This window comes from Leucopleurus acutus, assembly GCF_964270905.1.
Source record: "Leucopleurus acutus genome assembly, chromosome: 4".
Classification (NCBI taxonomy): domain Eukaryota; kingdom Metazoa; phylum Chordata; class Mammalia; order Artiodactyla; family Delphinidae; genus Leucopleurus; species Leucopleurus acutus.
In genome coordinates this window covers 43091540-43159097 of record NC_139146.1, presented here as the reverse complement: position 1 = coordinate 43159097, position 67558 = coordinate 43091540, and the positions used below count along the sequence as shown (strand labels likewise).

Below are 67558 nucleotides of genomic sequence, written 5' to 3'. Positions count from 1 at the left end.
GCACAACAGACATGCCTGAACTCCTTAGCCCAAGTAATATTAGATAACGGGGTTGCCTTAGATTCTATGCTGGCTAAACAAGGAGTTGTTTGTGCTATTGCTCATACTACTTGTTGCATTTGTATCAATACCTCTGGAGAAGTTGAAATTCACCTAGAAAAAATTTCCCAAAAGGTAAAATGGTTACAAGATGTAAGACAAACTGACCCTTTAAATGATCTGTTCAGTTATCTCCCCTCAGGAATAGACAATTTTTTCTGCTTTGCTTTATAGATGATTGTCTTTATCATAGTATGTATTACTATCTTTTTCTAGCTATTAAACTACTTTTGACATGTATCGCTGCTTGCTTTAAGTCTTCTGCTAAAAGTACAGGTACAATCATAAGTATATTGAGCAGATCGTACATATGCTTTCGTATATATGATGCAGACAAAATATATACAGTTGTATACATACACACACATATATATAAATGCATAGTTTATAATTAAGTCTGAAAACGATTCACAAAAAAGAAAATGGTCTATAAACACTAAAGTTAATGTCACAAAAATTTACTTGTTCACTCATGTTCACACTTCAAAACTATGCATTGAACCTACTCTATGCACCTGGCTGTGGACTATATTCTAAGAATATAAAGACTTTAAAGCCAAGGTGTCTGCCCTGTACAGGTCTATATTCTATTCTGGAGAAAGAATTCTTATTAACTAAGGATAATTGATTGTTATGCACATCATGATACAAGCTCATTGACAGAAGAGTAGTAGCAGGAGTGAGTGAATAGTGAATAAACTAAAATTAGAATTTCACTAGGTCCTCATTCATAAATTATTTTATCATATTTTACATAGAGTCCTAGAGCTTGGTTTTCCAGCTACCAGCTATGAACAGCCTAAAGGTAAGAGTAAAGAAACTACCTCCTTTTTTTTTTTAGCACTTTAATGTGTGCCTATATTATCCCATACATGCATTATTATATGCAGTATTATCTCATTTAAATTTCACACTAACCGTTTTTCCTCCACCTGATAGGGTGGCACACTGGACACCAAAAAAAACGTTGTTGCTCAGAATTACACAGCCAGAGTGGAATTTCAAAATCTCCTTTTTTTTTTCAGTGTGTTTGTCTTCATTTTTCCCAGTTTTATTGAGATATAATTGACATACATCACTGTATAAATTTAAGGTGTACAGCATAATGGTTTGACTTACATATATTACAGAATGACTGCCACAATAAGTTTAGTTAGCTTCCATCATCTCATATAGATACAAAAAGAAGAGAGAGAAAGAAAAAAGAGAAAAAAACATTTCCTCGTGATGAGAACTCTTAGGAGTTTCATGTATATCATACGGCAGTGCTAACTCTTGTCATCATGTTGTACATTACATCCCTAGTATAGTTGACACTTGAACAATGTGGAGGTTAGGGATCAACTGCCATGTAGTCAAAAAACCACATACTGCTATCTCTGAAGTAAAACAAATGAACTGATAAAAGACTCACCCAAGGGCAGGAAGCTGAAATAGTTTGGATGGAATCAGCACTCAAACCCTGGTTCTTTCTATTCACCATATTGTGGTCTCTGAACACAAATTTTCCCCATACGTAGTTAATTTAAAGATCTATAAAATGAAAATATAGGTACTGTATTTATTGAAAAAAATCTGCATATGAGTGGACCCTCACAGTTCAAAACCCATGCTGTTCAAGGGTCAACTGTAACTTGTTTACCTTGTAACTGGAATTTTGACCACCTTTCTCCAATTCCCTCTCCCCACAAACCCTGCCTCTAGTAACCATAAATCTAATCTCTTTTTCTATGAGTTTATTATTTTTGTTTTTAGATTCCACATACAAGTGAAATCATTTTAAATTGGATTATTTGATTTTTTTTTTGGCTGTTGAGTTGTATGACTTATTTATACATTTTAGATATTAACCCCTTATCAGATATATGGTTTGCCAATATTTTTTCCATTCCACAGGGCTTTTTTCACTTTGTTGATTGATTCCTTTGCTGTGCAGAAGCTTCTTAGTTTGATGTAGCTGATTTTGCTCATTTTTGTTGTTGTTGCTTGTACTTTAGGTACTATATCCAAAATATCGTTGCCAAGACACATGTCAAGGAGCCCTTTTCCTACATTTTCTTCTGGGCACTTCATGGTTTCAGGTCTTACATTTAAGTTTTTAATCTATTTTGAGTTAATTTTTGTGAGTAGTGTAAGATAGGGGTCTTTTTTTTCAGTAAGAAAGAAAGAGAGTGAGACAGAGAGAAAGAGAGGAGGGAAGGAAGGAAGGGAAAGAAGAAAGAAACTGTATGCCATATTTAATGTTCAAACAAAAATATTTTATTCATGCTTACTATATAAGGAAAACTTATGTCTTCATCAGACAACTATTAATTCATTTTTTCAATTTGCTTAATTAATACCTGTGTTGAGTTTACCATACGCCAGCACTACTATATCAGCAGTGAACAAACAAGATGAAACTCCCTGCCCGGCCAATGTTCATAGCAGCATTATCATAATAACCAAAAAGTAGAAACAACCCAAATGTCCATCAACTAATGAATGTATAAACAAAATGTGATGTACCTGATGCTGAAAACTTGGTCTCTGTGCACTGGTGCCAAATCGAATCTTGGAGACAAAGTTTGGGTGAAGTAGAAAAGAATACCTTTATTGCTTTGTCAGGCAAAGGGGGACACCGAAGACTCGTGCCCCTCAAAATTGTGTGTCCCAACCCGGAAGGATTTGGTGAGGAATTTTATAGCAGTTGTTCAAGGGTGGGGTTGCGGTAAGGATTAGGGTGTGTGCAGGGTGTGCACTCCTTTAATCTGGCCTCAGGTGGTCTTCTCTGGAATGAAGAATGCTAACATCTTCCATTTGTTGAGGGTTTTAGTTCTGTAAAGAGCTTAAAGATAGTGTTATGTGTATCCCTTGAGGCGGAACCAGGACCCTGCCCCAAGGCTGCACTATTGTTTCTTGACTGCTCCTCCCTTATCTCTGCATCCCCTCCCTTCCCTGGTTAGCAACTGTTTGGACCTGCCCTAAGAACTCAGGGAAGGTCGTGGAGGCTGAAGGCTGTTCCCTACAAACAAGAAATGGGAGACACAGAAAGGCTTCCATGCCCAGGAGTCCCACAGTGTCCTGTTCGGTTTCATACCCATGCAATGGTATAATGTTCAACCATAAAAAGGAATGAAGTACTAACACATGTTGAACCCTGAAAACGTTATGCTAAGTGAAAAAAGCCAGTCACAAAAGACCATGTATTGTATAATTCCATTTATATGAAACATCCAGAACAAGCAAATCTATAGAAACAGAAAGTAGATTAGTGGTTGTGTTTCCAAACGCCAGTTTGTGTGCCCCACGCACAGTGAGGCCAAGCAAACCGAAACATCAGAGTTTGGAACAGAAAAAGGTTTATTGCTGGGCCAAGCAAGGTGAACAGGTGGCTCATGCTCAGATAACCTGAACTCTCTGATGGTTTTCAGGGAGAAGTTTTTATAGACAAAATTTGGGGTGAGGGCTACAGGGTAGTGACTTTCTTCTGATTGGTTGGTGGGGAGGTAACAGGGTGGTGGTCCAGAAATCTTGTGTTCAGCCTCAAGTCATCATCCTCCACCTGGGTGGGGGCCTTGTTTCCAGCAGAAGAACTCAAAGGTATTGTTAGACACCTTCCTTGAGGAGGAACCAGGACCCTGACCCAAGGTTGTACTACTTTTTCTTGACTGTTCCTCCCTTGTTTCTGCATTCCTTCCCTTCCCTGATTAGTAACTATTTGAATCTGCCCTTTGGAACTCAGGGAAGGTCAAGGAGGCTGAATGAAGCCTATTTCCTACAAACAAGAGACAGGGGACATGGAAAGGATTTGTACCAGGGGAGGCCCCGCAGGGTCGTGCTCCATTTCAGTTGCTTAGGGCTGGATTGTAGGGGCAATGGGGAGTGACTGCCAATGGGTATGAGGTTTCTTTTGGGGCTGATAAAAATGTTCTAAACTTAGATTGTGAGGTTGCTGCAAAACTGTGAATATACTAAAAATATACATTGAATTGCATACTTTAAAAGGATTAATTTTATGATATGTGAATTATATCTCAATAAAAATGTTAAAAGAAAAACCCTGCCCCCCATGGCATTTACATTCTCTAGTGCAGCTTCCTCCCATTTCTCCTGGATCTGATATGAAGCCAGCCCATTTCATACCTCATGGTCCAGGTTTCAGTTCCTTTGTGCAGAAATCTGGGCAGTAAGCTCTCTACTGGACCAGTGGTGTAATCTAGGTATTATTCCTGGTTCTTTCTTAATTCCTTCACCCTCCTAGAAATTCTGGAACTGAATTTCTTATAATGCACTATTGGGAGATAGTTCTGTTTTACATATCTAAGAACCCTGACTATGGCAGAGACCAAGTAACTTAAGACCCATCCAGTTCAAGGCATTGACTCCTATAGACAATACTGTACAAAAGGCTTTGAACTGTGAAGACTGTAGCTCCATGGTGCCACCCACAGTGAAGACCAGCATACCACTTGTGGTGGACAACACATGACTCAGGGAAACACTTTGTTCTGTTTCATTATAGGAATGACACCAAATACCTTATACATATTAAAACCATTAATTGATATTGAATATAATTAATCAAAATGCTTGTGCTATTATATTTTTAAAAATTGAACATTTACTCTCTAATGAATTACCTGTAAATGAAAATGATTCTCTGTAATATTAATATTAACAGGAAGAAGTGTTGAAAAGAGGGTGAGATTGTGGAGATGTTTTAACAGGAGGACCACTGTTTACAACAGTCCTGGAGCTGTATGCTTTGTCCTCTGACAGACAGGAGAAGCTCCATCCCCTTAGCTAAGGTTACAAGACAGAGACATAGTGGAACTGGGGTGGATCTTGGGGCCCAGAAAGGCACTGTGAAGACTGACCATCACGGAAAGAGAACTGATCAGCCACTGCACAACTGTATATCACACAGAAAAACTGTGAAAGTCACTCTAAACCTCATCCTCTGAGGTCACCAACAGGAATAACAACCTGACACACCTGCAGGATGCTATAATAACCCAAGTTCATGGTGATGGCCTGACTCATCTAGAAAGGATTCACATTCTATTCAGGGTACCAGCTTCACAAGGCCAGGAAGTACATAACACACTCTAAGTCAGAATGGTTTTCAGTCTTTCTTAAACTATCCACCACATTCTCATCACATCTCCACTCAGCTGCAGGAAATGGTTGAGTGTCACTTCCTGGGTGTAGCTTGTACTCAAAATATAACTTCAATATGTTTTTTTCAAATACATCCCAACCCCAGCCCTGCCCTGCAGTTCAAACTTTAGCCACAAACAAAAGTAGCTAAAACCAAAATATTGGAGATTGGTAAGAAAAGTTCTCAGCTAACTGGGTGTTTCATGGGGCTAAACCCATTCTTCTCCTGAGGGTCTTTAATAGCTAAGTTTTACTGCACAGTCTATTTTCACAACCTTTAAAAGTCCAGGACTTCCTGTGTTTTTCTTTTATGAGAACAACTTCCCTCAACTTGTTATGAACAAAACTTGGGTCTGCTCACCTTTGTGCAGCAAAACCAAATTTACTCACTCTGGGTTGTGGTGAAGGAAAGTTCAGCATTTATTGTAGGCACCAAACAAGGAATCTGGATGGCTAATATTCAAAGCACCAAACACCCTGATGGTTGTCAGGGAAAGGTTTTTAAGGACAGAGTGAGGGAGGAGGTTGCAGGGCATGTGATCAGCTCATGGACATTCTTCTGATTGGTTTGAGGTGAGGTAATTGGGAGTCAATATCATCAAACTTCTGGTTCCAACTTGTCTGGGGTCAATAGCATACAGTTAACTTCTTCCACCTGGTGGGGGTTTCAGTTTCTGCAAAACAGCTCAAAGGACATGACTCAGAATAATATCTAGAGCCTCTGGGGAGGAACTAAATATGCTCGACTTTGTTTAATGGCTAAACTGTTTTTATTTTGTCTCGCTTGAGTGTTTTCCTATGTTTCTGCATTTTCTCACTTCCCTGATTAAACTTATTCTCTGGAACTTGAGGAAGGCCTAGGAAGCTAAAGGTTTTCTACAAACAAGAGGCAGGCAGAGAGCATGGTGGTGGGTGGGAGTGGGGTGTCTGTGTCCTGAGAAGGCCCTATGGTCATTTAGAAACCCACCTTGTGGGTTTTACACCTTTTGCGGTACGCGGGCCTCTAGCTGTTGTGGCCTCTCCCGATGCGGAGCACAGGCTCCAGACGCGCAGGCTCAGCAGCCATGGCTCACGGGCCCAGCCACTCCGCGGCATGTGGGATCCTCCCGGACTGGGGCACGAACCCGTGTCCCCTGCATTGGCAGGCGGACTCTCAACCACTGCGCCACCAGGGAAGCCCTGGAGTCTTTTAAATAATTAAGAAATTTGTTTCTTTGGAGGTGGGGTGTAGTGTTTATCTGCAGTAATACAAATGTCTAGATTTTCTTCAAATTGGATTCTCAGAGTACACATCAAGTTTGCATTCAGGGATACATAAACACTCCAAGATGTTCATCCTTCTTAAGAAGCAGCACTCTACACTGACTGAAGTTTCTATCTGGACTCAGCATTTAGTTTCATCTTTGGAGCTTTTCATTTGGAAATAATATGTGGTTGTTCAATTCACTGCTAGACCATAGCCAGCAGAGAATTAATATACCAATACATCAGTCTTACAAATGCATTTACTCCTTGACCCACTGACTCCATATCTAGGAATTTATCTTACAAATATCCCTGCCCACATAAGAAATGATGGGTATACCAAATTACTCATTGAAACACTGTTAATAAGAGAAATGACTGCAAACAAACCAAATGATGTCCCCAACAGGGGATGGGTTAAATAAATTATGAAACATCTCTCCCATGGAATATTATGTAGCTGTAAAAAAAAAATAGTGAGGAATTGCTGTATGTGCTGATACAAAGTAATCTCTAGGATACATTAGTAAGCAGAAAAACCCAAGATACAAGGTATTATTTATGGAACACTCCCTTCTGTGTAAGAAAAGGTAGAGAGTAATAATATTCATTCACATGTTCTTGTATTTTCACAAAGTAACAAGTGGTTATCAGAGTGAAAGGAAGGGGACAAAACAGGTGACAAAGGTGGGAGTGAGGCTTTTTACGCTGTTTTTACTTTTGAACTATGTGTAAATATTGCCTTTTCAGGGATAACATAAAAATCACCCAATGTAATCTAAAACAACTTGTAATATATTAGAAAAATGGACCCATGAGGCAGCATGTGTTTCTCATCAAGCATGCTTATCAAATCACCCTCCAGTTGAGAAATCAACAAAATTGTGTAGGCAGCTGCATCCTTTGTTGTTTCTTCATATGACTCAGAACCACACAGAGTAAATGACAACATCCTTCCTCTAGGCATTGGCCCCTCCACACCCACCCCAGGGACCCTGAGAACAGAGCCAGCAGACCGGAAATGCTCTGAGAGAGCAGCCCTGGTAGATGTGTGCATGACTAAAAGACTATTTGGAAATTCAGAAATCTTTCCAAGCTACACATGACTGTTGCCCTGGGTCTCTTGAGGCCAGAGTTCACAGTGGGGTCACTGTAACCCTAAGAACCTCTATCTCAGTGCCTTTTGAAGCCTCCGTGTATTTTGTAGAATATCACCTCCTTTCCAAGAGTCTCCACCTCACTCTCTCTACGGGTCCTCATGGGGAGTATCGCACCTCCGGTCACAATGTCTGCCCATGGCCGGTGGCTTCTGTCAGGATTTTCCTTTCTTGTTCAGCCCCCACTGGTGACATGTACTGAAAAGGCTGAGGGCTGGACACCTCCCACTTGATCCTCCAGTTTCTCCACCCACTTCCATTTGGCTCTCTGCCCCCATCCTACCCCAGCAGGCTCTCCCAGAGGGAGGAAGGAGAAAGCTATGTATTTCCTGTCTTAGTTCATTTGGCTACTATAACAAAACACAAAGACCAGGCAGCTTCTAAACAATAGAAATTTCTTTCTCAGTTCTGGAGGCTGGGAAGTCCAAGATCAAGGCACCCGCATGGCCGTGTTCAGGTGAGGTCCCTCCTCCTGGTTCACAGATGGCACCTTCTCGCTGTGTCCTTACACGGCAGAAGGGGAGAGAGACCTCTGTGGGTTCCTTTTCATAAGGCACTGATCCCATTCATCAGGCTCCACCTTCGTAGTTAAGCACCTCCCACCAGCCCCACCTCCTATTACTACCAACTTTGGGGGTTAGGATTTCCACATATGAATTGGGGGCACACAAACATTCAGACCACAGCCATTGCCCCGGCTGGCTCCCTCCTTGCAGGGTGGCCTCCCACCTGCCGGATTCATTGACAGAAGGTCACTGCTGCTCTCAAGGTGACCTCTCCATGGGACTCTTTCCTTCCAGATTCTTGTGGCCACCTCATCTGCTGGTCCCTTTAGGCAGTGTTTCTGCACACTCTCAATATCTTTGTAAATGGTCCTTTGTTAAATCTTCTTCAAATTATCCAAATTTGAGTGTGTCATCTGGCTCCTGCTAGGACCCTGAGGGAGTAGACTGGCCCTGCCTGCAAAGCAGTTTGATTTTGCCCCATCATTGCTTTTGATGACCTCTCTCACTGGGAACCTGCATCTATGCCATAGTTGGGTCACTCTTTGGTAGCTCGGTCCCCCCACGATGCTATTCATGGCTCTGTGTCCTGTCCCTAAGGCTCTCCCTCCCAGAGAGAGATGCTGTTAAATAATTACACGGGGACAAAGGAAACCAATTGGCACTATGGGCCAAACAGGATGTATGATGTCCACACACACACACACACACACACAACAAATCTCTACTACAGATATAATGATAACCTTCTAATTCTTCTCCACTTTCCAGAATTTCTTTGTTATCTGATAACCCCTCCCACAATGGATTTCCAAAAGCCCCATGCCATCAGCCCAGACCTTTCTGAACCCCAGGGATAGACACAGCTTTGACAAAAGCTCAAAAACATGTAATCTGACATTTTAGAAGAAGAGTAGAGTGTCTTGTATTTTAGATATGACATTATTTGAAAGACATAGAGGTAGAGAGTAATCCATTGTCAGATGAAACTCTACCAGAATAGTACTTCACCTCCTTAGGGATTGGTATTTGATTGATATCCTCAACCAGTATTTGGGGCATCAGTATGCTGTGGCCAGAAGGCTCCTTCCAACAGGCCTCCAATGGCTTTCCATCATATTCAGAGAAAAGTCTGCAATATGGCCTGCAAGATCCAACCCGATTTGTCCTCTTTCCCCCTGTCACACTGATCCCACTATCCTGGTCTCCTTGCATTTCCTCGAATAATTCAGACACACAGCCCCCCCAGGGCCTTTGCTCCTGAGGCTCTTGCCTGAAATGTTCTTTCCACAGAGATCAGCTTGGCTTAATCCCTCCACTCCTTCAAATCTTTGTTCAAATATCATCTTCTCAGGGATGTTTTTCCAGACCTCCTTATATAAAACAGTAACCCCCAGCCCAACACTTTCTATCATCTTTCTCTGCTATATTTTTCTTGATAGCATGTATCACCTCCTAAAATACAATTTACTTCTTTATAAAGACTACTTATTGTTCATCTCCCCCACATACTAGAATACGCACTCCAAGAAGGCACGGATTTTTGTCTGCTCACTGAAGTAATACTAGCAGTTAGTGCTTGGAACCTATAGACACACAATATTTGTTGGATGAGTTAATGATTAGAGCACAGATCTGATCATCCGTCTCCCTTGTCCAAGTTTTTCAGTCTTCAATAGTTCCACATTTCTCTAAGGACAAAACTAAAGCTTTTTAGGGCTTCCCTGGTGGCGCAGTGGTTGAGAGTCCACCTGCCGATGCAGGGGACACGGGTTCGTGCCCCAGTCCGGGAAGATCCCACATGCCGCGGAGTGGCTGGGCCTGTGAGTCATGGCCGCTGAGCCTGCGCGTCTGGAACCTGTGCTCCACAATGGGAGAGGCCACAACAGTAAGAGACCCGTGTACAGCAAAAAAAAAAAAAAAAAAAAAACAAACTAAGGCTTTTTAGCATACTTGTAAACTGGCAGCAATTCACCTTCTGGTCTTACACAAGCCTCCCTCCCCTATTGCCATGAGTTGTTGTAAGAGAAGAACTAGGATGATCTGTGAAAAATGAGAAATTCTGGGTTTTCAGTGTTGTGTTGAGAAAAGAGAAGCAAGGATGTAAACATAACATGACTAAGGAAATGGTGAGTATTATTTATAATACTCACCATTATATACATAATAATACACGGAAATGGTCCATGTATTATTTAGCCTACTCAGCACTCCTCCCTTCCTGGACCAGCACGACCTTTCTTCTAAAGCATTGCTTTTTCTCTTCTGAATAGGAAATATTATATGTGGAATCTAAAAATATTACTTGTGGAATCTAAAATAATGGTACAAATTAACTTGTTTGCAAAACAGAAATAGAGTCACAGATGTAGAAAAAATAAACTTATGGTTACCAGGAGGGAAAGGGAGGGAGGGATAAATTGGGAGCTAGGGATTGACATATACACACTACCATATATAAAATAGATAACTAGTAAGGACCTACTGTATAGCACAGGGAACTCTACTTAATACTCTATAATGACCTATATGGGAAAAGAATCTAAAAAAGAGTGGATATATGTATAACTGATTCACTTTGCTGTATACCTGAAACTAACACAACATTGTAAATCAACTATACTCCAATAAAAATTAAAAAGAAAATATTTGCTGAATGAGTGAGGGGAAACAGCACAGTTGGAAATAGAAAAAGTTAAATGAGTAAATTCAGGAGAAAAAAAGACTGTCAGTGGATCTTGGGGAGAAGGAAAGAGAGTACTTCCAGATGTTACTGGGTTCAAAGAAAACCAGAATCAGACAGAAGTTAAAACAGCAATGGCAAATTTTATTCAGGAACTATTATAATATGGGAAAAAGAGAACTTGGTATAGAGCTGGCTCCAATCTGAATAGAACATGGACAAGTAGAGACTTATAGCCAAGGCATAGGGGGAGGTCAGTGGGTGGAAAATTATCAACAAAAGACATCAAGAATAGGGAAGGTTATGGCTAAACTGACTTTAGGGGTTTTGCTAAAGGCAGGTACAGAGGAGGAAAGAATAATTTTGCCTTTACCCCTTTACGTTTTTGGCCAAGGGCCCTGTAATAAAAGACAGAGAAAAACAAACAGATGTATTCACATGTATACCTCATGCATACATGGGAGATACCCAGGGAAAAAAATGAGTAACTCCCTGAGGTGGCTTAGCATTCAGAATTAAATTCCACCTTAATAGGGAAAGGGGAGTGGGGGGAAGACAGTTCTGGGAGGTTATCAGGAAAAACATGGTAAACAAGGGCAACGTTTGTTATGCAGATTTAAGTGAGTGCCTTCTCCACTGATAAGATTCTCTTGTGATTTTGTTTTCAGCTATATTGAGGCATAATTGACAAATTGTAAGATATTTAAAGTGTACAACCTGAAAATTTGATATACTTGGGATTTCCCCCATCAAGTTAATTAACACACAATTTCCTCACAAATTTAACTTTTTTTTTTCCAGTGAGAACATTTAAGATCCATTCTTTTAGCAAATTTTAATTATTCAATACAGTGTTATCAGCTATAGTCACCTCAGATCATAGTCATCCTAAAACTGAAAATTTGTACCCCTTTACAAACCTCTTCCTGTTTTCCCCTCCCCCCAGCCCCTGGCAACCACTTTTCTGCTTTCTGTTTCTTTTTACAGAGGTACGATTTACCAAGTTAATGTAAGTTATAGATAGCTTTAGAGAAAAGAGAAAAATGTTTCCTTAAATCTGTAAAACAAACCATTAAAGAACCAGCAACATCACCTAGAGGTAGAAAAACACCACGTGTCTATAACATTCATGTAAATGCAGACACGGAGATATTACAGCTTTCGTTCTAAAATTTTGGTCATGAGACAGGTACAATGATACAAAAGTCACTGATTTATAAAAGAACAGTTAGATCCAAACTGTGATTCTGGCAGATGGACTATGTTAAGTTTACCCACTCAGATGGCCAAAAATTTTAACTAATATTTGTGGCGAAGACCTTGTCAAATAACAAAAATAATACACTTTAGTAAGGAGTTTGATGTCTTTTTATCAAGGGAAGACAAGCCATGGATTGGGAGACTGCTGTGCCTCACAAGCTGTGGAGCAATCTTCTCCAAAAATCTTGGGCAAGAGGAAGTTTTATACAATATTAGAAGAGGTAACATGGAAACGGGGCATGATTGGCTAGGAGGTCAGGGATTTCCTTAGACAACTCCAGGTCCCATTTTCTCGGGCAATGTGACCTAGCTAAGCCAAGCTGGTGGGTTCAATTTTTAAGATGTTTCATTTGCTTTTTTCCAAATAGCTCAGGTAGTTGCTTTTGGGGTTGCTTGAGTCCCTGGAGAGCCCCCAGTGGAGAAGGGGGGGCCAAAGTTCAAGTGACTGTAGGAATTGAGGGGCGGGAGAAGGAAAAGTCTGGGAGGCATGGACAGAAGGATGGAAGAGGCTGTGATTTTTGGTGGCCTTGGCCTGTAGCGGCTTGAAGCAGTATCTCAGTTCCCTGACCCGAGCTTGAAGCCAGGCTGAAGCAGTGAGGGCACCTAATCCTAACCACTAGACCAAAGGCCGGTGGCCAGCAACAAGGCCCTGGCTCGTCAGCTTTGGAGAAAGGAGTTTCAACAAAGAGACGGAAAGTAGTGAAACAAGTAAAATTTTCATTAGGGGGAAAAAAGTATGTGTGGAGAGACACACACGGTCAGTCTCAGAGAGAGAGTTGTTTAAATCACTTATACGGGGGCAGTTCTGGGTTTCCTCTGGCCAATCATCTTGCTTTGTCTGACTCTGAGTCCATTTTTGGTCTGACTCAGGGTCCTCCCCCGTGGGCACACACATCTCTTAGCCAAGATGGATTCCAGTGCAAGGGTTTCTGGGAAGTTGACAGAACATATTATGGTCTGGCACACACACATCCCTTCTCTGATCTCTGAGGAACCTTTCTGTGCATGCGTAGTTTGGGAGGTCTCCTTGACCTCAAGAGTGAAAAATATTTGGACTCCTTATCTCTTATCTGGGGAGGACTCAGCTCCTCCTTGCTCCGGCCATTATCTTTATCTTGGAGTATCTGTCCACAGGGGACAGACTCCAGCTGCTCAGCCAGAGGCCCATCTATCTCCTGCCTCACTTGAACAGACCTGTATCAAAGGACTCAAGGGAGCTGGATGGAAGACAGAAGGTGACATGAGGAGGAAGGATGTTTAGAGGAGCCACTCTGGGGAGCACTTCCGTTTCCCAAAGAGACCAAGGAAGTTCCAAATTATCCTCAGCAAAATCACGCTAACAATGAGATGGGCAGAGTTGACAGAGCATAGAGTCAGCAGGAGTTTGAGAAGGGGGTTCCGACTGAGAAGTTCCCATGGGAGGAGCAGCATCGAATAAAACAGACAGAACAGAGACCTTTTAAAAATAGCTCCGATCAGCCTCTGAATATCAACTGCCAATGTGGCTAACTTCTGACCATAGAGCTATTTTTAAAAATCCTTTCAAATATCTTATTATCAGATTTCAGCTGGAACAAATAGCAAATATTCCTGGTGGTATTCAACTCTTCTTTTTTTTTAATCCTTTTCCTCTTAAACCAAAGATATAGCTTTTCTCTTCCTGGTACAGAGTGGGAGACACCCTTACAAACGGAGATTTCCTTTATAAATGTAAATTTCCCTTACAAAAGGGTAATTAATCCTCAGTTTTCGAGCTTCTCAAGTGTCTGCTGTTTCTTAATCAGCTCAAAGTAATCCTTTGGCCGAAGAGGCACATTTTGGGGTGACATATTCTACTCCCCTTCACAGGGTAGGGTGATAAGATTTTGAGGGTGGGGGGCGATGAGCTTGACCATCCATCAAAGGTGGGGGACTTTGGCTAAACTGACCCAGCGGCATTCTGCTTTAGCAAGAGTCTTTGCTAAAACTGGACTGAACAGAGTTCAAGATCAGAGCCCCAGGTCAGGGTCTTGAGAGTTTAGAGGAGCCTGACTAGAGTGAGGTCAAGGAGAATCTTTGTCACTGGTCAGATACTTCTCCCAGAGTCTCTGGGCAGGGTCAGCAGGGGGAAATAAGCCATGTGGTTTCACAGGCAAGTTATTCACCATGTGAACTCAGTCTCACTGCTTGGAAGGAAGCGCCTGAAATCGGGGACCTAAAGCTGAGAACATGGGACTGCTTGGTCTCCTGGAGCCCTGGGAGGGGCTGTGGGGGATGCTGGGACTGTTCTCCCTGGACCTCAGCCCATCCCTGAGAGTCCACACCAAGAGGGAGCAGACCAGGGCTGCAGGGCAGCACTTGAGCTCCAGTACAGGTTTCTGGAATCTTGCAGCCAGGGTTCACACTAACTGGTCAGTAACGAAAGTCTCAGACCTTCGCCCCTGAAATCAACATGTATGTGGGGATTAATACATGTAAAGCAGTTAGAACTCTGCCTGGCACGAAGCAAGCACTCGAATATAAGCTATGTGTAAATAGGAAAAATTTGGAAAAGTATCCACTACACTCAGAGCAGTTATCTCTAGTGAATGAAATGTGGCAAAGGTACTTTCACTTAATACATTTCTTAATTTTTTGGCAATTAAAGAAATACATTAATTAGAGCCTGCAGATAGAAGTTGATAATGATGAGGATGATTCTGGCAAATAGTAACTACATGGATGATCCAACATAGTTGTTAAGAGTACAAGTTCTAGAATTACTTCGCTGGGTTTGAGTCCTGGCTCTGTAATTTCCTAGATGTGGTATCTCGCTGACTTATTTTCCTGCTCTACACTCCTGAGTTTTCTCACCTTAAAAAGGGGGAGGGGGGATATTATTAACTATAAATTGCAGTGCGAGGCTCAAAAGAGGTACTGCATGGAAAACACTTAGAACTGCTCCAGACACACAGCAAATACGTCATCATTGTTAGCTAATATTGTCCAGTCATTTCTGGTCTTCTAGCTTATTCACAAAACCTTTAGGATATAGGGCTGGGATTTTTATAGCAATATAACTGGAGCTCTTAGGATGGTAATTAATACTCTGCTGGGGTTTTATGTTGTTGTTTCATTTTGTTTTAGTGTTTTGTTTTGTTTGCTTGCTTCTTTTTAGATTTTACTTAGCTTTTCAAACACACAAAAGTAGAGAGACCAGAAATGAACCCCGCTACACCTTTCATCTGACTTAAACAGTTATCAACATGTCACCAACCTTTAATACTGGATTTTGTTCCCTTTCAATTAGGACACAGATTTGGTGAGATTACATGACTTGCCCTAATTGGTGAATCAAATGATTTGCTGTGACAGGTAAATTGGTGAGAAGTGCACAATGGTTTCATTTTTTAATTAATTGTTCCCTCTTCAAGAATTCAGAAATAGCTTAACTCTCCTGAGGGCTCAAATTTGTGGACTTTTGACTCACATTGTAGTTCATGGCGGGCCATGTGATAATTCTTTCTAGATCAGCACTGTCCAGTAGAAATATAATGTGAGCCATAGATGTAATTTTAATTTTTCCAGTAGCCATATTTTTTTAAAAAGCAAAAAGAAACAGGCATAATTAATTTTAATAATATATTTTATTTAACCCAACCAATCCAAAACATCATTTCAACATACAGTGAATATAAGAATTATTAATGTGATTGCTTACATTCTTTTTTCTTTGTACTAAGTTTCTGACATATGGTGTTTATTTTATATTTATAAGACATCTCAGTTGGGATGCTCAGTAGACACAAGGGGCTAGTGGCTACCATATTGGACAGCACAGTTCTGAATAGTAGTTCCTTGAGGTTTAAGATCTGTATCTTCTTCATCCTGCTGTCTTTTACAAATAATTAATGAACCTCTCTCTAGTTTTGAGCAGAGATACATATTAAAATTCTTCCACCTGAAGGGGTAGGAATGGATTGCTAACTATTCCTCACTGTCATTTGCTAGAGAAAGCCACATTTGCTACATTTTGGGCTTGTTATAATTTTAAACAAGGAAGCTCCATCATTTTAATGAAATAAATACCTTTATTTTCAAAGGTATCCTTTGCTTTGAAAAATAAGAAAGTGACCAGGAAAGTGATAGAGTAGGAAGTCTGCCATGAATTAGGCAGTACTGTAGCAAGAAGGGATTTTGAGGCAGAGGCAAAATTGAAAGGATCCCAGAAAGAATCCCTAAATAAAATCCCTTATCTCAACTGGGAAGTATTTAAATCAAGTGAGAAAGAAACCAACCACAGCAGATAATGCTCGTACGTGATGCTTACCCACTTGGGCAGTTTCTGGGCACTTGTCCAACTGCCCAGGGGAGGCACCTGCAACTCTTTGTCTGGGAGCTTTCTCTGACTTCCAATACCTGCTCTATCCACACACAGGGTAGCTTGAAAGTGCCCGGGAATTCACACCCTCCCTGGGAGCAGCCCTCAACCAATGACTGACTGGAATGAAGAATAAAGACCTCAGCTCACATGTGTCTCTGAAGTGTTCTACCCTGTCAGCCCAAAGCTGCCTGCAGGATCAAGTTCCAGTTGCCCTCGGTGACAATTTGCCTGGAAATCCATCCTTTATTGGCTTCTTCCCTCCCTGGTCTCAATGTACCCCTCCCCTGACATGCAGTGGCATTACAATCACTAGGACCATCACAGGAGGGAAGCTCATGGGCTCAGTGAAATGGATGCATCTATTTATATACTATCTGAGCCACTGAGAGATGTAAGGAAAATAGTATTATAAGGAATGTGGAGATTGCTTTCTGCTACCCCCAAAGTGCTAAGGGAAGAAAATGATAGAATCAGGTCAGCCAGCTATCAACTAAGGTATGGTGGGAGGCTAGAAGACCTCTATGGTGCATTTAAGAAGACACTCACCTCCTGCAGCTGCCGGGCAGACTGTGCTGAACATCATGCGAGCCCAGTATGTTCACCGTGAGCAGAGCAGAGTGACAAGAAATCTGAATTCATAGCCCTGGTAGGTCTACATCCCTTCCAGGCAAGGAGTGAGACCCTGAGACTCAGGATGGGCACATCTTTGTATATGTGATTGAAAACCTTGAACCCCCAGAGTTGGTAGGACTGGCTTTCTCTTCCTTTCTGGAGGACAGCAGCTCCCTTTGCCTGAAGATGTGCACAGGCTTCACATGGCAGGGTGATTCTTGCCCTCTTCAGGACCTGACTCCCTTCATTGCTTTTAGATCATAACTAGGTTCGGGGCTTCCCTGGTGGCGCAGTGGTTAAGAATACACCTGCCAATGCAGGGGACACGGGTTGGAGCCCTGGTCCGGGAAGATCCCACATGCCGCAGAGCAAATAAGCCCGTGCGCCACAACTACTGAGCCTACACTCTGGAGACTGTGAGCCACAACTGCTGAGCCCGTGTGCCACAACTGCTGAAGCCCACGCTCCCTAGAGCCTGTGCTCGGCAACAAGGGAAGCCACTGCAGTGAGACGCCTGTGCACCACAACATTGAGCAGAGTAGCCCCTGCTCAATGCAACTAGAGAAAGCCCATGCGCAGCAACGAAGACCCAACGCAGCTGAAAACAAATAAAATTAATTAATTAATTAATTAAAAAAGAAAAAAAATGTATTGATAAGGGGACACTCTCCCATAATTCAAAATTTAACAATCTGACAAGGACACCTAGGACCTAGTCCTAATAACATTGTTGGAATGGTTCATTGAAATCTGGAATAAAAGATGCCCTGAAGTAAATGAGATAAGATTTATTTATTACTTTACTTTGGCAGAGTAGTAAGAAAGGGGTTAAAGGCTCAGAGAGATGGGCATGCTGGAAAGAATATATAACACATCCAGCTGACTATGTTCCCTCAGAGCCCAGAGATGCTCTTTGTTAAAACAGTAAAGAATGTGCTAGTGATGGGGGTACTGTCCTCATGGAGAAGCTCATAAGTGCCTGTGTTCTGAAGGCCAGGGATGGTGGTAGTGATGTTGCCATGCGATTGTGCTTCCTAGTGCCAAGAGGAAAAACAGGAGTCCAGAATTGCAGAGACTGGGAGGCAACACTTAACTGGCATAGGCAAGGCAGATGTGACTGCCATATGGCAATGAGTTGACATGGCAAATGGGGGCCTGGCAGGAAGGAATCTGCCACAGAGGCTAATAGATCCTATAGCTCCTTAGAGCAAGATATAGCTGTGGGCAATCAATGAGAATGTTGCTTGACCTTTACAATCAAGAGTGATATAAGGCTTCCCTGGTGGCGCAGTGGTTGAGAGTTCGCCTGCCAATGCAGGGGACATGGGTTCGTGCCCCGGTCTGGGAAGATTCCACATGCTGCGGAGCGGCTGGGCCCGTGGGCCATGGCCACTGAGCCTGCGCAACCGGAGCCTGTGCTCCACAACGGGAGAGGCCACAGAAGTGAGAGGCCCGCGTACTGCAAAAAAAAAAAAAAAGAGTGATATAGAGCAAATGAGCGAAAGGCTGATGTCTGCTATTACAGTGGGGGATCACAATTATTCACCCAATCCCCAGACCTGTATCTGGAACCTCAGACCCAGATCCAATCGTTTAAGGGGGAGGAAGTGTCCTGCAATGCAACAGCAAGTATATAAAATAGTGATTCTCTCAACCTTTCCTTCAAAATGACCTATGGCCATTTATCTGAGTTACTGCACATTAGAAGAATGGAAATATTCTGACCTTCTTATGACCACTGACTATAAAATTTGAACTGTCACAGCTACAAGACCCAAAACACAGTCACGGCCCCCCTTAGTTAAATAAGGGCTTACTGAGGCCAGGTAACTAATGGACTCCTGGCCAGAGTTTATCACAGTGGGTCCCATTGTCCAGGGACCCATCCAGTGGTCATTTCCCTAGCCCTTCTCACATTGGTTCCTTGACCTGTAATAGCTATTACAGTAGGAAAGACCAAATGGAAGCCTCTGAAACTGACCTCCATTCCAGAAGCAGGACCACATCCCAGGTGCAATGCAAGAGCTTAAGACCACCCTCAAAGTCTCAAAAAAATAAAGTAGGGTGGATTATTCCACCATATCCTCATTTAATTCAGTCTAGACCCTGCAAAAACCAAACACTAGATGGATTATGTCAGAAGGCAGCAGGCTATTATATATTTAATCAAGTGATAATCCCAATTCGTAGTTGCAATGCCAGAAGGTAGTATCTTTATTAGAGTAAATTATCGCAGATTTGGGCACTTGGTATGCTTCGAATGCCTTATTTTCAATCTCCTTTGGTAAGAAGGATCAGAAGCAGTTCACGCTCACCTGGAACATGCAGTGGCTCGCCATCTTGCCCAAGGGCTATGGTAGCTCTACTGCTCTAGATCCCTGGACAGTCTAAAAAGACCTTGATTGTCTAAACATTCTGTCTAACAACAGTCTGGCCCCTTATATTGATATCATGCTGGCTAAAACTAGTAGTATGAAGTAGAAAGTCTCCTAGATGCCCTGGTAAAACACATGCAAGCTAGAATGTGGGAGATAAAACAACCCTATAAAGATTCAGCAGTAAAGTTAGAGTGAGCCAGTGGTCTGGGGCATGCCAAGATGTGCCCTACAAAATAAAGAACATCTTACATCTTGCACCTCCTATGGCTATGAAAGAAGTATGCCCCTTGGAAGACTTCAGTGCATGTTGAAAACAGCACAAACCACCCTTGGGAATATGGCTTGGATCCATTAATTGTATAACTTGGAACGCTTTTGACTTTTAATGTCTCTAATAACAAGAGGGCACTGTAAGGGTGGAAATTTTGCCCTTCTTCCGTTCTAGATTCTTTGGCTGGTCTAATAATTAAATGAACATAAGATAGATTAACAGGAGAAAAACAAATTTAATTTCATACATACAGGAGCCCCATTAAATTATGAGACACAAAGAAGTGACCAAAGCAGAAAGCTTTTATACCTTGTAGACACAGTAATTTGTAAAGAACTAACAAGAAAAAGGGTTTTGGGTTTAGAGTAGTAAATTAGTGAAGAAGTAACAGGCTTTGTTTATACAGCCTCCTTAGTCCAAATTTTCTATTTCTGGTGATAAGGATGCCTTCTAACCTCTTGGGACAGGGAGGGTACCTTTCATGTGGGAGATTTAACTCCTGCTTGCAGGAGGACAGAGGATGGTCAGAGTGTTCCTCTTGTACTGGCTGTTTCTCAAGGAACTTCTGTGTAAGTCTGAATTCGGTTTCAAGTGTTAAGTTATACAATAGCATTTTGATGCTTCCTCTGATGGTTTCTGTAACTTGTGTATCAAACCAGAAGTGGCTTCATGATTTGTACATAATTCTAAGTGCTTCTTTATTCATTCTTTCACTGTACCTTAAATACAGGGAAAAACCCTCTTTAAAACGGTTTCTCATTAATCATTAGTTCATCTAGAGCTTCATGTGAACATACCGTTTATTTTCTGTCCATTGCATCGATCTTTACATTTAGCTTTATCTCTAAGCCTGTGGATATTTGCTTTGGAATGTTGCAGCAGTTTTCAAAACCAGAGACTCTAAATTCTTAGAAAAATTCCAATAATCCCCTGACGTGCTTTGTTGCGATGCCCATGTGTATACTTTTGTTTTGTAATAATTTACCGATATCCTTTATGACTGGCAATTTCTGTCACAGATCTCAGGCCAGAGAGTTAACATTTGTGCAAATTGCCACAGGCACAGGCTCGGGGACAAAAGAGCAAATGGCATCACACTGCCACCATCGGTGTACCATCTCTGCTCCTGCTGGCGGTTGCCACTACGGTGTAGACCAGAGGTCCTCGTGGGAGCCGTCCTCCATCCATGATTGATGGGTAGAAAAATATCTCAACCTCCTCCCAGTCTCAGGTGCAGAAACTCTGAAGTATGTTCTACACTGTCTACTGTTGCTCCCCTGATAACCTGGATTGCCTTGCTGCCCTCCCTGACTCACTTTCCACTCCCTCACCAGCGTTTCTTGGGAGCACTTCCCAAACTGACTTGGAATTTACTTGGACTTATTTTCTGTCACCGGGTCTGCTTTTGAGGAAAGTCAGTATAACTTCTGACTAAGACGTTAAGTCAGTCAACATCTTAATCTGGCACAATTAATAAAAGAGATTCCTTTATTCTCAAACTCTCCAGGGAAAACAGCTCAACAAAAGCCTGGGGAAAAAAGACCTTCTCCTCCTTCTTGCTGACAAACTGCTTGTCACGGGCTTGTCACAGCTGTGACAGCAGAGCTGAGAATGTTAGGAGGAAAGGTAATATTATTGGTTTGCATCACGTGTCTGAAGGAAGGAGAGAGTGGAGCCATGAGGCACCAACCAGACTGTCCATGCTTCTCCCAGTGTAGCAACTGGGCTGGGGGCTACTGACTTCCTCAGACTTTTTTATTTTTTATTTTTTTGCAGTACGCGGGCCTCTCACTGTTGTGGCCTCTCCCATTGTGGAGCACAGGCTCCGGACGCGCAGGCTCAGCGGCCATGGCTCACGGGCCCAGCCGCTCCGCGGCATGTGAGATCTTCCCGGACCGGGGCACGAACCCGTGTCCCCTGCATCGTTAGGCGGACTCTCAACCACTGCGCCACCAGGGAAGCCCGCCTCAGACTTTTAGGTCATAGGTCAGTTCGCATTTTCTTTAAAGGGCCCAATAATAAGTACTTTCAACTTTGCTGGTCATACAATCTCTGTTGCAACTACTCAATTCTGCTACTGTATCTCAGAAGCAGCCACAGACAATATGTAAACAAGTGAACGTGGCTGGGTTCCAATAAAACTTTACTTCCGGACACTGAAATTTCATGTCATTTCCACGTCATGAAATATTGTTCTTCTTTTGCTTTTTTCAACTATTTAAAAATGTAAAACCCCCTCATGGCTTTTGGGTTGTACAAAAGCAAGTGATGGGTCAAATGTGGCCCCCGTGGACCATTGACAAACATACTCTCAATAATGCTGTCAGTTGTACCCCTCCTCAACTACGTTGTGAGCCCCTTTGAAGTCTGAGAGCTTCTGGGCATCTATCACTGTGACCTTTTTTTTTTTAGTTTTTATTTTATATTAGAGTATAGTTGATTGACAATGTTGTGTTAGTTTCAGGTGTACAGCAAAATGATTCACTTATTCATATACATATATCCATCCTTTTTCAGATTTTTTTCCCATATAGTTTATTACAGAATATTGAGTAGAGTTCCCTGTGCCATACAGTGGGTCCTTGTTGATTATCTATTTTATATATAGTAGTGTGTATATGTTATTCCCAAACTCTCAGTTTATCCCTCCCCCACCTACCTTTCCCTTTTGGTAACCATAAGTTTTTTTTTGAAGACTGAGAGTCTGTTTCTGTTTTGTAAATAAGTTCATTTGTATCATTTTTTTAGATCCCACATATAAGTGATGTCATATGATATTCATCTTTCTCTGTCTGGCTTTCTTCACTTAGTATAATAATCTCCAGGTCCATCCATCTTGCTGCAAAAGGCATAATTTCATTTTTTTTATGGCTAAGTAATAGTCCATTGTATATATGCACCACATCTTCTTTACACATTCATCTGTCAATGAACATTTAGGTTGCTTCCATGTCTATCACTGTGACTTTTCATGAAGATTATCGAGGGTACAGACAGAACGTTTCAGCACTTCTCCCTACTTAATCTGCCTAGCCTCACCTCCTTCCACACCCCAATGCCCTGTCACCCCCTTTCAGGAAGGAGCAGATCCTGATATGATTTCTGGGAGCAAGGAATTCTTGAGCCACTTTTACTCGTGGGCGAGGTGACCACATCATGAGAGTGATGTGCTCTGGGGCACATTCACTCAGCTTAGCCGGGGTTGTCCCTAATCAGCAGCCTGACAATCTAGTGGTTAAATAATAATTGTCAGTTTCCAATCTGTGCTTGGGCTTGCCTGTAGCATGTTTGGCAACTCCACTGGAGGAGAGGGGAGAAATTCAAACAGTCCTGGGTTCTTGGATATGACACCTCCAACAGTCACTACCTCTCCCAGGACTCCTAATCAAGATAACCAGCAACTATCAGCTGAGTAGTATAAAGGTGTTAAATAAACAAAGTGCAAACATTTAAGACAGACTCAATAAGTTGAGGACATAAACCTTTGTACATATTAGTCTCTATGCCTGGAAATACTTTCAACGCACCTCCTCATGCCCCCACCTCTCATCTGGCTGAATAGCCCTTATCTTTCCCATCTCAACTTAGAGGTCACTTCCTCTAGGAAGCCTTCCTTCCCTGATGTTACATCGAGTTAGGTCCCCACTCTGCCATCCCAAAGCACCCTGTGTCTCCATCACACACAAAAAAATAGAGAGCCATTCCTAGTTTAATTATCAGGGTCAGGAGAGTCTCTCTCCCTCCCCACCTCTCTCTAACCCTCCTAAATTCTACTAACAGCAGCAGTGGTAAACAAGAACTCCATTCTGATTATAATTCTGTGCAGATCACTGTGTCACACAGAATCCAGTCCAAACAAGCTTAATGTGTTCTTCCAAGAGATTTTAACTATGTGCCAGCTATTCCCAAATAGCAAAATTTTACAAGCCGCATCTTAGAATTATCACGTCACATTTCTATCACAAAATCATGCAGGTGCAGCTGATACAAGTCAAATTAAACCCTTTCTATTTCCGCACAGGTCAGAAACGCACACACTTGGAATGGCTTTTTGACATGCATTTTTCTCAAGTAAATAAATCATTTGAGTGAAGACTTTGGGTAGTTTTGACAGCGACCCTTTAACAGCTACATGACAATGGGAATTTGAAAGGACGAAAATAACATAACAATGAAAATATGATTTGGGGAATCTGCTTCAATCCACATCTTTTGGGGGAAAAAAACTATATTCCTAAAATTCTAAGTAAAGCGATTTCATACATACACATTTCTTATTATTGGGACGAATTTGGGGATAGACTCTACCAAGAAAACACAGAAACATAAGGCTATAAGTAATGAATAGTTGTGTTGAAATTAGCATAGTGCAGATCCTGCCACCTGCTTCATTGGTTATTAATGTGGATGTTCAGAACCCTGGCCAGGTCTTAAAAAGACAGCTTCCCAGTCTCAACAATAGTTGAGCCCTGCTGGCCAGTAAAGTGTTTGAGTTTACCCTTTTCTTTGGTGCCACAAGTCTCCTTGTGTAAAGTGTAAAACTGAGCTCTGTGTTTCAAAAGCCTATAAATGAAGTTCTAGCAATTGCAAAGTCTTCAGTGAAGTTTCGTTTTCATGAGTTCCACTTTCGGGCACTGAGGAATTTTGGAAAGACTAAATAAATGGAAGAATACCATTCAGGGCTGGTTCAGCTCTGCTTTGGACTGTCCCACATGGAGTGAGGCCACGAATTCTTCTCTAAGTGACACTCTTTATTCACCGTATCTATTTAGCACTCTTGCAAACCTCAATTTTCATTATCTCACAGAAGAAGGAGTTGAGAAAGCTGGTTTTCACTTCAGCACAGGTCTGCCTCTACATCTTACTTTTGAAATATTCATTGTTGTATTAGTTTGCTGGGGCTGCCATAACGAAACATGAACCGGGGAGGAACCCAATTTAGTCCGCAACATTTGTGTTCAAGGGGAATTTCAGACATGTAACTGATCAGCCGGCCAAGATGTGATCACTCCCACTACACGTCTCTGAAGATCACCAGGAGAGGGTCACCTCATTTTTTGATCAAAGTCCTGTGCCTTCCAAAATATTTGTTAAATCAATCAATATTCAGGAAGGTTTTTAGGATTTTTTACCATTCTTTTTCTTTTTAATTTACCTCAGATGCCTCAGAATCCAGGTCCTCCCTCTTTAACATCACATTTTCTCATCTTTGTGCACGTCCCTCCACTACATTAATACGTGCACCATACAGAGTGAATATCTTAGCAAGGAAAGGCTCATAAACATTACACTTTATCTCAAAGGTCTGAAATTCCTTTTCAAATTGGGCTTCTATTTTGTCCTGTTGCTTCTGAAGTTTTTGAGGGACGTTGACACGGACCGACCTCAGCCAGGGTCGCTGGAGATTTTGGCTTCCTTTCTGTGGGAGTCAAAGGCATTTGAGACTTGCTGAGCTGTCAGTATCATGTCAAAATTAATAAAGGGAAACCTCACTAAAACGGAGTCAGGAGGGCTGAAGGGGAATTCTCATGCAGGTACCACTCTAAGTCAATACAGATCCCAAAAGGAAGAGATGTATCTTGCATCTCCTACAGGAAATGACACTACTTTACTACTGCCAGCAGAAGGGAGAAAATTTTTCTCCTTGCCTGGCAACAACTCAGCCAATGAGAGACTGTCACAACTCAGCCAATGAAAAGCCACCATACTTCGAACTCCCAGTTTCCTCCAGTGGACTTTTTGTTTATAACAGCCCGTCTTAACTTCCCCTATTCCTCTATAAAATAGTTCCCTCTCTTTTGCTTTACTGGACTTGCATATGGTTGCCGTACTTGCCTATCCTGAATTGCAATTCTTTGCTGCTCCCAGATAAACCCATTTTGCTGGTAAAGTAACTGCATCTTTTATCATTTTAAGTTAACCATCTTCACCATCATAGTTTCTACCATTCCTCTTCAGGTTCCGAAAGTCACTTGTTATCAAGTATGTCGTGCTAGAGGGAAAATGACCAATTTTTAGGGTGGCTACCAAGGAGACCCAGAACAGAACAGAATAGACTAGTACTCAGTTCCTCAACCTGCCTGCCCAGCTCTCTCTCTTGTGCTCTGGGGCCTTTCGTAAGCATTTCGTTTGTGGTCAAATGCCAATCATTATTCAGTCACTCAGAAGATATGCATTAAGTACCTACTAAGTGCCAGGCTTGGTGCTAGCACTGGATGTCAGTTCATGAAGAAGCAGAGCTGGTATATCACTACTTCTGCTAAGGCTGGCTGCCACCATCCCTGTCCAGGGCAGGAGGAACTCTCAGAGATGCTGGAGTTGTGTGATCTTAGCCATGTAATGAAACTCTCTCCTTCTACAGTTTCTCCTCGTAAAACAGGATATAATAGAACTGATCTCATGGGGCAGTGAGGACTAAAAAGGGCACCTATGAAGGTACTTGGCACAGTGCCTGCTGCACAGTAATCTCTGGACTGCACTAGAAAGTACTGTATTAGTAGATAGTGTTTAGATAAGTATCAAACATCTCTAGTAGTAATAATGAAAGCGCACACCTCAGACTGGCACTCGAAACCAGCCAAAACTCAGATTAGAACTTGAACCCACGGGCTGGGGCTCGAACCCTCTGTCTTTTAACTAAAATCACTCACCTGGTATCAGGACTTACTGAAGCTCATGTTCCTTATGTCTCAACGCAGAAGGAATTCAGCGAGAGGCAGAGGGATAAGCAAGAAGTAGATTTATTAATACAGGACCCTTGTGAGAGATACAAGAGGGCAGGCAGGGGACTCTGCCCCAAGAATTAAGTGGGAAAGCCGGTTTATTTAGGGAGATACACACTCCATAGACAGAGCGTTGGCCATCTTAGAAGGCGGGAAGCCCTGAAATACGGGGTGGTTAGTTTCTATGGGCTGGGCAATTCTATAAGCTAAGTGGGAGGCTTATTCCAACTATTTGGGGAAGGGGCAGAGATTTCCAGGAATTGGGCCACAGCCCCCTTTTCGGCCTTTCATGGTTGGCCTCGAAACTGTCATGGCGCTTGTGGGTGTGTCATATAGCATGCTACCGCATTACAGTGAGCGTATAATGAGGCTCAACTTCTACTGGAAGTCGAATCTCCCACCGTCGTGGGTATAATTGGTTCTAACCAGTTTATGTCATAGCCTCAATGGCTATGTCATTCTTTTAAAAGGTTGTGCCCTGCCCCCTTCCCTCCTGTCTCAATAACAATATTAGCAACTAACACTTACACAGTGCTCACTTATCACAGGCCTGGCACTGTCCTGGGTTCTTTATGCACATGGACCAATTTCCTTCTGAGTACTTGTAATCCCTATTTACAACAAGGTGATGCAACTTGGAGACATACATGATCTGCCCGGGGCCACACAGCTAGCAAGTGATAGAGGCAGGACTGGCCAGACCTATGTCGACTGGAAAAAATGCACAACGTAAAAGTTGAGAATTATGTTTCATTCGGCAGACAAAACTGAGGACTTAAGCCCAGAATACAGCATCTCAAATAGCTCTGAGGGACTGCTCCAAAGAGGTAAGGGAGGAGCCAGGATACAGAGGAGTTTCTGCAACAAAGACCAGGTAGTGGAACATCAAAAGATTACTGTTAATTTAAAAAATCCAGATATCTTGAGTTAAGGAATTTAGCGCTTTTCTATATACGGGAAGATGCAAGAGTCTGGGTTCACTGACATCATTCTTTTGATATGCACCTCAGCCATCTGCGGCCAGTATCTTGTGCTGTCTTGACCTGAGTCTCCTCAAGGTGCATCGTTGGAAGGTGACTGCAGTGGCTGATGGCCTGAAGGCTGCAACATCCTTTGTTTACTGATATGGCGGGGCAATATTTTTCATTCACACCTAACAGAATCTGCTCTTAGCCACAATGTTGGGCTGCAACCCCATTTGGTTCCCTGTAATATTGTGATTTATAATAAGAAATATAGGTTTGGTCTTCATCCCTGCTCCTGGCACAGAGCTCCTAAAAACCTTGGAATTTCCTGAGGAGAGCAGTAAATGTGTCTTTGTTATCTTAATGAGTGAAATTTTGGAAAGCCGGACAGGTAAGAATGGAGGCTGCTTGTCAGGGGAACCAACCACATGACTAGAGGATTGGAACTTTCAATTTCACCCCCTTGACCTCAGGGGAGGGAAGAAGGGCTGGAGTTTGAGTCCAATCGCCAATGGCCAATGATTTAATCAATCATGCCTGTGTAAGGAAGGCTCCATAGGAGAGCTTCCAGGTTTGTGAATCCACAGAGATGTGGCAGAAGTGGGGCTTGCAGAGGGCGTGGAAGCTCTGTGCCCTTTCCCCGTACCTTGTCCTCTGCATCTCTTCCATCTGTCTGTTCCTAAGTTACATACTTTGTATTAAATGGTAATCTAGTGAGTAAACACTAGAGTTATGTGACCTGAGTCATGTGACCCACTTCAGCAAATGAATCAAACACAAAGAGGAGGTCATAGGAACGGCTGATCTATAGCTGGTCAGTCAGAAGCACAGGTGACAACCTGTAAAGGAGCAGGACACTATGGGGCTTTCCCAGGACAGACCCCATCCCCATATCCTCTGCTGTAGCTCCTCTCTGAAGTACCTAGTTAACAGTTTCTGATGCACATTTCTTGAGTTGTTTTTTCAGATGCTAAAACCCCCAGCAAATGGAAGATGTTGACTACTTGATGACCATGAGCACGTAGCCCCCAGACTTCCTGGAGCCTGAGGATTGATAATGTTAGTTATCATTATGACACTGCCCTGTTACCTCACCTTCAACCAATCAGAGAATTGTGCACGAGCTGACCATATACCCTGCAACTCCCCTCCCTTACCTGGCCTTTAACACTGCTTTGCTGAACTGCATCAGGGAGGTCGGGCTTTTTTGAGCACTAGCTGTTCTGGACTCCTTGTATGGCATCTTACAATACACGCTGCACTTTCCTTTACCACGACCCAGTGTCAGTAGATTGGCTTTACTGTGCATGGACCACCAGACCCAAGTTTGGTTCAGTAACACACATGGGCTGACAACTGGCTTGGTGGAGGAGGGGAGGGGCAGTCTTGTGGGACTGAGCCCTTAACCTGTGGAATCTAACGCTGTCTCTAGGTAGATAGCATCTGAATCAAGCTGAAATGTAGGACACGCGGCTGGTGTCAGAGAATTCCTTGATGTGGGAAAAACCCCACATATCTGGCAACCAGAAGTGTCAGAAGTGAGGTGTTCTGTGTGGCTAGTAAAGGGGAAACCCAGGAGGAGTAGTGAAATGGAGCAGGACACTGTGGGGCCCTCCTGGGTACAAAATCCTTTCTGTGTCCCCATTTCTTATTTGCAGGAAAAAGTCTTCAGCCCCCTAGACCTTCCCTGAACCAAAGGGCAGATTTCAACAGTTGCAAATCTGGGAAGTGAGAGAATGTGTTATAGAAACAAAGGGAAATCAGTTAAGAAACAATAGTTTGGCAATAAAGCAGAGACCTAGTTCCTCCCCAGGGGACATACATGACAGTACATCTTTGAGCTCTTCTACAGGAACCCTCCACTTGGGTGGTAACTACACACTGAGACCGCAGACTGGTTGGAACCAGAAGGCTGATGATTGAGATTCTTGGAACACCATCCTGTTATCTCATCACCAACCAATCAGAGGAAAGTCACACACCCTGCATCCCTCACCCCAAATTTTGCCTATAAAACCTATTCCCCCAAACCCATTGAGGAGTCTGGGGTATTTGAGCATAAGTCACCCATTCTCCTTGCTCGGTCCTGCAATAAACCTTTCCCTGCTCCAAACTCCGATGTTTCCTTTCATTTGACCTCACTGTGCTTCGGACACGTGAACTTGCGGTCAACAAGAGTAGTGTAGGATTTTTTTTTTTTTTTTAAGATGTTGGGGGTAGGAGTTTATTAATTAATAAATTTATTTTTGCTGTGTTGGGTCTTCGTTTCTGTGCGAGGGCTTTCTCTAGTGGTGGCAAGCGGGGGCCACTCTTCATCGCGGTGCGCGGGCCTCTCACTGTCATGGCCTCTCGTTGCGGAGCACAGGCTCCAGATGCGCAGGCTCAGTAGTTGTGGCTCACGGGCCTAGTTGCTCCGCGGCATGTGGGATCCTCCCAGACCAGGGCTCAAACCCGTGTCCCCTGCATTAGCAGGCAGATTCCCAACCACTGCGCCACCAGGGAAGCCCCATGAGTAGTGTAGGATTTTTCCTCATATTCCCCAAACCTGATCATCTTGCTCAATCTTAAATGCAAATTCAGTATTGATTCCTTCACATATCAAATGCTCACTGGGTCATCATAGTTCAGGGTGAAGCCTTCTGACAGACACAAAGACAATGGATGAAGTCACTGTCCTTCAGAGAGACATTAAAAACAAATGTATCTGAAACTGGAACAAAGTGAGGCTTCAAGGAGGAGGTGAGTGAAGGGACCGGATATGAGGGTTTTGTTGAGAATGGGGAACTGAGAATAGGCGGCTGCAGAGCATGGAGGGTCTCTGGGGACACAAGGTGAGGAAGGCAGTTTGGGGGCAAGTGGAAAGACCTTGAATGCTAGATTTAAAACTATGGATTTTATTTTGCACTGGTGAGTTTGTGAGACAGGAGGGAAGGGGGCATGGCACAACCTTTAAAAGAAGGACACAGCCGCTGAGGACATGACATAAACTGGTTAGAACCAACTAGGCCCAAGATGGCAGGAGAGTCAACTTCCAGGGGACCTTGAGCCTCATCATATGCTCATTGTAATGCATTAGCATCTAAATGACACACCCACAGGTGCCACGACAGTTCTGAGGCTGACCATAAAAGGCCAAAAGTGAGCAGTGGCCCAATTCCTTGAAATCCCTGTCCCATCTCCAAAATAGTTGGAATAATCCTCCCACTGGTTAGGCTATGAAAATACCCAGCCCATAAACACTAACAACCCCATATTTCAGGGCCTCTCATCTTCTGAGATGGCCCACACTCTGTAGAGGGTGTATTTCTGCTTTAAATCTGCTTTCACTCTACTTCAGCTCGCTCTGCAATTCTTTCCTGCATGAAGCCAAGGACCCTCATTTGGCGGCCAGTCCCAGGGACTCCCTGGAGACCTGGGATGTGACCATCCTCTCGCACCCCATTTTCCTGCGACGTCTTAAGTAGGGGATCAGATCATTCGGTCAGGACCCTCACTTAGGGTGCTTGCTCTGGGAGCACTGTAGAAGTTAGGCTGGAGAGGAAACAGATCAGGAAATGTTTGAAATCAGCCTGTTAATGTGTAAAAAGCCTAGAACTTGCAGTTGAACGATTCTGCTCTCAGTTGTATTCCTGATATCAAACATAGCTTCATGTGTTCAAAAAACACGAGTATGTGTTTGAATGTATATAGAGAAAAATCTGCTACGTTGCATATAGGATGACAGAGGATATTTATTGCCTTCTTCCTTAATTTTTCTGTATTGTTTAAAGTTTTCCAAGTGATCAGATGTCATTAAAAATGTGAAGTTATTTTTATTTTTTAAAAAATAAAACACTTTCTTTTCCGCGGAGCTCAAAATGACAGCATCTAATTAAGTCACAGGCGGGTGTGCTGTGAATGACTGTGTAAATCCACTGGTAACCCAGGCAACCCAAAGGCAGTGGACACTGTGTTCTCCAAGCCTGGCCTGAGAGATGCCCTTGGCTGGGGCTTCCATGGGATTAGTCTGAGGAGCCAGCTGACCCTGAGACAAGCTGAAGTGGAAGTCAGTAGGGACCTTTCTCTTCCTTTCTAGGAATCCCAAGTTCTTATGCCACTTGTCATCCTCCCTTCTACTCCCCTCACCCACACTAGAATATATCATATATTTCACATGTTTTATTGAAGTATAGCATAAATACAGAAAAGTATGACATGTGATGCTTTTTTTTTTGCAGTACACGGGCCTCTCACTGTTGTGGCTTCTCCCGTTGCGGAGCACAGGCTCCGGACGTGCAGGCTCAGCAGCCATGGCTCACGGGCACAGCCTCTCCACAGCATGTGGGATCTTCCCGGACCGGGGCATGAACCCGTGTCCCTTGCATTGGCAGGCGGACTCTCAACGAATGTGCCACCAGGGAAGCCTGACATGTGATGCTTTTAATCTTCCCTTGTACCATCCCTGACCTCCTTCAACAAAACTTACATTAAAAGAAAATTAAAGAATCACCCACCCTATGTTTTCTTCTCTGAAACCCAGTTCATTCACATATCCATTCTCTCGTTAAAGCCACATGTGGAATGTCCACTTTATCCAGGCAAGGTCAGGCCAGGGAGGAAATGATGAGTAAGTCTTCAAAAACCCACGGTCCCAACGATGACAAGACAGTGAAGATGGACCACCTTAGGGGAATGCACAGGGGCTGAGGCAGCAAAGGAGCGAAGAACAGCCAAGGCTCTGGTGGTAGAGGTACCAGAGGACTCAGGAGGCTGTCGGGGAGGAAGAAATTTTCCTCTACCCTTCTAGGTGCTTCTGGCCTAAGAACTGAATTGACATGAGATGGATTAGCAGGAGAAATCAAAAAGGAGTTTAATAACGTATACATGGGAGAGACCCAGATAAACTGAGCAACTCACCAAAATGACTGAAGTCTTCACCTTAAATACTATCTTCAGCTGAAGATGAAAGAGGACATTGAGGGTAGTGGTTGGGGACTTCAAAGGGTAGAAATGCAATTCACATGAAGATAGTAAAGCAAATGTCTGGTAAATAAATGTTTGCTGGGTCATGCAGAGACAACGGGTCACAGAGTGGACCCACTGTCTTTTCTCTAAGCCCTGCTGAGTTTCCCCCTCCACACTGACCCCATATCTTTGCAGGTATCTCTGGTGATAGCTCTATTCTAGGGAACTGGCCCTCTTTCTTAATTCTTTTAGGCAGTTAGGGGGAATTTCAAAGTTTCTTCCTGAGTCTTTTGGGCCTTGGTTATTTTCAGCTCAAGATAATCCACATGCCAAAGAGATATTCTGGGGTGGAAAATTTTACTCCCTTACAAGGTGATGCTTAAGATGGGCCTTAAAATCTGACAAATGGATGGCAGAGCAGGAAGGGAAATCAGTGCAGAGAGACCATCGCATTCAAGACCCCAAGGAGTGAGAAAGCAGGACACATCTGGGTTATGGCAAGCTACTTGGTTTGACAGTGCCCAGCTGGGTACAGCCTCTCTAAGATGCTGACACCACTCACAATTCATAGCAGTAGCCACACCAATGAACATTCTACATCATGCCAGCTCTTCTTGGATTTCGTTCCTCTACCGTCTTTCTTCCCATGCCCTGTTTACTTAGCCCATTCTGAGCTTGACCTGGTTCCCAGCCCCATCCACTCCCTGTGTAGCCAGTGTCCTACCACACCGTGGTCCCCCGAGTGTCCTGGCTTGGAGGGAGGAATCCACTCTTCTACCAGGTACCTGAGTGTCTGCTCTATATGGAAGCTGGAAAGCATGACCAGTAGCTTCAGGGAGCAGGGCTAACTGGTGTCCACGTCCTGAGTAAGGGCAGGCTAGGCAGTCACAAAAGGTCCAACACATTAGGTCCGAGAATTGCTTTGGAGCAAATCTAGGATCAACAACAGAGAACAATCATTTATTCACAGGGATATTTATTGAGCTTTTTTTTTTTTTTTTTTATTGAGCATTTTTTTTATGTGCCATGCACTGGGCCAGGGGCTGAAGATACAATGAGGAGAGTTAATCCCATCCCTGCTGTGGCTGCTACTGGTACCCTCACCATGGCTGACCAGTTGTTAAAGCTAGTGGCCTTCCTGATTAGGACATTTAGTGTCTGCTCTGATTGGTCAGGCCTGTGCCACAGTGATGGTTATTTTTAATGCTACCTCTGGTCCCTGGCCTTGTTGTTAGTGGGCAGGTACAGATGTTAATCAATATTCATATTAACAAACGTACAATTACAAACCGAAATAAGGAAAAGAACTTTGAATCTGACCTAGAGTGGGAATGGTGGTCAGGGAAAGCTTCACGGAGGAAGAGACCCTTGAGCTGAGATCTAAATGATGAGCAGGAGATAACTGGCAGAGATGTAGTGGGTGGAGCAGAAGGTTAGAGCATTCTGAGCACACAGGGAGAGCCAGATGGCTTTGTGGATAGAGTTTGGTTGAACCCTCTAAGGTGAAGGGGTGGAGTGCAAGATGGATGAGCTATGAAGAGTTCTGAGCTGGCTTGGGCATCAGTGCTTGTTATGGTCTAAATGTTTGTGGTCCTCCCAAAACTCATCCCCAAAATGTTGAAATCCTAATGCCTGAAGTGATGGTTTGGGGAGGTGCTTAAGCCTTGAAGGTGGAGCCCTCATGAATGAGATGAGTGCCTTTACAAAGAGGCTCCAGAGAGATCCCTAGTTCGTTCTTCCATGTAAGGACACAGCAAGAATGTTCTGGCTTACGTATCAAGAGGAGGGTCCTCACCAGAACATGACATTGCTGGTAACTTGATCTTGGACTTCTCAGCCTCCAGAACTGTGAGAAATACATTTCTACTGTTTTTAAGCTACCCAGTCTGTAGTATTTTATTATAGCAGCAGCCGAAGTGGACTAAGACAGTATCCTTTTTTTGGGGGGGGGGGGGCGGGGGCAGCAGGGGAGTTGTTGAGATTCATACAAGAAGAGATGGTGGCTCAGACCTCAGCAGCGGAAGTGTAAAGTGATGGACACTCAGCACTTCTGTCCACCACTGCAAGTTAGAAAGAAAGTATACCACAAGGGGACCAGAAACCACAGGAAATTGGCAAGCCCAGACACGCACACTGGCAACCACTGCCATTTCACATAGGGATGCTCCTCTTCATCAGTGAAAAACCTCATAAGCTCCCAAAATGTGGAGACATGGCTGAGCAGGTCATCTCTAACCTTCACCTTGAGCTGGAGAGGGCTTCAGTTAGAGTCAGAAGCTTATCAGTTGCAAACAACAGAATCCACTCCAGCCAGTGTAAGCAGAAAGCACTCATAGAATCTCCAGGAGAGTCAGGGAATGAAACTTCCAGACTATGAAACCTGAAACCACACCCAAATTAACAACGTCCATCCACCCAGCAGAGATTCTGAGCCCAGTGACCGCTGGGCACGGTCGCCTCAGCCTACACCAGTCAAGGCACCAATAACACCCCACTCTTCATGCCTTTCCCCTCTGATCAGGCCAAATCCTGGATGCAACTCCATGTTCACCTCTCTCTCCCCTGAAGGGAAGTCTCCTGCATGAGCACCTGACCAGCGAAGTACAGGTCACATGTCTGCACCCTAGCTTCAAAGAAGACTGGGAAAGCATGCTGCTAGCTTCCTTCTTGAGGAAGCGGGACTTAGAAGATAAAAAATTCCCCAGGTATATGAAATACGCTGAAGAGGAGCCAACAGGGGTGTTTTCAGCTCCCATTAAGCGCTGAAAGCCTGTGATCAAGATTGGGCACAGTCAGAGCCTCCATCACCTATTTCTTATATATATAACAGGGCCACCTTAGACAGAATAAGGCTCCCTTTGCTTTGGAATGCTTTACTTCCACTCAGGACCAGCTACATAATTCACAGGTCCCAGTGAAAAACGAAAATGCTGTGCTCCTTGTTCAAAAATTAAAAATTTAAAGACAGAGACAGAAGAACATTAAACCAAGCATGGGCCCCTCTGAGCATGGGTCCCTGTGTAACTGCACAGATCACAACCCTTGAAGCTGGCTCTACCTCCTTTTTCTTCTGGTTGGCCAGTAGGATTTATGTCGTTTGGACACTTGCCTAATCTACTGTTGCTAGACATGGTGGGAAGAGGCGGTAACTCAAGTGATATCCTCAATAATAAGATACATGGTGTCTGGATCCCTCTGGAAACCTATTAGAGCTCATTGGGTAGGGGGAGAGGTATCATAAAATTCTGGAACCTACACAAAGAAGAAGAAATGATGAATTCCAAGGCTGAATTGAGAACAAAAGTTGCTTTGGCAAGCTTGTTCATCCTGCATCTCTTTATAATGCTCTACTTCTTGTCATGGCACATGGGTTGTTATGGCGAGTGAACTGGGACAGCATTGTGAAACGTTACAGAGAAGGTTTTCTTTTCTTTCTCTTTCTTTCTTTCTTTCTTTCCTTCTTTCTTCTAGAAACCTTGGTCAAATGTATTCTCTGAAGCTAAGGTAAGACATCCATAACCTGGTATTTCATGACAAAGGATACATGTGTTCAGCATTTATATAAAAAGAAAAAAAAAATCCCAAGTTTCAACCATCCATACCAGGCTTCTCCAAAACCCATGGGCCTCAGCTACAAAAAAAAAAAATCTTGACACTGGTAATACCTCCTGCTCATCTGCACACCTGGAAGGATTCTAGCTCTAAGTCTAATGCCCACCTACAATGCTCAGGCGGTCTGAATATGGATCTGACAATGTCAGCTCTGGGAAGGTGAGGTAGAAGGCATGTTACCCTGACAAGTGTCCTTAAATGTGCTGAGGTGAGGAGGAGAGATGCAGGTGTAGAAAAGATGGGAGTTCAGTTTGGGACAAGAGAGACTGGTGTCAAAAGCAAAAGAAAAGCAAAGACATAAATGGTAGGTGGAATGTGGGGTTGGAGATCTAAGAAGACTGAGGAAATAGAAAGAGGAAGGGGGAAGTGAGTTCAGAGGGTTCTGGAGCAGAATCCAAGTGTTGTTAACATTCCTGGGGCCTTATTTAGTGCAGCAGATGGAGAAAAGCACCTCAATGATGGAGTCAGTCCACCTGGTTGTAACACTTCTCCTCCATTACTAACTGGGTGACCTTGCAGAAGTGATTTAACCTTGTCAAGCCTCAGTTTTCTCATCTGCAAAATGAGGATAGTAATGAGAATTAAAAGAATGATTAAAAATTGAAACAGTGACCGGTTCATGGTAAGAACTCAATAAATACTAGGCATGGTGATGATGATGGTGATAATGATGGTGGTGATGATGACTGTTAAGATGATGGAGATGATGAAGGTGACTGATGGTGATGGTCAAGGGACCTGCCCTCTCCCGAACCCTGGAATGAGCACCATGGTGTGGGGCGGCTGAGTGTGTAGACCCCACAAGAGAGGGGTAGTGATGGGAGATAAGAAGGAACCAAGAGAGAAAGAGATTGGAGGCACAGGGAGCTAGTTGGGAGACCTGTGCAATCATTCCCAGTGAGATTCCCTGCCCAGCGCAGTGTCTGAAGTGATCTCTAAATACGCACGAGATTGAATTGTAAATGTGTGTTATATAAAACAATCAAGCTGTGAGGATTCCCAGCTTTACAGTGAACACCTGGGCAAGTGGTTACATAAAATGGAGTAGAGGCTCTGTCAGGAGGAAGGAAGAGCTCTGCAGTCAGGGCAGCAGGTTTGAGGAATGGCTCTGCCCGCAATGGGCAATTCTTTTTCTCTCCAGAGGTTTACAGGAAACGACAGAACGTGAGAGCTCTCACTCCCAGTTGCTGGCCGCTGGGGCACCAGAATCTGCGAGTTCTCACATCTAAACCTCCCATGCTCACTTTAGGTGAAAAAGGGAGTAAGAACAGGAAGTGTCTGTGAGGAGTTTTGGTTTTCTTTTCCTCTTCTGGAAATGTTTTGTGTTGTGTCAAATTACCACACGTAGATGATGTATGTGTTTATTTCTCTTTTTCTGATTAGAAAAGTAATGCATGTTCATTAGAGAAAATTTGGAAAACACAAAAAGTCAAAAGTCAAGAATAGGGATCACTAATAAGAACATTCTCCAGAGATCACTGCTCCGCTTTTGGGCTTATTTCTTTTCCTTTCATTCATTTACAATATGCGTATAATACAAACATACATCCACAATGTTACATTTGTATTATAATTTTAGACAATTAGATCATATAAACAGTTTTATGTCCTATGTCTTAACACCGATCGCTGGCATTTTTCTATGTCACGAAATGTTCTTTGAAAAATTTTAATTTACAAATAGTGAAATGACTTTATGGCATACAATTCTGAGTGTTGGCAAATATAGATTCCTGTCGCCACCACCACAGCCAGTGATCCAGAACAGTCTTGTCACTCCCCTCAAATTCCCTCAGGATGCTCCTTTTCAGTTAGCCCCTCCCCCTAGTCTTAACCCTGAAACCAAAAAGTTCTCCATTCCTATAGTTTCACCTTTTCCAGAATGTCCTGTAAACAGAATTATACGGTATGTAGCCTTCTGGTTTGGCTTCTTTCACTTGGCATGCTGCAGCTGAGCCTCGCCCACACTGCTGCATTTATCCATAGTTAGTTACTTTTTATTGCTGAGCAGTATTCCACTGTATAGATATACCAAGGTTAGTTTATCCATTCACCAGATGAAGGACATTTGGGCTGGTAAACATAACTTTTCCTATTTGAATAATATTCCATCCTACAGATATACCAAAACATATGCAAAGAGTTCCCTATTAGTAGAATGTTTAGTTCCCCCTCATTATAAATAACCCTCAAATGGATGTCATTATACATAACTCTTTGCCTACCAAACATGTATGAATACACTTATATAGTATACATATATTTGAAGCTATCAACAAACATGCAGTGTGCCCTGCTGGTTGTATAAGAAAATATAAATATATATACATACAATTCTACCAAAATTTTCTTAAAATGTTTGCTTATATAACAAACAGTCTGAGCCTCAATATGTTGTATCATTATGAAAATAAGAAAATAATAACTAGCTTTAATTCTAATGCAGTAGTTCTTTTTCTCTGTGCTGTACAATCGGTTCTCACTAGTTATCTATTTTATACATAGTAGTGTATATATGTCAATCAAATTGTTAATGCAGTAGTTTTAACCGGTTAAATAGAACTAGCTTAATTTCTGAAATCCTGACCGTGTATATCATTCAAAACCCATTTCAGGACATTGTTTTCCCAGCAGGAAGCTTCTTTAGACAATGGAGTCACCTGGCGTACACAGAACAAGAAGGATGACTGGGCAAGGGCAGGTTTCAGTACTGCAGGCTGCTCAGCGCAACATAGCTGAGTTTCTAGTTATTACATCTGAGCAACTGAAGCCAAAGCCACTAAGAGAGGAAAGACAAAGCTGGCACTTCGTTCTGCATAAAGGGACAGGGCTTCTCTTTGAGTAGAGGTTGCTGCCCTGCAAATTAAAAAGGAAATGGAAAACATGTCAGTATTGGTGGATGACACCTACTTTCAAAAACATATGCACACTGCAGAAAATTTAAATAGTACATGGGACTTCCCTGGCAGCGCAGTGGTTAAGAATCTGCCTGCCAGTGCAGGGAACACCGGTTTGATCTCTGGTCCTGGAAGATCCCACATGCTGCGGAGCAACTAAGCCCGTGCACCACAACTACTGAGCCTGTGCTCTAGAGCCCGCGAGCCACAACTACTGAGCCCGCATGCCACAACTACTGAAGCCCACGCGCCTAGAGCCCATGCTCTGCAACAAGAGAAGCCACTGCAGTGAGAAGCCCGCGCACTGCAACAAAGAGTGACCCCGGCTCGCCACAGCTAGAGAAAAGCCCACGCGCAGCAATGAAGACCCAATGCAGCCAAAAATAAATAAATAAATAGATAAATAAAATACCTAGTACAGAAAGTTACAAAGTGAAAAGTAAAGGCTCCTTAGCTTCCCTATTCCCACTTTCCATAGAGAATCATCCTTGATAGCTTTGATTTGTCCTTCCAGGAATGCGATACACACTCCCCTCACACACACACGTGTGTGCACACACACTCCCACGCACACACACACACACACACACACACAGACTCACATACCCTTTTATCTAAGTACAAGGGGAATCTACAACTTGTTTTTTCACCCAACAGCACATCTTGCACATACTTCCATATCGGTACACGTGGAGTTTATTCATTCTTCCTCATGGGTGAATTCTGATTGTATGGATGTACCATAAAGTTCCCCAACTTCCCTATTGATGGACATTACATCATCACAGTTTAACTGGTGAGGAAAAACCAGTCATGACATAAAGACACTGAGAGAGGATCTGGCCAAAATAGGGACTCTGGTCATAGCAAATAGGGTCTGACCACCAGATTTTTAAAAACAGAAATTACTGAATTCTTTGAAAACAATTAAAAAACAAACTTTTAAAATTATGAAACAATCTGAGGTTTTTATTCCCTGGATCCTGACTAGTGGCTGGGGTCCTTGAAAGCTGCTTACTCCATATGAGTGCTATTCGCCCCTTTTTTGCTAAAGGAATCTCGAGCAGCCCACAAATTTGTACTAGGGCTCCTCCTGCTGGATATTTTCTATAATTGCACTTCTAATTCAGTTAATGTTCCAGACAGTTCATTCAAAATTGATTAGTGTTTTTGCTGTTAAATAATTAACCAATTAAGACAAAGACAAATTTACTTTTACTTTTTAAGAAAATAAAATAATACAGAACTAAACAGTAATAATGAGTCTCCCTTCGTCTTTTTCCAGTTCTCACTCCCTTCCCTAGCCATTGGGAGTTTATCTTAGATCTATTTCTATCATTTACATCTATTATCATGCACAAACAGAATATAATTTTGTTTTCTTTCACTTTAGATGCATGGGTCCACTTGTCACATTTTAGCTTAAGCTTTTCATGTCACTGTGAGGCTTTGCTTGAGGGTGGTGTTTATGAAGAGAAAAAGCACATTATTTGCAGTTACTTTGGTTTTAAAAATTAATTCTAACTATTAAATTTATAAATTCAAAAGCTTGACTTTCCCATACACTTTTCTAGTTAATTTATGAATAGTATTCTTCTAATTTAAAAGCCTAGTCAACTCTGATAATAACTTTTAAGGGGGCTTCACAATTATTCCAATTTCCTGAATATTTTAAACTCAAGTTATTTTAGGTTAAATTATTTTAAACTTACATTTTAGCACATTACATTTTCTTTATAAAATATTTTAAATGACTTTAAGTGAGCAAAACCTTCTCGAATACTTAATTCTAGTAAATCTAATAAATGTATAAAATTTAATCTTAATTCTCTTAAACATTCCAGTACTGATTAAAAACTTAGTAAAATTCTCTTATAACTTTCAACTAAAAATCCTAAGTCTGAAATAAGTTTTTTTGTTTTTTTTAAATCAGTTATTTAATAGTTACACTTATATTGGAATCACAGGGCTATTCCAAGAGCTATTCTTAAATGATAAACTCTCTAAAATGTTGTAAATAAATTAAAATGATGTAAATAAATTAAATATCAAAAAATACAGATTGTTCCTAAACTTACCTGTACCTTAGGTACAGATTGTACCTAAACTTGCGATTTGGATCCTAAACTTTTGCAGGTTCAAAGTCTTTTACCCCATTATTCCTAAGCAAGTGAAATTTGCCATCCCACTTCTGTGGCCTAGGGCCAGGGCACAGCAGGGGAACACATTTTGGAGAGAGAATTCAGGGCAAGATGGGAAATCTGATGTTTTCCCTTGACCCTGACTGACACAGCGAACCCTATGTCAGTAACATGAGTACGTCTGTTTTCTCATATCCTCACCAATCCTGTAGATTATCCATCTACTGAATTTTTGGCCAATATTATAACGTATAAGCATATAAAGTTGTTTTCTACATGTTTTTCACTTTAATTGTTTGTGAGAATTTTTCCATATTGCTGCATGATTATCATGATTACGGTTGTTTCACCTTCACCCCCAGCTTTATGGAGATATAACTGACATAAACCACCTACGATTGTTTTTAATGGCTACATTCTATTCCATGTAGTAAGTATAACCCTTTGATGTAACCATTCTCGTACCCTTGAATATTTAGCTCCAGCTCTCAATGTTTGCACTTCTGATACTGCATTATAAAGAATTGTTTGTGAACATCTGTGAGCATGTAGATTGAATCTATATTTTGAATCATGTCTTTAGAATAGGGTACCTAAAGTCTGACTTAGGTCAAAGATTATGAATATTTTTATAATTCTTGATATATATTATCAAGTTGTTCTCCCAAAGCATTTTAGCAACTTACAATGCCATCAAGCATTGAATAACATCTTTAAAATATTTTTCTGCTGGGCTTCCCTGGTGGTGCAGTGGTTGAGAGTCCGCCTGCCGATGCAGGGGACGTGGGTTCGTGCCCCGGTCCGGGAAGATCCCACGTGCCGCGGAGCGGCTGGGCCCGTGAGCCATGGCCGCTGAGCCTGCGCATCCGGAGCCTGGGCTCCGCAACAGAAGAGGCCACAACAGTGAGAGGCCCGCGTACCGCAAAAAATATATATATATATATTTTTTTTCTGCTATTTTTTGTCACGGTATGTTAAAGAAGTTGAGGTGGAAATTGTCCCTTATTGAATGTGTAGTTCATTATTATTAGATCAATAAAATAATGTTTCATATTTGCCACTGATGGTTCCTCTTCTGTAAATTATCTACCAGTATTCTTTGCTAAATCATTTTTAAAGGAGATTAGTAAAATTCCTTCCAAAGTAATGAAAGTGGAGAAAACCTCAGCAAAGCGTGAAAGAGGGTTTTATTCTTGACGTTCAATGGACTTGGGAAAGAACTGTCATAGATAAATCTGTTCAACAGTCACTGAAAGAATGCCCAAAGAAGGAAAGAACAGGTCAGGAACTATAAACCTCTTACTTCTCTGCTGTGGTGTGAACCCCAGAAACATCTGGAGGCAGTGTGGTTCAGTGGGAAGAGCAAGGACTTTACACACCGACAGACCTGGGTGCCACTTCTGCCTCTAGCCAGTCCTGAGTGACTTTAAGGGGTCACTTAACCTCTCTGAACCTCAGCATCACTAATGGTGATCAAACTTCCCACCTTCCAAGAATATGGTTGGATGTAATGAGATGATGACTCCAAAGACCAGGTTGACAGGCTGACATGGGCAAAGTGCTCAGAAAGACCTGAAGACTGGTGAGGAGAGCTGCCCTCATTCACCGTACAGAGCCTGCAGCAGGGGAGGGAAAAGCAGGCACCAGTGCCAGGGTGGCCCCACTTGCCTATTTTGGGAATGGCAGTGTAGGGTGCAACAGGTTTTACAGGAAGGAACTTTACACCATCTGTATCTGCATAAAGTTTAAAGTCTGTTTAAGGAGACAGAGTAAAACCAGAAAGACCTAAGTTACACAGTAACAATAAGGACACTTACCTCTCCAGACCTTATGAGGCCCCCTGCTCACTGTAGAGTCTCTTCTATTAAATCCCCCCAACAACTTTATTCCCCTTTTTTCCACCTACATGAGCCACAGCTGGATTCTGTTTCTTACAGTCAAAATCTGTTACTTCTACACATGCTGCCCCTGGTCACTTCTTTTTTTTTTTTTTTTTTGGCAGTACGCGGGCCTCTCACTGTTGTGGTCTCTCCTGTTGCTGAGCCCAGGCGCCGGACGCGCAGGCTCAGCAGCCATGGCTCACGGGCCTAGCCGCGGCATGTGGGATCTTCCCGGACCAGGGCACGAACCCGTGTCCCCTGCATCGGCAGGCGGACTCTCAACTACTGCGCCACCAGGGAAGCCCCCCTGGTCACTTCTTACAGGACAAACTCTCACAGGACCCGTGTCATTCCCTTCAGCTGCCCAGCCCCTTTCAACATCCTTTGTCTCAAATCTATGCCTCCCCAGGGTAGAAAAATCAATCATTTGTTCACTCATTCATTCATTCCTCAGTGCCTACCAGGCTGCAGGCTCCCTCCTAGGTTCTTGAGTCACATTCATCAGCGAACAGAACAAGGAAAAGCCCCTGTCCTCCTGGAGTTGATGTTCTAACAGATGGGAAACAGGTAATAAAAAACAAACTTAACAAGCAAATAAGTCAGAAGATGATAAACAAATACTATAGAAAAGAAAAGTAGAGCAACATGAGGGGGTTTGCAGAGCCAGAGCTGACGGTGCAGGCTGCAGCTTTAAACACAGAGGTCAAGGTTGCCTCAGGGAGCTGAGATGTGAGCAAACACAGTAAGTGAGTGAGTTGGCCACATGGGGAAGGACTTCCGGGCAGAGAAAACAGCGACCAAGACCCTGTAGCGGGAATGTGCTGTCAAGTCCCAGGAGGTCACTGTGGCTGAGGCCCAGTGAGGGAAGGGGAGGAAGAAAAAAGTTGGAGACAAGTGGGGCTGGGGGTCCTGGGAAGGCTGTTTGGCATTAACTCTGAGTGATGTGGGACTGACTGCAGGGCTGTGAGCAGATGAGTGACATGACTGAATTTTTAAAGGACTATTCCTTATACTATGTGCATGTTTGAAATTTCCCTAATAAACAATAAAAATAAAAGGCTAACTTCTTAGTAGCTGGGTTTCAAAGAGGCCCAGTGGCTCAGACCAGGCTGGTCACAGTAGATGATGGGATTTTCCATTAATTTTGTAAGTTGAATCAACAGGATTTTTTGCTGAAGGGTGAAAGAAGGGAAGGCATCAAGAATGGCGCTAAGATTTTAGGAACAGGCGCTTGGAGATTTTTGGAAAGGTGGGTCGTTACCATCAATTGAGACAGGGATGTATGGGTAGACCAACTGAGGGGTGTATTAGTTTCCTGTTGCTGCTGTAATAAACTCAGTGGCTCAAAACACCACAGTTTTATTTATTCTCTTACAGTTCTGGAGGTCAAGAGTCTGAAACCAGTTTCCAGGGTTAGTCGAGGTGTCCGTGGGGCTGCTTCCTTTTGGAAAATCTCCTGAGGGGAGACTCTGTGTCCTTGACCTTTATCTACCTTTAAAGTATATCATTCTAATCTCTGCTTCCATCACCACACTGCCTTCCCCTCCTCTTGAACCAAATCTCCCTCTGCCTTGTTCTTATGAGGACACTTACATTACATGCAGAGCCCACCAGGATAGTCCAGAATAATCTCCCCACCTCAAGATCGTTAACTTCATCATATCTGCAAAGCCCCTTGTAATATAAAGTAAAATCCACTCATTCCAGGAATTAGGACCTGCCTATCTTTGGATGCCATGATTCAGCCTACCACCCTGGGTCAATTCAGTCCGGTTTGGGATGTGTTGCATCTGAAATATCTATTAGACATCAGAGTAAACTGCTGAATATACAAGTGTGGCGCTCAGTACAGGGCCTGGACTATAGAAATACTCATTTTGGAGTCACCAGCATACAGATGAGATTTAAAGCCGTGAGACTGGATTGAAAGCAGAGATTCAATTTCCCAACCTCCCTGGAGTTAGAGCACAAACACGTGCCCAAAACTCTGCCAACCAGATGTACCCACATCTGGGTATAGCTGTGGGCAGAGTAGACTGAAACAGCAGATGCCACCGAGGGTTCATCGTCGCCGGGGGTGCCCTGGCACCAGCTCTCCGAGGCAGCCGTGGCAGACATTCTAGAGGGAGCATCCAGGCACGAGCATCATAGGAACTCCCTGCGGTGTCTGTGCCCAACAGGCTGCAGGGGGATCTCCCCTAGGGCAGTTCTGGGTGGGACTTTGGCATAGCCTCCAGCCCTGCTCCTCTGGCTCTCCCAGAAGACTCTGAGTGATCCAATATCCTTCAACACATCCCATTTCTGCTGAGCTACCTGGATCTGGTGTACGATGCTTTGCGATTATGAGTTTCGACCAATGTGCTCCTTACTTGAACTTTAGGAACCTGAAGCCTGCGCCTGGGTCCAGGCTCTGGGGAGTCTTTCTAGTATCCTGTCTAGAAGGGAGGTTGGGCGCCGTCTTCACAACAAACCCATGTGGCAGTTCCCATTATTTCAGTTTTGTAGATGAGAAAAATGTCAAATTCAGGTCATCTGACTCCAACTGCATTGCTCTCACCATGGCCAGAGGGTCAGTGTCCACAGGACTGTGGGCAGGAAAGCACAGGTTGTCTTCAGGGAAGTGGATCCAAGCCTGCAGTGAAAGTTTCCAGTGGGGAGCAGTGGGTGGTGTGTTTAGAAGGAGGTTCTTATAACCAGGAAGCCCAGGCCAGAAGTTTAGACTTGGTAGCAGGGAACGTTGAAGGTTTCTGAGCAGAAGGGACAGGAGACTGGATTTCATTCTCAGGTGAGGAAAGTGAAGACCCAGGTACACAGACTGTTCTTTACTTCCTGTGAGAGGACTCCAAAACATACGTGCCTAATTCACAGACAGTGAACAGCAGAGAGTGGGAGAGGACTTAACCTCGCCAGCCACCCTGGGACACATGCTGGTGTTGGTGGATCTCTTATCCCAACTTCTAGTCAAAAGAGCCTAACAGTCGCGAGGGTGAATTCTGGAAATCTCATAGACTCGCTTCAGACCCACTCACTGGCTGGGTAGTCTTTTCTTGGGCAAATCCTTCATTATCTTCCCTAAGCCAGAGTTTCTACATCCCTGAAATGAGGGTAACAGAACCTATCCGTATCGGTTCAGATATAGGTTTGGTTGCTGTTGAAAGGACCCCAAATCCCAGGGGCTTAGACAAGACAGATGTTTGTCTCTCTCTCTGTAACTGTGCAGGCTGATACTATGTTTCCATGGTAGGGGGCACCCAGCCTCCGTCTATGGCATGCTCTGCCATGCCCAGCGAAGGTGGCTCGTCACCACACCTTCTGGGTCCATACACCAGCCAACAAAGGGGGAGGGAATGAATGTTCTTTCCTTTCAAGTCACCCACATCACTCAGCCACAGAGGAAAGAGAAGCCGGGAAGTACAATTGTTATTCTTGGCAACCATGAGGCCAACTAACATTCAAGGGTTCTATTACTAAATGAAGATGGGAAGAAGAGCTATATGGGGATGATGAGCAGTCTCTCTGCCTGTCTGTTTGTCTGTCTGTCTTTCTCTCCCCGCTCTGTGTCTATCTAATGGACTAGTTAGAAGGATGAACAGAATGTTCTATGCAATGCACACAGCACAGCCCCTGGCATACAGTTGATGTCCAGCCCAGATTAGTTCTCTTCTCCTTCTAGATGGAAAAATGGACCCTACAGACATTTATGAAGCACCTACTCTGTGCAATTGTGATGAGACACGCAAAGAGGAAGTTCATGCAATCTCTAAGTCGAGTGCTGGAGACAGATGGTGAGGAATGAATTACAACATGACTGGAGAGAGGGAAGTGCTGCAGTTGGGTTGTGCACAAAGTCAATGGAGCACAGAGAAGGGAGTTCTTACATCCACCTACAGAATTAGGAAAGCCTTACAGCCAAAGGGACATTTGGAGTTGGGTCCTTAAAGGTACATACAATTTTAGCAGATAGGAAAGGAAGGGAAGAGAACTCAGGTGTTGGCATATGAAATCTTCCTGCCAACACAAATCAAAACAACAATACAGGGCTTCCCTGGTGCCGCAGTGGTTGAGAGTCCGCCTGCTGATGCAGGGGATGCGGGTTCGTGACCCAGTCCGGGAAGATCCCACATGCCACGGAGCGGCTGGGCCCGTGAGCCATGGCCGCTGAGCCTGCGCGTCCGGAGCCTGTGCTCTGCAACAGGAGAGGTCACAACAGTGAGAGGCCCGCGTACAGCAAAAAAAAAAAAAAAACCCAAAAGAACAACAATAAAGCATCATGTTTTATCCAGAAGACTGACTAAAATTAGGTATAGATACAGGTACAAGTACAGATAATACCCAGGGTTAGTGAAGAAGGGGAGAAAGGGGCACCTGCCACGTACTGTTGGTGGGAGCGCACACTGGGGCAGCTTTGTTGAAACATATCAAAATTCAAACTAAAAATACATCCTTTGACCCAGCAACTCCCTTTCTGGTAATCTTTCCTACGCAGACACTTGAACAAGAGCTCAAGGCATGCAGTCAAGGATTATATTTCAGCATTGTTTATAATAATAAACAACTACAACCACAACCTACAATGAAGTCAGCCTATGACTGAAAAATGGTTACATAAATGGCGAGTGGCCATCCTACAGATACCCCGCAGCCACTAAAAGACGGAGTCAGAAAGTACGCACAGACAGAAAAGGATGACGTCCTTATATCGTTAAGTGAAAAGGGGCCACAGCAGAACAGTCTGTCCAGCATGACTGCTCTTTGTACAAAAACAGAGGCAAGTAAATAAATGAAAATAAGACCAAACCAAAAACAAACAGATGAACAAACTTACATCTCTGCCTGGTAACATATGTGTATGTGTGTGTACTGGGATGTATGGGAGAGATGGACCAAAATGTTGAAAGAAATTACTCTGAGGAAATGGAAGTAGAGGGAAAAGGCTTCATCTTATTCACTGTTGATGATAGCTAAATACTGGAAACAATCTAAATGTCCACCTATGGGCAATGGGTTAAATAAATCATGATGTGCGCACACAACAGAACACCACAGATAGGAAAACAACACCAAGACACTATTATGCGAAAAAAGCACATTGCAGAATCCTATGTATACTATCATTTATACTAATAGTATAGGGCTTCCCTGGTGGCACAGTGGTTAAGAATCCGCCTGCCAATGCAGGAGACACGGGTTCGATCCCTGGCCCGGGAAGATCCCACATGCTGCGGAGCAACTAAGCCCATGCGCCACAACTACTGAGCCTGCGCTCTAGAGCCCGTGCTCTAGAGCCCGTGCTCTAGAGCCCATGCTCTGCAACAAGAGAAGCCACGACAATGAGAAGCGCGTGCACCACAACGAAGAGTGGTGCTCGTCGCCACTCTTGCCTCAACTAGAAAAAGCCCATGCACAGCAATGAAGACCCAACACAGCCAAAAATAAAAGCAAATAAATTAATTAATTTTTAAAAATATATACATTAGGATTGAGAAATGTAAACCTTACCACTTAAATGGAGTCAGGAGGTCAGAAGGGGGAGCTCTCATGCAGTGCCACTCATCAACTATAGGAAGAATTGTTGATTACAGACCCCAACAGAATCATCCACAGGAACAATCATCAATCATCAACAGGCCACAGCAGGAGAGATGTACACTGCATCTTCCGTAAGAAATTGACTACCCCAGCAACTCAGCCAATGAGAAACTGTCATCACCTTGAATTCTCACTTTTCTCTGACGGACTTTCATTCAAAACACCCCCTCCCAACTTCCTCCTTTTTCTCTATAAAATAAAGTTCCTCTCCTTCATTTATTGGACTTGTCTATGGCTTTTGCTATAGCCTGCTTGTCCCAAACTGCAGTTCCTCTGCTATTCCCAAATAAACCCATTTTGCTGGTAAAATAACTGTCATCTCTAAGGGCAACAGAAATAAGTTTTAATAGGTCCTCCTGCCACCCCATTCCCAGCCTTTGTGCTGAAGCTGAGGCATCAGGGCAGCCTCTGCTCTGTGGTACATGGCAGGGGTTCATTCAGCTCAGCTGCACAGATGTTCAGCAAACCTGCACCAACCCAGCAGCTCAGATATGAAGAGAAGTGCCGTGTAGAAGTACCAGTCTTACTCTGCAGCCAGACGTTTTAGGGGGTGGGTGTAAAACGATATTGCAATCCACCAGCATTCTGTAAATAGTACGGACTGATTATTTTGGGGAAGTACGGAAGTTGGGTTAAGACATTCACTTACGAATTTAAGGCACAGTCAGGATGAGTGCTGTGTTGCACACACTGTAAGAGCTTCACTGGTCTATAAAATGAAAAGAAGTAATATTTAAGGGATTATTTTAACGACTTTCATTCATCAAACATTTATGGGGGGGCCTGCAAGGTACTGGAGATACAAAGTCTTTGACCTCGAAGAGCATAGTTTCTTTTTAAAAATATTAGCCAGCATTTATTGAGCACTTACTATGTACCAAGAAATCTGATTACATATTTTACATAGATTATGTCATTTAATCCTCACAACAGTCAAACAAAGCAGGTATTATTATCATCTCCAATCTACAGTTGAGAAAGCTGTCCAGAGGAACTTGCCCAAGTTCTCACAGTAGCAAGCTGTGGAGCTGAACTTGAACCTCCACTCCAGAGCCCGAGCATGGAACCACTTCTGTAAGGATGTATGATTTTGCTTGGAAAAACCTCTTGATAAGAATTTTGGGCAGGCTGGACTCGAAGCACACAGGTGATGGCTGGTGCCCAGGCTTCAGTGAAGAAAGTTAAATTGCTCTGTACAGTAGAAGTAGAAGATGTGGGGTCCAGGCAGCCAGGAGGGAAGGGAAAGCAGCAGTGAAGACAGGATCCAGGTAACAGTGGGAGGAAGGCCAAGGAAGGATCTCTGGGTAGGGGGACCAGAGGGGACTCTGGAAGAACAGGAAACAGGTTCGGTCTATGGCACGCTATGTGACCCCTCCGCAGGACTCCCTACTTCTCAGTCTACACTATTCAGATTTTTTGTGTGTGTGTGTGTTACCAGGCCTCTCACTGTTGTGGCCTCTCCCACTGCGGAGCACAGGCTGCGGACGCGCAGGCTCAGCGGCCATGGCTCACGGGCGCAGCCGCTCCACGGCATGTGGGATCTTCCTGGACCGGGGCACGTACCCGTGTCCCCTGCATTGGCAGGTGGACTCTCAACCACTGCACCACCAGGGAAGCCCTATTCAGATATTTTTTACAAGAGTAGTTTGTTATTGCTGTGTTATGTCCCCCAAAAAAGATGCATTGAGTTTCACTGAGTCTGGATCAATACAGCGCTAAGCAGAAAACAATCAAGACACAAGAGAGGCTTTGAAGAAAGACATCGCCAAAATTTGCAGGAATCCTGGGGAGAACTTTCAACTGCCACAGGACAGAGGTCAATGTCACCTGAATTTTGAGAGGCATCTGGCTTGAGTCTGATTTTTTAACCTTGTTCGCTCTCCCATGTTAAGCCTGTTGTTATCGCCTCTGGGCTCCCAGGAGCAATAAAAACCCTACCTTAACACAGAAAGAGCCCACGAGCAGTACAAAAATGGGAGTTGGGAGGCTGAGCCAGGCAAGGGAGGAGCCCTGAAACCAGCTTTGGTAGGGTAAACTCGAGCCAGTAAAAGCAGGCTAAGACCCTGAGGCTCACAGCCGTGAGTCAGGAATGAGACCCTGGCTGGGCTCCCACAGTTGACCTGATGACTTATAAAAAGACAGCCTCCTTGGGGGAGGTCCTGGACCAAAGCAAAGGGGCCATAACTGTGGAATTTTTAGCCATATTTTTCTCTATCATTGAGCTGTTTTAGAACAAGAATTACCTTTTATTTAATTTACTAAAATCTAATGCCTTGATTAAGAATTAGAGTTCTATAGTAGAAAGAAAAGAGGAATCTTCAGGGCCATACAATACTGGATTCAAAATTCAGCTCTGTCACTGAGTGGTGACCTTTGGGAATTTGCTCAACCTCTCTTAACACTTAATTTACCCATCCATGAAAAGCGGATATTTATATAAACCTTAAAAACAGACAAAACTAAGGCTTCCCTGGTGGCACAGTGGTTAAGAATCCACCTGCCCATGCAGGGGACATGGGTTCAAGCCGTGGTCTGGGAGGATCCCACATGCTGCGGAGCAACTAAGCCCGTGAGCCACAACTACTGAGCCTGCACTCTAGAGCCCGCGAGCCACAACTACTGAGCCCGAGTGCCACAACTACTGAAGCCTGCACGCCTATGGCCCGTGCTCCACAACAAGAGAAGCCACCGCGGTGAGAAGCCTGCCCACCACAACAAAGAATAGCTCTCGCTTGCGTCAACTAGAGGAAGCCCGCGCATAGCAACGAAGACTCAACACAGCCAAAAGTAAATAAAAATAAAATTTTGAAAAAACAGACAAAAGTAACCTATGCTCTTACAAGTCTAGAGAGTGGTTACTATTGTAGGCAGGTGGGGAGCCTGAAAGGGAAGCCAAGGGGAGACTAGGGGTGCTGGTTGTGCTCTGTTTCTTGATCTACATGCTGGGTACATGCGTATGTTGAACTCGTGAAAATTCATCCACCTGTATACTTACGGTTTCTGCATTTTTTCTGTACACAGATTATATTTCCAAAAAAGAGTACGTGCTTCACTTTGTTTTCAAAAGAGGGTGATAACAACACCTAACTTGAGAGACTCCTGAGAGCATTAGCAATAATAGATGAGTAAAATGGTACAGCCTTAAGCTGTGGAAGAACAGCTTTGAGGGGCTTGTTCTCCTGGGGAGTCCAGAGTAGGGGGAGACCCATACTTCCAGGGGCTTTGCTCAGGTGGGACGGTTACCAGGTCCATGGAACTTTTGAGACAGCAGAGGGCAACAGGGCCGCCTGGACAGTCACCGCCACTGGCAAAGACTGCAGATGTAATGGGCACCCTGCCATACCCACAAACGTTCGGGAAAGCCACTAAGTCCTTGCAGTGCTGGACTCCAGCCCCTAAGGAGACAAACAGGCCTGCAGACTCAGGTGCTGACACAGAGAGAAGAAGGAAGCAGCAAGGTGAGTAATTCCCAGTCCAGGGGAGGGCTTTCAACCGTTGCAGGGTTTGAGCCAAATTTACCTACGCTTCCAAGTATCAGGAATGCCCTGAAACGATCTCTGATTATACGTATATAAAGTGCCTGGCCCATAACGTGCTCAATAAATGGTAGCTATGATGCTTTTCCTGTTGGTCCACAGTCACCATGCATCTCTCTGTAAGTATCTCAAACTCCACCTTAGCACATGTCATGCGCAGTGTGGCATCCAGAGATGCAGGGACCATAGTCCCTGTTCTCAGATGACGCACATGCAGTAGGCGAGTGAAGAGAAAACTAGACATACACAAATGACAAAGGGCTGCTGTCTGTCCTTTAGCGTCATTAAAAAGGACTCTGGACAGAAGTGGGCGGGGGCCAGGCGGAACCCTGGCCAGAAGGCCCTCCCAGTCCCCACACCCAGTGACAACCCAGAAGGCACAGTTCCGTGGCCTTTGGAGCTGATCTCTGAAAAACCTTTTCGGCAACCCTCTGCTCCTCCTTTGAATATATACACTGACTATAATATGCCACCTACTTGTAGTCATCGATACAGCTATACTGGAAACCCATTTTCTCCAGTCTCTCTTCCAGGATTTTCACACTGCCTTCTCCACAGGATTCCCTGAAACACAAAAACATAAAAACTATCAAAATAGAAGGAGAAGAGGATGGGGGGAGCTGTTTCTGTGTTAATCAAAAAATATTTTGACCGTGTGCTCCCTAGATGTTCTCCTCTCTGGAGAAATACGTGGCAAATTCTCTGGACCCAAAAAGGCTGCCGGCAGTCAAGCCACGGGTGCCCAGGACGGGGTGCTCTGAGCCTTCAAACCTGCCCGAAGTTTTGTGAGTCACACGCCTTCGGAGGGCTTCTGCCGGCGCATGCGCGGTGCTCCACAGGGCTCATCGTAGCCCCACCCGCCAACGCAGCACTGTGCTTGTGCGCCGAGCCTGACCAAAGGTGAGTGCCAGCCTGTTCAACCCAGAGTGTATTAAGTTAAGCTTCAAATGGAAACAAAAACATACATGTCAAAAAATACTAGAAAACGCAAATCAACAAAAGGGAAAAAAACCCAAATCTCACATCACTAGAGATAACTGCTGCTAACACTTTGGTGTACATCATTCTAGACTTTTACAGTATATTTATTCCCACAAGACTTTTAAACTATTACAGTGTGATTCTGCTGCCCAGCACATTTTGTAATATGCATTTGGCCATGTCTGTGTAATATATACCTCTCTGCCATTATTCTTAATTCCTGCCTGGTCTACCTTACATAATCAGAACACAGTTCATAAAAGCAGTCGCCTCTTGTTAAAGACCAAGGTTCATTCCTATATTGCAATGTCATTGACACTACAAAAAAACCTTGTTGAAGTTTCATTTTCATACACACGCTTAATTATTTGTTTCCTTAGCATACATTCCTGGAAGTAGGTTTTCTGTCACCGAGGTTTTGAATGCATTTTCAGGCTCTCGACAGCACTGCCACACTGAACCCCACGTTGACCACCCCAACAGAGTATAAGATGTCTATCTCCCCACGTTCTCATCAACAAGGATTCTTGCCCTCTCGATGGTCAGAGTTAAGCAGGCGGATTGATAAAGGCAAAGAGAGGTGGGTACAACACTGCCAGCTGTGATGAGTAGGTATGTTATTCACGTTGCAGACAGGATCCGGCCTCAGTTTACCTGGAGTGGGAAGGTGAACAGCCTCCCCACTATAAAATTAACAGAGAGGGAGTGTACAGGGAGGAAATGAGCCATTGGAGGAAGTTTTCACAGAAGTGGAACTCTAGGCATTACGGGAATGAAGAGGGTAAGGTGTTGAGTGACATCATGTTTTAGAACCTTGCCAAAATCTGGGACTATGTCCTTCTCTGGGCCAAGTTCACTACTTAGAACTTTTTGGTAAGCAATGACATGGAGGTTTCAGGACACCTAGACACAGAGCTCAGTCAATGGGTTATTTAACCTTTTTTTTTTAAAAAAAAAGAAATCAAAGCAGTGCTAAACACAACTAGCTATCAGCCATGTGATTTTTCACTCTCTATGATTTTTTCCCCTAAAATCTGAGCAGTTTGGGACCCCCATTTTCTTAGCTCATGACCTGCACCTCCATCCTGTGGCACAGACGTGGACAACCAGGTGTTCTTACCCCTTTATTATCTCTCCTGACACAGGAATAATGTGCTGAGATGACAATGAATTGCAATTTCCTTATCTCATTAAAAACAGATTCAAAGACCAAAATAAACAAATGTGACCTAATGAAACTTAAAAGCTTTTGCACAGCAAAGGAAACCATAAGCAAGACAAAAAGACAACCCTCAGAATGGGAGAAAATATTTGCAAACGAAGCAACTACAAAGGATTAATCTCCAAAATATACAAGCAGCTCATGCAGCTCAATATCAAAAAAACAAAAAACCCAGTCCAAAAATGGGCAGAAGACCTAAATAGACATTTCTCCAAAGAAGATATACAGATTGCCAACAAACACATGAAAGGATGCTCAACATCAGTAATCATTAGAGAAATGCAAATCAAAACTACAATGAGATATCATCTCACACTGGTCAGAATGGCCATCATCAAAATATCTAGAAACAATAAATGCTGGAGTGGGTGTTGAGAAAAGGGAAACCTCTTGCACTTTGGTGGGAATGTAAATTGATACAGCCACTATGGAGACCAGTATGGAGGTTCCTTAAAAAGCTAAAAATAGGGCTTTCCTGGTGGCGCAGTGGTTAAGAGTCCGCCTGCTGATGCAGGGGACACGGGTTTGTACCCTGGTCCGGGAAGATCCCATGTGCCGTGGAGTGGCTAGGCCCGTGAGCCATGGCCACTAAGCCTGCGCGTCCGGAGCCTGTGCTCCGCAACAGGAGAGGCCACAACAGTGAGAGGCCCGCGTACCGCAAAAAAAAAAAAAAAAAAAAAAGCTAAAAATAGAACTACCACATGACCCAGCAATCCCACCACTCGGCATATACCCTGAGAAAACCATAATTCAAAAAGAGTCATTGTTCATTGTTCATTGCAGCACTATTTACAATAGCCAGGACATAGAAGCAACCTAAGTGTCCATCAACAGACGAATGGATAAAGAAGATGTGGCACATATATACAATGGAATATTACTCAGCCATAAAAAGAAACGAAATTGAGTTATTTGTAGTGAGGTGGATGGACCTAGAGTCTGTCATACAGAGTGAAGTAAGTCAGAAAGAGAAAAACAAGTACTGTATGCAAACATGTATATATAGAACCTAAAAAAAAATAGTTCTGAAGAACCTAGGGGCAGGACAGGAATAAAGATGCAGATGTAGAGAATGGACTTGAGGACATGGGGAGAGGGAAGGATGAGCTGGGAAGAAGTGAGAGAGTGGTATTGACATATATACACTACCAAATGTAAAGTAGATAGCTAGTGGGAAGCAGCCACATAGCACAGGGAGATCAGCTCCATGCTTTGTGACCTCCTAAGGGGGTGGAATAGGGAGGGTGGGAGGGAGACGCAAGAGGGAAGGGATATGGGGATATATGTATACATATAGCTGATTCACTTTGTTATACAGCAGAAACTAACACAACAATGTAAAGCAATTATACTCCAATAAAGATGTTTTTAAAAAAAAAAGATTCAAAGGACAATCTTTCTCTGATAGATACCTTAAAACAACAAGCAAGCATAATATCTAGACAAAAAGCAACTTCTCACAGAAACAAGAAAAACAGTACACATTGTTTTTCATGCAACAATAGGTATAAGTTGTCTTCTGGGAAGAGAAGAGCAGATTCTGGTATGACTATGTAATAAGTCATTTGCAAATTTAATCTTCTGCCCAAGAGAAAAAAAAAATATCACTCATTATATGGTGAGTCTTAGGGGGTCCTGGCGGCCTGAAATGGGGAATTTGCTAAGATTCTTCCAGAACATTCTTTCAATAACACATCCACTCAATGCTTTCCCCAATGTAGCTTCAATGCTCTGAAGGACAGGGCCCCAGCTGCTTCTGAAGCACCATCACGGCTGCACAGCTTTTACCAGGCTTGGCCTTATTGGCTTGTCTCTGAGCCAACCGGGTTTACGTTTTTTATCTTTAGTTTTGCCAGCACTGCCCTTTGTTGATGAGAAGGATGAGTTCAAGTTTGCTTGATATCTGAGTTGATATAACCACTTGAGTTAGCGGCTTCCGAGAAAAATATGGATCATAAATATTTCCTTGGCCAGTTATCTGAGATCCAGCTGCAAAACTGGTTGTTCTCTGAGAAGAACGTCTTCATTACATGGTCCATGAGTCCATTCTGTGAACTCCCAGTGAGGCTTTTGAGCTTTAAATGACCAGGGAGAAAAACTGGCTTTGACCTACACAAATGACCTACTCAGAAAGGCTGAGAGGAGTATCTGGATAAAGGAGGTTTTCTCTCTGGGCTCAGGACTGACTCACGGCATTTCCAGAAAGTCAAGCCTTTGCCTTTCTCTGCCCACCACATTAGAAACAGAGAAGACCATTGATTCCCCAGAAATGTAAATGTAAATCAGACTGGATCATATTACATCCAAGAAAAGCAGGTTTGCACAAAGATCAGTAGCATCATAACTTACACATTGGTTCCCCCGATTTCATGCATAACCCAGATCTCAATGCGTGTGATTTTATCCTTCTGTAAGTGGGGAATTTCAAAATCTGCAAAAAACCTGAGAAACAGGAAAGACATTTCTTAAAGTCCTAAAGCAATATGATACTGTTCCCATATCAATGTTAGTTGACTTACACATTACTTTTGTTTTAAAGCTTTGCGGGGGGCACTTTTTAGCTTTAATTTTTAGGTTACTTATTTCATTCAGGCATTCATCAGCTGTTAGTTTTATAAATGTATGGACATAGTTCTGATCTCCAGGTCATTCAATTGTTTTTCTCTACCTGATCTTACAGAAGCAAGCATTAGACTGGGGATGTGAATGATTCTCTTAAGCCTCCATTGAAAACAACTAAAAACACATTTTGGCATCTTTGTCTTACATGTTGGTGCTGCATTCTTACCCTTTTACAGGATAGGCTCCTGTTGGCTCTGAACCATTCAGCATGACATAGATCACCCCAGAACTATCCTTTGCATACTGCAAAAAGAAACAAGCATTTTGAGTAAGCTGTCATTTTTAAGCTATGAAATGGTCAACTGTTTTTTAAATTGACAATTTTCAATACTGGCAAGGATGGGATAAATTTGGTATTTCATAGAGCCAGAGGGATGCAAACTGGCATATCTTGGAAAGCAAATTGCTTTGAAATGTCAAAAACGCAGTAACTCCATGCCTGGGAACCTACCATTATAAAATAATGCAAACCAGTATCAGATTCCAGCATTGTTTCAGCTGGTGTACACTAACTTATGCTGGCATTACAAGCAACCTCAAAATCACAGTGGCTTTAAACAAGAAAGATTTATTTCATGCACACACTACATGTTTATCACAAGTGTTTGGATTTGGCGTTTGGGTTTTGCTCCGTATGTCCTTGCTCTGGGACCCAAGCTGATGCAGCCTCCACAAATGCAGAGTCACTGGTTATCAGGAAAGGGAGAAGAAAGTGGCAAATCACAGACCAGTTCTTAAAGGCTTCCACCCAGATGTCACACAGTCATTCCTACTCACACCCTATTGGCCAGTGTAAGTCACACGTAAGTAACTTCAAGAGACAGAATGAGTGCAAACCACATGCTCAGAAGATGAGCCAGAAATACTTGGTAAACAGCACGAAGGATCACCTGGTGCACAGAGATGTGCACAAAGATGTATATTGCAACATGGTTTGTAACCAGTCTAAAACAGTCAACAACAGGGAAGGATAAGTCAATTATGGCCCTTTCATGTCTGAAATATTACCCAGCCATTAATAAAAGTCTACAATAGATATGCAATAACATAGAAGGTGCTTACATTCAAAGAAAAAGCAAGACTAGGTGGACAGAGCATGTGCTCCACTCTGTTAAAAATAAATAGGCATGGCTTCCCTGGTGGCGCAGTGGTTGAGAGTCCGCCTGCCGATGCAGGGGACACGGGTTCGTGCCCCGGTCCGGGAAGATCCCACATGCCGCGGAGCGGCTGGGCCCGTGAGCCATGGCCGCTGAGCCTGCGCGTCCGGAGCCTGTGCTCCGCAACGGGAGAGGCCACAACAGTGAGAGGCCCGAGTACAGCAAAAAATAAATAAATAAATAAATAAATAGGCAGAAGTCTGGGAATATTAGTCAATATTCTCTGGACCTGTCTGTCCCTGAGATTCCCAAGGGACAGACAGGTCCAGAGAAGTTCCCAAATCTCCAGCTGAGAACACTACTGGAGCATATAATTTCCCCGATAAAACGTTTACTCTAGTGTGAAGCCGGGTGGGGGGGACGGCAGGGGGTATCACGCAGCTCTGTGACACATGCCCAGCAGAGCCACGCCGAATGCCAGCCGCAACAAAGCAACAATGTACTCCGTGCCACGCCTGTCTCAGATTGCTTCCAAGTAGGCTAACAGTCTCAGTTCAATCTGCAAATGTCAAGGTCTGATGACCACTATTTGCCCTTAGGTAGCATGAATATGGATGATTAGTTTTCTTATTTATACTTTCTATAATTTGTCATTCTCTATCCTGAGCAGTTATTACATTGATGATAAAATTTTTTTTTCATTAAAAACATGCGTGCAGATACGGTGAGGCTCTATGAAGTCATGGTCGAAAATGTGGTTTCTGGCTGCTGCACTTAGTAGCTGGGTAATAGGTCTGATCAAGTTTCTTGGCCTCTCTGTGCCTCATTTTTCCTATCTGTAAAACAAGGGTAATAAGAGTCCCTACCCCATAGGATTGTAAAGATCAAATCACTTAAAATAATACCTAACATTTATGGAATACTTATTCGCTATAATTCAGACCCTCTCCTCATCACTATACTAGACTACCTCTCCTCATGTTCAGACCATCCAGCGTATTCTAAGGGCTCATAAAATGTGAGCATGATTATTAGATTCCCATTCTAGAGTTGAAGGAAGTATAAGATGGTGGCTTCCGGCACACTTTGAAGTTGGGCAGATCTGCTGGGGAGAATATGGTTTGTTTTTTTTAACATATAATGTTGACATCACCCCCAAGTTGTCGTTATGATCCCACGTTCAAGTGATGATGCATCCACCACCTCCCACTCCTCACTGAGGGGCTCGGGCAGCTCACTGCCAGCTGCCTGGAGCCTGCACTCCAAGCAGAACCTGTGGGGAGCGGGCATGGACGGAGGGCTCCGACCGGAGCTGGCAGGAGAGCACAGGAATAAGAATGCTTCTGTCTGGAGCGGGCCCTCTGCTTAGTTCCAAACTGCAGCTGTGGTGGAGGATTTGACCAAAGTCTCGCTCACCCTGATTAACAGTGGACCCAGCGGACACCTGGTGGTCCAGAGCAGGAAGTAGGACCAGAAGAGACACAGAGAGCCCTGAAAGGAGCTTGGTGGCAGTGGGTAGAAGGACTTCACATCCACCAGCCTCCTAGTCAGTACAGCTGACTGCTTTGCTCAGTACTTGAGCTAAGGACTGCACCCTCTTTATTTGGAATCTTTGGTCTAACACTGGTGACAGAAAATGTAAGCTGTAGTCACTGGCATGTTATAGCTACCGATAGCTATCATCAACTCTGGTGACAATATCCTCTGAGAAACAGACCCACATTTAGGGGACCATTTCTTTGTCTCCAGCTTATCCCTGGTCTCCTATTGCCTCCTCTTCAGTTAATATCAACCTTGTGCACATCTCTGATGCCCACATCTAGATCTTAGGGGTCCCAGGCTCTCCTATAAAGCAGGGGTTACCCCACTTCACACCTCAATCAAAATCACATTGATTTGAACTACTAACAACAACCACAACACCAGAGTAATAATGACTGTTTAACACCTTCTTCTGGAGCTAACATTCAGAATTTTTTCTCTATACCAGGCATTGCATTAAGCATTTTAGCTTCTTAAATCCTCACCCCTTTATGGAGCAGAGAGCGTGAATCAGAATGTTGCAAAGGTAGAAACCGAGACTCAGAGAAGTTTAGTAATGACCCGATGGCCCAGCCTCTGAACCCTTCTGTCCCCTGTTCACAGATCCCGCACCTGCTCAGTCGCCCAGCCAGCCATCCCAGGATTACCTGGATGGATGCACTTTTCCAGTAAGAATCCACAGGATTGTTTTCACAATCTTCAGATGTAGGGCAGGAATGGTAGTCGAGTCCTACAGGGAAAACAGACAAACACATTTTATTTCAAAGACTATATCAAGGAAGAATTAATTGAAAATATTTGCTGGCTCCGCAAAATATACTGAAACTCATTCTACATAATGTGTATGGGCTTAACATTCATAGCTCTGCCCACAGACATTTGTCATTGTGCTCGGCACAAATGTGAGGAAAGCAGAGAACTAAACAGCTGGGTTAATTCTCTACTGGAGTTCTAGCAAGTGATATATATAGATACATATATATATGTGTATATATATATATATATATGCACATATATCCAAGAAATATATATAATATTATATTATACATTATGTCCATATTAAAAATTATATATTAAAAAATTATATTTATTACATATATAACTTTTTTTTTGCATTGTTGGGAGAAATGCCTTCTCCAATTAACCCAGGTCTTAGAAGTAAATACAAGAAAAATAGACCAAGAAAGTAACAGTCCTTAATCAGAAAATAGAAATTTTATAACATTTAAAATATAGAAAATGTTAAAATGTATTACATTAAAAAAAAAATTTTAAAGACAAAATTCAGCAGATATATAATGGGATTTGTTCCCCATTTACTCTATAGCAAAAGGAGAAAGTGCTAATTGACAATTCGTTCCAGGGAAAACAAAGCAGGGCAAAATGTGAACTTCTTGAAGGGAAACACACGGAGCGCCCTTGCTCCCTCTGGGGGCACCAGCATCTCGACGTGCTCACCAACTTGGAGGCTCCCCAAACCCCATCAGAGAGGGGTTTTTATGGAGATTTCATTAAGTAGACTGATTAACCATTAGTAGATTGATTAAACCATTGGTGATTAACTCAATCTCCAGTCCCCCGCCCCTTCCCAGAGGACAGAGGATGGGGCTGAAACTCCCAACTCTCTAATGATGCCTCTATCTTTTTGGTGACCAGCCCGCATCTGAAGCTATCTGGGGGCTCCCAATCACCAGTCATCCCATTACCATACAAAAGACACTCATCACTCTTCAGAGCCCAAGGGTTTCAGGAGCTGTGCGCCAGGAACCAGGGGGTCCAAGACCAGCTATTAATTTGTAGTATACCACCGTCTCCCTCCCTTCATGATCTTTCCATCTCACCCCTCCTCCATGCTCCCTCACCCTCTGTACGATCATCAAAATGAGGCTTCCTGGCCACAGTCCACTGGAAGAATGGCCATGTCCATTTGATCTGCACCCTGCCATGCTTCCCGTCTCAGGCAAAGTGAAAGTCCGCATCCTCACGATGTCCTGTGCTGTCTGGCCCTCCTTTATTCCTCTAGCCTCACAGTCTACTACTTGCCTCTTCACTTACTGCCTGCCTTTCTGTTCCTTAAATATGCCACACACACTCCCACCTCAAGGCCTTTGCACGTGCTGTTCCCTCTATCAGGAAATGCTCTTCCTCAAGTCCTTTAGGTCTTTGCTCAAACATCAGCTTCTCAGTGGGGCCTTCGCCGGGCCTGTGTAAAACTGCAATGCTTCCCTCTCCCCTCCTTACCAGCCAGCACTCCCTACCCTCTTTTCCCTGTTTTGTTTTGCTCTGTAACCTTTATAATCTTAAGGCGAACTATACGTACATGTTTTTACTTGCCTGTTGATGGTCTTACCTCCCCCCCTGCCCCTATAAAGTAAGGATGAGGTATTACTTTCCTGGTTTACTCTCTGCTGTGTTCCCAGTGCCCAGAAGAGCAAGGACTGGCACGGAGGAGGCACTCTACAAACTTTATAGATGGGTGAATGAATGGAGCTGCCAGGAAGCCGCCAGGAAGCTTCCCGAGGCTCTGGTCTGTGCCGGTGTCTCCCTCTGCTACTCCCTAGCTCTGGGTCATTCCCGCCTCAGAGCACACCCCTCTGCACTCACAAAACTACATGTTTCCTGAGGGCAGAGACCGCTGCATCACCAGCTCCCAGCGTGGGAGTTGATGGATGAAGAGCGTTTTCCTTACCATCGGGCCAGCCCCTGTGACTTTAACTTTCACTGTGATTTTGCCAACTACAAAATTGCCACTTGCCATCTACCTCTACAAGTATTAAATCATGAGTCGCTGCAGCCGCTGACCTTCAACACCCCCTGAAAGGAGTTCAGGGTGATCAGGAATGAGGCCCTCTGTGCTGTGGGAAAAGCTGGCATAACAGGTCTTTAGATAGTTAAATAGTTTCAGGAGAAGATTTTATGAGCCCAAGTCTTGCATCTCCTCATATCTAGGAAAGTACTAAAATTATTAACGGTGACATCTGTTCCTTGTGACTAGCAGCAGGTCTCTGCCAAAATGTGTGCCTGACTCCACACACCCACCCCCTTCACTAAAATCGTACGTAACAGTGACCCTTCCCCCCCTACCTCTTTGGAGCAGTTTCTCAGAGCTATCTGAAGTGCTGTCTAATGGGCTATAGTCCTCATTTTGCCCTAAATAAAGCTTAACTCTCAGCTTTCACGTTGTGCTTTTTTTTTTTTAAGTCAATAATTTGAATCTCAAAATATCTGCTGGTGGCCTGGAGCAGCTTCAGAATCAGTGAGAAGAGGGGAGAATCCTGGCCCTAGTTCTTCAAGTCATTTAACCTCCCAAAGCCTCAGTTTCCCCCTCTGGAAAATGGGGATAGTGAGACAGAGTCATGCAGGACTCTGGAGTCAGACTCTGACTTTGCTGTTTACGCACTGTGCAATCCTAAGCAAGTTTCTCAATCTTGCTGTGCCTCACTTTTCTCGTTTGTCAAAATAGGAATCAGGATAGGACCTATCCCATGGGGCTGTTGCAGGGATTAAATGAGTTAATACCCATAAAGTGCTTAGAACAGTACCTAGCAAAAGATAGATTCTCTTTCTCTATTATCATTGTTATTATTTAATTATTATTATGACCACTTTACCTGAGAGGATTTGAGGGGGGCGGAATCCAAAGAGATAAAAATGCGTATGAAAGCACTTAGCACAAATGGCATATGCATAGTAAATAGGAACCCTGACTTTTCTTGTGATTTGTGCAGAAGTCTTACCAGAGGCATTTTTCTGTCGACACCAGCTCAAGAAATCTCCAACCATGCCATACAGAACATTGCACAGTGGCATAAAGCGGCGGCCGTTCTCCGCATAGCTGGTGACAAGGAGGTGGTTGTTTTCCCAGAATAGGGACTAAGGAAAAACCAACACAAAATGAAATCAAAACAGATTTCTTCAGGCACAGTATCATCAAGACAAGTCAGGCCAACCATTTCTCATTCACCTGGGACTTGCCTCACAACTACTGAACCTTCTTTGTTTTTGTCTTTAGTTATCCATTCAGAGAGTGCTACCAGCTCTCTTTTCTTTATTCCAAGGGTATCATGCAAATGTTAATGAAATATTTTCCCAGCAGAGAAAAAATATAGATACATACATACATATATATTTTTTCTAGTAGTTAAAAAATTATAGATCGATTTTTTTTTTAAATCAAGGGACCTGTGTTCAAATTTTGGGTCTGTCACATACTAAATGTGTGATCTTGAACAAGCCATGTAATCTCCCTGTGCCTCAGTTTCCACATGTGGAAAATGGGGAGTATGAACACTTCCTCTTCTCCCAGAGCTGTGGTGAGGATGATATGCAATCACAAATTGAATTCCTAAAGGGTAAAGTGCCTCAAAAATACATTACTATGAAGTTACAATGTTTTCACATAATAATAATACAAATAACAACATCCCCCTCATCATGCCATCAGATCCTCAGTATTCCAACCAGCAATCTCTGTCTAGACTGGATGCTTCCCGAGGGCAGAGGCTGTTTTGTTCCCTGTTGCATCTGAAACTCTGAGAACAACACCTGGTACATGGAATTAGCTCAGTATTTACTGAGTTTATCAACCAAAGTCCATGAGGAAGGAGAACAAAAATAACAGCTCCCCTTTTTACTGACCAAGAGGCTGCAAGGTTCAAAGGCAACATATACTCAAAAATCATGTTTTCAGCCTATTATGTGTTTGAACCTCCCAGCTCCACTTACCTACCTTTACAAATGAAAAAAATCAATGTTAAGATGTTTTCATTTGTAAACATCAATGTTACATGGCTTTACAATGAAAAAAATCAAGTTAAGAATTTGTGTCAACCTATTTACAATAGCCAGGACACGGAAGCAACCTAAGTGTCCATCAACAGATGAATGGATAAAGAAGATGTAACACATATATACGATGGACTATTACTCAGCCATAAAAAGAATTGGAATTGAGTTATTTGTGGTGAGGTGAATCAACCTAGAGTCTGTCATACAGAGTGAAGTAAGTCAGAAAGAGAAAAACAAATACCGCATGCTAACACATATATATGGAATCTAAAAAAAAAATGGTTCTGAAGAACCTAGGGGCAGGACAGGAATAAAGACGCAGACGTAGTGAATGGACTTGAGGATATGGGGAGGGGGAAGGGTAAGCTGGGATGAAGTGAGAGAGTGGCATGAACATATATACACTACCTAATGTAAACTAGATAGCTAGTGGGAAGCAGCCGCATAGCCCAGAGAGATCAGCTCAGTGCTTTGTGATCACCTAGAGGGGTGGGATAGGGAGGGTGGGAGGGAGACGCAAGAGGGAAGGGATATGGTGATATATGTATATGTATAGCTGATTCACTTTGTTATAAAGCAGAAACTAACACACCATTGTAAAGCAATTATACTCCAATAAAGATGTTTAAAAAAATTTATGTCAAGAATATGTCCTTCATTAAGAAAAAAAAATTTATGTCAGAGAAATAAAAATGATATCTAACTTTCTTTAAACTCAAGATACTGTTCTAAATAAGTAATTTACATAGATGTTCTCATTTACTTTCACTGTATTAGTGCTTAGAGTGCAGACAGAATACAGACATGTAAACCACATGATTATATGTTAACCAGTTTCTTCAAGAAACTGGTCCTGAATGGATATAATCTTAAGACCTGTTAAGAGGAGGGATTGGTCTCCCGGGAGGATACTGACATAGAGGGTTTTCTGAAGTACTCAAGGTTCAGGCCTTTCGAGCCAGTTAGGATGGAGATTGTTCAACTAGCCAGGTGCAGAGGCCCCGTGGGAAAGGTGTGGTGACGCCCTGATGTTCTTGTGGGTTTTGCACTGACTTCTTGACTTAGGAAAGTTCCTTCTGCCCAGGACAGGCAGGAGACCCAGGAGCACCGTTGAAGACAGAGCCCCTTTCCCACCAGAGAGCCTGGCGCACATTGTGAGTTGGCTGCTTGGCCTGGACACTGTCTGTCTCTATAGAGACAGAGCAACGTTTTACCGAGGCGAAGGTAGAGTTACCTTGTCTCTGGGAATGGAGTGCCTGGAGAGGTTAATAAAAAGGTCGTAATCTGAGGGAAGCACAGAACAGGGATCCTTATCCAGCACCAGTTTAAAGGCTTCCCAGATGGCTGTGCAGTTCTTGTCCCTGCGGAAAAGTACAAGTTTAAAAAAGAAAAAGAAGAAACAAAACAAAAGACCACATTCCAGTGTGATATATTTCCGTTTCTCTCTCCAAGTTTTTTACTAGTGATTTTGTCAAATATCAACTCTGCAGAACTGGGCATACAACAAAGACAGGAAATTGTCATAACTCTTGCATTAACCCCAATTCAGAAGAGGAAGAAAAATAACTTTGGTGATGGATTTAGAAATCTGACAGTGGAAGTGTCTTTCAGAGGTTCAACACACATTTCTTAGAACTTAGAACAGGCTCACAGAGACAGCAGAAAATGCACAGAGCCAGAAGGTGACGATTCCAATAAACCACATGGGCTGCCAGCTTCAGGTGCCCCTTCATTTAGACACAGGTCCATCCTGGGGTTGGGGGCCAGGTGAGATCAGGCAGGCACGCGACCTTGTAAAATCAGGAGTGAGCACAGAGTGTGGAAAAAGACTGTTCCACCTCCTGCCAAGGCAGAAAGTATGACTTCCAGTGTCCGCTGCAACTCCTTAAAGTCCAACCTAGCTTTCCAAAACCATTTCCCACCCCATTTGTAACTTATTTCTTATGCTGGGTGGTAACATGGTGTTCCATGGGTGTTCCCATTTTTTTCCATTCTTTTTTATTGGCCTAAAATCTGTCACAATAAAAACAACTGGCACAAGAGAGGGACTTCATGAAAACAGAAAAAATGTGTCCAAGGAAGGAGCAAAAATTAGTAAGAAGCACAGTGCTGGCAAGAGAGACTCAAACTTTAAAAGTCCTCTAAATTAGAAGACCTGAAATTTGAATTCCCAAAGAACCTGGACTCGGGGAATTCCAGCTGGAGACCATATTCCTGGGTCATGGGTTCTGGTTAACCTTACGCTGGCTGTCGTCCAAACTCACCACTACCTAATCCTCATCCACTCCCCAACACCCGCTTCATTTTTACACACACACACACACACACACACACACACACACACACACACACACACACACACCCTTCACCTCCAGACCCCACACAGTGCACCCTCCCCAGTAGATTCCCCATCCTCCTTCCCTCTCCCCCCTCCTCCTCCCCTTCCTCTCCCCCTCCCTTCCTCTCCCTCTCCGGCTCCCTCGCCAGCCGCCGCGCTCACCGCAGCTCGGGGCTCAGCACCGCAATGTACTCCGCGCAGCGGCCCAGGAAGATGCTCTGCAGGTGCGGGGTGGTGCCCTGCCCGCTCCAGCGCGCGTCCGCAGCGCCTGCAGCGCCCGCGGCTGGCGGCAGCAGCAGCAGCAGCAGGATCAACAGCAGCGCCGGCAGCGGCCGCCGGGACCGCGCGCACCCCCGGGCTTCCATCGCAGTCACTTTGGGGGTGCCTCCCAGACTCGCCTCCTCCCGTCGCGCTGAGGTGGCTCCCCGAGCCCTAACGGAACCCGCGCTCACTTGCTGTCTCTCTTTCTGCTTCAGCTCCGGAACTGAGTTGGGACATTTCCGGGGGCAGGAGTATTGCCCTCGGCTAATCTCGGCCGGAGTCCACGAGGTGGGAGGCCCAAGGTTGGAGAAGGGGTGAGGCGAGTTCGGCCTCCCGAAGGAAGATTTTTCTGGCTTCAAACTATGACAACTTTCACAGACACCCTCTTTCTCACTGGCTAATGATGAGTGGACGGTGTTTGTTTTCAGGAAATAATAACCACAAAAGCTAATATTTATTGAGCTGTTACTATGTGCCAACCACTTTGCAAGCATAATTATCATTGCCTTTTCACAATATCCCTCCAAGCTAGGTTTATCACTCCCATTTACAGGTAAGTGAATTCAGGGAAGTTAAGTAGCTTGTCGGAGGTCACAATCTCCCTTCCAGATAGATGCAAAATTCCAGAGACAATCAGTGTAGAGATTTGAGATTAACAGAACTCACTGGAGGGCCAAGTCCTCAATTCCTACGGTCATGATAGCTATGTGCCTGGCAGACGTGATAAAT

At 43.6% G+C, this 67558-nt stretch overlaps 1 protein-coding gene across 1 annotated transcript; it reads right to left on the bottom strand.

Moving 5' to 3' along the window:
* Positions 1–37308: 37308 nt before the first annotated feature.
* BST1 (bone marrow stromal cell antigen 1) lies at positions 37309–67015 on the bottom strand. Its single transcript, XM_082838184.1, has 9 exons — positions 66731–67015; positions 65465–65591; positions 63180–63315; positions 60090–60172; positions 56970–57046; positions 56531–56623; positions 52456–52542; positions 49092–49151; positions 37309–38791 (listed from the first exon to the last, which is right to left on the bottom strand). Exons 1-9 carry the CDS (start codon positions 66931–66933, stop codon positions 38686–38688), a joined length of 972 nt encoding a protein of 323 aa, XP_082694310.1. The 5' UTR covers positions 66934–67015; the 3' UTR covers positions 37309–38685.
* Positions 67016–67558: the final 543 nt, after the last annotated feature.

Excerpts from the sequence above, each read along its gene's own strand:
- BST1 (XM_082838184.1), bottom strand. The coding sequence starts at position 66,933 with ATGGAAGCCCGGGGGTGCGCGCGGTCCCGGCGGCCGCTGCCGGCGCTG. Across the intron at positions 63,316-65,464 it reads ACTCCATTCCCAGAGACAAG|TCCCTATTCTGGGAAAACAA; the intron begins GTAACTCTACCT and ends GTTTTTCCTTAG. Across the intron at positions 49,152-52,455 it reads AGCTGTATCGATGACTACAA|ACCAGTGAAGCTCTTACAGT; the intron begins GTAGGTGGCATA and ends TTCATTTTATAG.